Here is a 72,089-nt window from a genome sequence, read left to right as displayed (position 1 = left end):
TGAATCAAGAAACATCATCCCAGAAGGCTGAACTCATTACCCTAATCCAGGCTCTTCAATATGCTAAAGGAAAAACTGTTACCATTTATACTGACAGCAGATATCCATTTGCTAAAGCACATGTCCATGGAACAATATACCAAGAAAGAGGGTTACTTACCTCCTCTGGAAAAGACATTAAAAAAAAAATTCTAGCCTTGCGAGAGGCCATATGGCCACTGCAAGCAGTTGCTATAGCTCATTGCAGAGGCCACCGAAAAGGAGATAGAATCCAGGCCAAAGGAAACAGGCGAGCCACCAGATAGTCAGGCAAGTTGCACGAAGACCAGTGGGGCTTCTACAGATCCTATTGCCTATTCCTGAACCCAAATTACCTGCCTCACCCTCCTACAGAGAAATAGAAAACAGCCTGACTGTGCAAGAGGAAGTCACCCAAAAAACAAATGGATTTGTGGACCTTACCTGATGGGAGGCTACTGGTCCCTGAGGCACTAGGTCAAACCTTGATTAACCAGCTGCACCAGCCAACCCATTTAGGTCAAACAAAACTTAATGAACTTTTAAAAGATAGGTACTACATCCCTAATTTAAGTAACTTCGTGGATGACCTTATCTCTAGATGTGCCATTTGTGCACAAGTTAATGCAAAACAAGGAAAAAGAGCCCCTCTAGGAATTAGGTTAAGAGGAATTTCCCCAGGGGAATATTAGGAAATAAATTTCATGGAAGTCAACCTCCGGTAACAGGATACAAATATCTTCTAGTGTTTATGGACACTTTTTAGGGGTGGGCAGGAACATACCCCATGAGAAGAGAAACCGCTATAATAGCGGTTAAAAAGTTACTCCAAAATATCATCCCTAGATATGGGCTGCCCCTAACTATTGGTTCAGATAACAGCCCTGCCTTTACCCAAGACCTTGCCAAGGCGCTAAATATTAGTTAGAAAGTACATTATACATACCGCCCCCAAAGTTCGGGGCCAGTGGAACGAATGAATAGGTTTCTAAAAGCAACCCTTACTAAACTTATTCTAGAAACCAGTGAAAACTGGACCACCCTGCTCCCCCTCGCCCTCCTCAGGGTGAGATGCACCCCCTATCAAGGAGGGTTCACCCCTTATGAAATAATGTTTGCTAGACGCCCTCCCATCCTTCCAAAACTCCATGAAGAAATAAAAGCTGAAATTCATAATCATTCTTTTTTTTTCTTAAAGATTTTATTTATTTATTTGATAGAGAGAGATCACAAGGAGGTAGAGAGGCAGGCAGAGAGAGAGGAAGGGAAGCAGGCTCCCTGCTGAGCAGAGAGCCTGATGTGGGGCTCAAACCCAGGACCCTGGGATCATGACCTGAGCCTAAGGCAGAGGCTTTAACCCACTGAGCCACCGAGGCACCCCCATAATCATTCTTGAACCAAGTTCTTACAGGCCATACAGCTCACCCAGCAGGCAGTACATAAACAAATCCAGGACACATTGCCAGTACCATCAACAGATCCAGTACATACTTTCCAGCCCAGAGACTCAGTTTGGCTAAAAAAGTTCACTGCCCAGGGACTGACACCTACGTGGACAGGACCTTACACAGTCGTCTTGACTGTGCCTACTGCTGTCAAAGTCAACAACATTCCCACCTGACTACATCACACATGCATCAAAAAGGAAAAAAACTTCCACAACATGGAAGTTCCAGGATACTCTGGATCCTCTAAAGATAAGACTTTCCCATCAACCTTAATCCTAATCCTTACCGCATGTTGTTCATGTACATCTATAAACCCCCACTGACCTAATTCTCCTGTTATGGGAATTTAGGAATGGAATTATGGGAAAAATACTTACAAATATTACTAAATCTACTTGGAGACAGACTGAACTAAAATTAGGTTTATACTCTCTGTTTTAAGATATCATTACCATAACTGGGGAAACAAGAACTTCCCAAAGGGGAGGAGGAATAGGGGTAAAAAATTGGGGATGTGGGACAAAAAGAGCAAAACAAGGATTACAAAAATTAGGTATCTATATTTGCCAGGGTTCAGGACAAACTGGTTGGCAATGTTTAAACTCAGGAAAATTCTTTTGTCCCCATTGGGGATGTGAAACTCTAACAACTATTGACAATTACTACAGAAATGGGGACATCCACCTAAAATTTCAAAGGGACCCCAACCCCTCTACTTGTGTAATAGGAAAATGTAACCCAGTGACCTTCACAACCAGAGAAGTGTACTCAACTTCTGACTCATGAGAAATGGGTAGGACTTGGGGGATAAGACTTTGTATCTGGGAGGGACCTGGGAACCCTATTTACCATTCTAAAGAAAATCGCACCCCTACCAGAAAGACCACTGGGTCCTCTTGCTGTTTTAGCTTTACCAATACCAGTAGTCAAAGGTCCCCCCAAACTGACCACTGCCCCTACAAACATTACCCCTAGATCAAAAGATCAGCTACTGCCCCCTCTGCAAAATCCCCAACCAGAGCCGCATCTTCTAAACATAAGCAGTGCTGTCCATTGACTTATAAATGCTTCTCAGCCAAAATTAGGAGCCAATTTCTGGCTATGCTTTAACTCCAAACCCCCATATTATATAGGAGCAGGTCTTTCTGGAACTGTCCCATCTACTAACAACCCCAATAACTGTAATTGGGAATGACCCAAGTTAACTTTTTTCAAGCCCCGAATCAGACTTGGCTAGCCTGCACCAATGGACTCACAAAATGTGCTGCTGGTGCTCAATTCACGTACTTTGTATCCCAGTCTACATTTTACCTCAAATATTTGTATATGATGGAGATGGTGGGAGAACCTTAATCAATTCCCTGTCATCCTCAGACTGCTGGAAATGGGGTCCCATTCTAGTGCCCATCTCTGTTGGGCTGGGAATTGGAGGATCTGCTACAGTTGGGGCTTCAGCCTTAATAAAAGGAGAAATCAGTATAGGGGAACTCTCAACCCAAATAGATGTTGACCTAAGGCACCTAGGTCACACTCATCGAGAGCCAGATGAGGACACATTCATTGAGAGCCAGATGGATTCATTAGCAGAAATGGTCCCACAGAACAGGCAGGGACTAGATTTCCTTTTCCTCCAACAAGGTGAACTGTATGTAGCACTAGGAGAAAATTGCTGTTTTTATGCAATAATTCTGGGGTAATTAAAGAAAATCTATCTCTAGTCAGAAAAAAAATATTGAAACTGGAAAATATATAAAGGAACAACAAAACAGTTGGTTCGAAAATCTGTTAAGCTGGTCTCCATGGGTAACCACCCTTGTTTTGACCACAATAGGGCCTCTCTTACTCATGGCCATTGCAGTAGGACACTGTATCATAAATTGGATTATAAGCCTGGTCAAAAGACAAAACTGTTAATGATAAAACAAACATATGACCTGTTACAAAATGAAGGAGAATCAGTGATTTGATTCATTGTCTTTAATTAAACCAGTAGGGAATGAGACACCTAGGGAATGGATTTAGTATAAGTCTCACCATTTTTATAATAAGTGTGCATTTTGTAACACAGTCATGTTACTATACCCATGTTATTGCAACCTTAACAAAAATACCGCAGAATATTCCAGACATAATATTTCAGGAAATATACCCCTACCATAAATATCTGCTTAATCCAGCATTTTTGCTTCTGTATTGCGCTTGGTGATTTTTAGAAACTGGCAACAAGATGTGGTTTATGCCTTTTTAAGTCTATCCCTGAGCTCATTAGGGGCTGTGATATTTTGGTGTGCATGAGCCCCCTCACAGCTGCCGGCTTTTTAATAAAGACTCCTCAATTTGGCCTACTGAATGTGGTGTCCATCTGTATAACTCACTGCTCAAGATATAATACACCATTATTACAATACCATTGACTATATTCCCTGTGTTATACCTGTCATCTCTGAGACTTATTCCTTGCGTAACTAGAGTCCTGTACTTCCCACTCCCCTTTCCCTATTTTCCCCATTCCCTCATCCCCCAAATAAATGACAGTTTTATTTCAAGGTTAACAATATCCTATCTTGCTTTGATGAGATGGATCCTTATTTTCTTCACTTTACTCCTAGGTGAAAAAGCATATGCTCCACTTGCTTCTTCCTTTCTCCTAGCTCAGTCTGGCGAACACTTTAGCTGAGGGACAGAGAAATGCTTCTGCACAATCCTTTAAAAAGATGAAAATGGAACAGGACAGAGATGAAATCTGATTGACATATAACTGCTATTGCTTAACAAACCTTCAAGCTCACTGAGCAAGGAGCCCATGCTCCACAGTAGGAAACACAACCTGCACATAGCAGGGCCCAGGGGATTAAAAGAGAGTCTGAGATACTATCTCCCCTATTTCAGAACTTTTAATGTAGAGTAAGAGCTACCACTTACTGAGCACAACCTCATTTAATTCTAAGATCATTACTCTTGAGTATCTTTGAGGTTGTGATTTATAATAAGAAATATAAATCCTTGCTCCTCTTTCTGGCACTGAGCTCTGGAAACCTTTGGTATTACCCAAGTGGTGAAAGCAATAAAGGTGTCTTTTGTTATGTTAATGATATGACTTGGAAAGCGCCTGAGGATGGGGGCTGTTTGTTTGCTTGTGAAGCCAACCTTGTGGTTAGAAGGGTGAGATTTTTCAATCTCATCCCTGACCTCTGGGGAGGGAAGGGCCATATCCAGATTGAGTTCAATCACCAATAGCCAGTGATTTAATCAGTTAAGCTTCTGTATTGAAGCCTCTGTCAAACCCAAAATGATGGAACTCTGAGTGCTTCCAGGTTGATAAACATGTGGAGATTTGGGGACTGGTGTACTCCTTCAGGGCTTGGAAGGTCCATGTCCTTCCTCCACACCTCACCTTATACATTTCTTCCATCTGGCTGTTGGCGTAGTTATATCCTTTTATAATAAACCTGCAATTTAGTGAGTAAACTGGCTTCCTGAGTTCTCTGGACCTCTAGCAAATGAATCAAAACCAAAGAGGATTCCCAAAACCAAGGGTTGTGATAACCAGTCAGTCAGAAACACAGGTGACAACCTGAACTTGAGACTGGCATCTGAAGGTGCAGTCTTGGGAGGCCAGGCCCTTAACCTGTGAAACCTGATTCTACCTCCAGGCAGGTAGCGTCAGAATTGAGTTGAATTGCAGGACACCCTGGTTTCACAGAAATGCTATTGGGAGGAAAAAAACCAAACCAAACAAAACAAATCTATGCACTGTAATTGATGTTCAGAATCCGGGTATTATTTCTACCTCTGATGAAGAAGGAGACTCCAGGTACAAGTATATGGAGGCTCCATCAGGTTTTGCTATTCAGGTTCAATATGCCCCCTCTAGTGATCATATATTAAGTGCTCTCTCAGATAGGAAGTCAATGAGCTCAAACACTGAGTGTTCAGCTTGGATGGTTGTGATCTCCACTTGAAGATAAGTTTCCAGTTCACTCTTCAGCTGCATTCAGCACTAGAAAGTATTTTTTCTTTATTCAATGCTGCATGGAGATTAGGTAGGTATAGAATATACTTCATAATTCACCATTTATTTCATTCTCTGAGGATGAGGGAAATCAAGTCTTAGAAGCAGCTGAACTCTGTTAACCAAGCTAATTGCCCAACACTTCGGGCTTCTTAGGAGAATTTGTTTTTTCATGATAAAATGATTAGTCACTTCAATGAAAAATTAGGTCAGTCTATAATATAAATGACATTGTTGAGTTTTTTAATATTCTATGTAGAATATGTAATGGACTGAATTGTGTCCCCTCAAAATTTTTATGTTGGAGTCCCAATCCCTAGTCCCTCCAAGTGCAACTTTATATGAAGACAGGGCCTTTCAAGAGGAAATTAAAGTAAAATGATATCATATGATCCATATAGATCTTTATGAGAGGAAGAGATTAGAGGACAGATCCCCCTCAGAGGAAAGAGCACAAGAGGACACAGCAAGAAGGCAGCCATGTGTAAGCCAAGGACAGGGATCTCAGTAGAAACCAAATCTGCTGACACCTTGATCTTGGACTTCTCGCCTCCAGGACCGTGCAAAAATAATTTTCTATTGTTTGACTGGTCCAGTATGTGATATTTCTTTTTTTTTTTTTTTAAGATTTTACTTATTTATTCATGAGAGACAGAGAGAGAGAGAGGCAGGGAGAAGCAGGTTCCCCACTGAGCAGGGAGCCTGATGCAGTACTTTATCCCAGGACCCCAGGATCATGACCTGACCTGAAGGCAGACACTTAACCATCTGAGCCACCCAGGTGCCCCAGTCTGTGATATTTTCTTATAGCAGCCCTGGCAAAGTAATACATGATGTTTGCCGAAATGATTCTAGTCATTTCAAAAACTCTTCTTGCACTTTCCCCCTTGACCACCATCTTAATTCAGCAGGGGCAAGAAACAGTTCAAAGGATAGAATTTGTTTTCTATAGCAAAGCCCTGATGTGGTGGTGAATAATAATAGCAGGGATGTGGTAGTGATAATAATAATTGACAGCCAAACATGACAAGTACAGTTGTATTAGTTATCTATTGCTATAAAACTAAGTATCCCAGAATTTAGTAGCTTAAAACCACCATAAATATTTCTCATTTCACAATTGCTGTGGCTTAGCTTGGTGTTTCTGTCTTAGAGTGTCTCATGATGGTACACTCAAAATATTGGCTTATTCATCTGAAGACTTGATAGGGCTGGAGAATCTTCTTCCAAGATGGCGTTTTCCCTTGGCTGTTGGCAGGAGGCTTCAGTTCCTCACCCTGGGACCTCTCCAAAGGGCCTCTCATGTCCTCATGACATGATAGCTGGCTGGCTTCCACCAGAGCAGGTGATTTAAGAAAGCAAGGCACGATGTCTCTTATTACCTAGTCTTGGAAATCATACACCATCATTCCATGATATCCTGCTGGTGCCCTGGTCATAGTGAGATGTCATTCTACAAGGGTGTGGATATCAGAGGGCAGGGATCCTGGGGGGCCATCTTGAAAGCTGGCTCTCACAATAGCACAAAAGCTGCTACTGAGGTCATGAATGTTTATCTAAACTTATTATGATAATCATTTCTCAAAACGGACATGCATCAAATCATTACTTTTTTTAAGATTTTATTTATTTATTTGACAGAGAGAGAGAGATCACAAGTAGGCAGAGCAGCAGGCAGAGAGAGAAGGGGAAGCAGGCTCCCTACTGAGCAGAGAGCCCAATGTGGGGCTCGATCCCAGGATCCTGGGATCATGACCTGAGCCGAAGGCAGAGGCTTTAACCCACTGAGCCACCCAGGCGCCCCCTCAAGTCATTACTTTGTGCACCTGAAATGTACACAATGCTGTATGTAAATTATGTCTCAATGAAACTGGAAAAAAATTAAAATTACAAAAAAAGAAAATCACAAAAAAAACCAAACCTTTTGCATTCATTATTTCTTCTCATAGCCACAACAATCCAGGGGCAGTTACATTTACCTCTGTGCCCCAAACCTTGGCATCACATCTGGCAGATCATAGGCACTGAGAGTGTGTTAAAAGAAAGATGTACCAGAGGAATTAAGAGTTTAGGATCTAGTCTCACTGCCTAGCTTTAAATCTTGGAAGCTATTTATTGTGTGATCTTGATCATTTCCATTTTAAAAAACTCTCTATCTAAGTATGATAATAATAGTCACTTTCTTGGGATTTGGATTAAATGAAATAAAACACATAGAGCTCCAATAACAGCACACAGCTCAGAGTCAGTGCCAAATAAACATTAATTGCTATTATTGATACTATTACCCCCAACAATGTCTCCTGCTCCTGATGAGGTTTTTAGTAACTCAGTCATTCTGGAGGGTAGTGGGACCTTAAGGCACTATGAGCCACCTCTGGGAAAGCCTTGGAGTAGAAACTGTTCTAATAGAATATACAACTAGTGATAGCAGATATGTCCAAACAACATCCTCTGATACTTATACATAGATTGTTTTGACTTTTGAGTTTGGAACAGCCAAGACTTTGTGTTAATGAAGGATCTTGGGCCTCCTTTTGTAATATTTACCCACAAACTCCTCAGAAGAGAAGGTGCATTCCTGTTTGCCTCTGAATATTTGAAATCGAATGACAATAATCATTAAGCTCCCTGAAGGATTTCTCCCCATCCAAGTTGAAATCATTCAGTAAAATTATGTTAATAAGACACCATTTTTGTAGAGGGTATGCAAATTTATTTCCATAAAACATCAGGGGAAGAGGGGAAGCATGCTTCTAAATGCAGAGAAAATGCTTTGAAGGACTCAGGAAAAGTTCTAAACAGTAGTTTTTTTTTGGAAATGGAGGCAGGTAATTGTGGTCTTGGGCAGGAGGGAAACTTTAAATTGATGATCTTTTGTGTTGTTTCATTTTATTTTTAACTGTATTGTAAGTATGACTTGAAAAGTGATTCTTAAGGCACAATGCATTATCCCTAGAGACATTGTTATAAAGATGCTTTTATGCCACTAATATGTCCCCCACATACATTTTGTTCTGTTTTATTTTGTTTATTTTATTTTATTTTATTTAAAGATTTTTTACTTATTTGACAGAATGAGATCACAAGTAGGCAGAGAGGCAAGCAGAGAGAGAGGAGGAAGCAGGCTCCCTGCTGAGCAGAGAGCCTGATGCGGGACTTGATCCCAGGACCCCGAGATCATGACCTGAGCCGAAGGCAGAGGCTTAACCCACTGAGCCACCCAGGCGCCCTTGTTTTGTTTTTAAATTAATAAAAAAAAATGTGAACAAGATAAAGTATTTATTCAAAGGCTGACTGAAATCCACTCCCAATCACCAAAGAATGAGTAACATCCAGTTTCAGAATTTCAGTGTTTGATTTAACTTGGAGTTTTTTTTTCCTTGGCATGATTCATTCATCTGTAAGTTGCAGTTTTTGAATTAACCTAGCTAGTAAAGACAGAATTTCCCTAAAGACTGCTTCTTTGCCAGCCTTGTAGTGCTAAGACTTTTAACTAATTCAACTTGCTCATCAGAGCATTTGCTGGGGCCAGTTCTCAGGTTCTCTTCCTTGGGGGTACCCATTAGAGTTGGGACCTCCCTCTATCTCCCCCTTTCTTACAACTGAAGGAGCTAGGGCTAACAAGGGTCACTGTAATTTATCATCAGGGAATGCCCTGGTAATTATCTCCCTACTGTTTTGTAAGTAGGTGATATAAGTCATCATTTATCAAATCTTTTGGTATGTCTCTTTCTGTGCATTTTGATCCCTCTTGTGCCCTACCCTTGTATTTAACCTGGGGAACAATCCCTCTGTGATTTCTTACTCTAGGGGCAAAACAAAACAGAACTGAGAACAAAAGCAGCAGGAAGCCAAAGGCACTGCCATTGATTACAACAGCCAAGTCTCTTGAGATAAAGCTTTCCCAGGGAGAGAGGAAGAGGAAAAAGTTTATAAGAATGTTGGGAGAGCCATGACCTCCCCTGGAGATGGAGAAAGGCAACAAAATCTGACCACCCTGTTTTGTGCCCTCATGAACAGTGGTGCCTCCTTGGACCATGTCCTAGGGACCACTTTCCACATAGCTTTTGTCTACATGTAAGGAAGCCCCACAGTCCTGTGGATCTCACCTCCTGGGTACAAAGTTCACAAACTGTCTGAGATGCCCAGCCCTACCTGCTGGTGGATAGACAAATAACCATATATCACCCTCACTATCATGACCTTGGGTCCTGGAGACAACGTTAAGGTCAAAGAACTGCCTCCTTTGATCATGAGCAGGACTCTTTTGGCCATGGGGCTACTTATGGAAGGAAAGGTGGGAATGGGCAATTTCCTGAGCCCCGCATGCTGCCCAGAAATATCCTGATGTTGACTGGTGACAGGCTTTGATGAAATCAAAACCAGACACTCTTTTCACTGACTCCAGGGAATCCGTGTGCCCAAGGCGCATTTCGTGGAGGCTCCTGGAGGTGGAGAGAACTAAGGAATATATTCCCTCTTTCTGGGCCTCTCCCTACTCACATTCCTTTATTGGCTACAGGCCCAAATTCCTTCTGATAAGTTGGTCTTCTGTTAACCCAGTCTGCAGAAGGCATCCCGTCCTTCTTCATGGAAATCACTTTGGATAAATAGTCACTTCCCTCGGTGGACTCTTCTAGTGTACACAGAGCAGATTGAACCTAAGTTCTCTGCTTATTCATAACTCAACATTTTAAGTTCCTTCTGTATGTCAGGTGATTAGATTTCATACCATTCTGCTATATGGCTTATAGTTTGTTTTTCTTCCTCTTCTTAGCTATAGCAGATGGCTAGAACACAAGTATTTCCTCTCACATTTTAGAATAAGATCAAAAGAATCAACCAGGGCATTGGTACTTTTTAAAAGCTCCTTAGTCCTTCCTGTTCAATATTTGGTCTGTAGTCAAGAGGCGGGGGCATCATCTTGGAGCTTGTTAGAAAATCACACTCTCAGGCTCCACCCAGAACTACTGAACGAGAATCTACACTTTCACAAGACCTGTAGATGATTCCTTAGAGTCATTGACACTTAAGAAGCACAGCCCATATTATTCAAAAGTGCTTCCCAAATTGAGAGGTTTGGGTCCAGATCTCTGGGCTTTGCTTACATATCCCAGCCGCCTTGAACATTGCTGGATATCCGGAAGCCCCTGAAAAGGAGATGAAGGTCCTTCCTGTAGACTCTGAGTGGGAGAGGAGAAGCTCCCAGCTCAAGTTCCAGCTTCAAATTGTCTACTGGGTCCCCCAACAATATGTTTGTCCTGAAATATGTGCTCAGTATATCAGATCAATGAAGGAAAAAGGAATTCTTGACCCTCGACACACCCTTGGGCTTCCCTTTAAGGAATGGGTGTATGAATATTTTAATCATGCTGGAGAGATCAAGGCTGCCCAAAGTATTCTCCCTTAAGAATCAAGAGACAAACATTGAACATGCAGATTCCCCAATTGCTCCCCTGGCCATCTAAGTGTCCCTAGTATAAGATGCAGCCTGGGAATCTGTCTGTTGACAGTGTGTCAGTTGACTCTGAGGTCTGAGAAATCTTTTAGAAGCATGGAACTAAACCTGTAAGTAGTCAATTTTTTTTCCCCTAAACTATTTTTGCAAATCTATATTCATCACCAAATATATTTAAGTAGACATCTAGATTTTTTCATCCTAAACTTAAACCCTGTAAAGGATGTAATTTCTGACCCAAAATAAAAATGGACATTTTAAGTAAATAAAACTGTTAATAACACTCTTTTAATTGTATCCAAAAGAATGTAAATAACATTAGGTTCTGATATTCACCATCTTCCATTTAAAAAATGTGAGCATGAGCTCTTAGTAAGGGACAGAATATCCACAGTTTTTTTTCTCATTTAATCTTCCCTTATAGTTCACTTCCCTCATAGGATTTTATAGAACATGATCTATTTTATGCTTGAGAAAACTTTATTGTTTACCCTCTCTGTGTGTTCTCCTATTTCTCATATTTATAAATTGATATCAAAATTTAAAAAAATAATTTCCTGGAAGCATAAGGTCCCAATTTTTTTGATTTATCATTATAATGATCAATAATATGGAACTGATAAAGCATGTAAATATAAGTTTTTACAGGTAATTTTTAGACATAAAAAATCTCTAGAAAAAATAGCTCATTTCTACTGTTAAAAGAAAAGAAAAATCTCAAAATGATTTAGTTACAAGCACTCTCATTTTATTACTGTCTTGCTGCAAAGGGAAAGGTTTCAAGAAAGCAAATCAAAGATTTACTCTTGTTAGGAACATTTTGTAGGAAAATAGAATAGTTAGTCATCACCATCATTAACACAAAATCTAAAAGGAAAATATTAAATGTCAATAACTTCACTGGCAGTAATCTCAGGGAAAGGATGACTAATTTTCAAAAATACATTCGGTCCTATTAAAGTTTATCAGACAATTGTCTTAGCTCTTGGTCAGGAATGTTGACTCCTTGTTATAAAGAGGTTGCCAGGGACATCATGCAGAGAAGGAGTGGGAAGTTTCTTTCAGTCTGGACCAGGATATCTCAACCCAGGCACTACTGACATTTTGACCTGGATAACTTGTTGAAGTGGGGGTGGGGGATTTTCAGCAGGGAGGGAATTCTGAATATTATAGGATGTTTTAACAATATCCTTGATCTTTACCCTCTAGATGCTAATAATGATAATCAAAATACCAGGACAGTCAAAATACATTGCCAGGAACACCTGGGTGGCCAAGTTGGCCAAGCATCCGACTCTTGGTTTCAGCTCAGGTCATGATCTCAGGGTCATGAGATAAAGCCCTGAGTTGGGCTCTGTGCTCAGTGGAGAGTCTGCTTGAGATTCTCTCTTTCCTTTCCCTCTGTCCCTCCCCTCACATGCATGCTTTCTTTCTCTAAATAAATACATGAAATCTTAAAAACAAAACAAAACGTGTCCAGATATTATCCAGGGCCCCTTAAGGAGCAAAATTACCCCTTGCTGAGAATTACCACACTAGAATGAGACAGGCTTCGACATGGATTCTAGTTTTAGTTTTTCAGGATGGAAATGTTGAAAAAATATGTAATAAGTAACTCCATGAGAATAGAAGGGGTTTTCTTATAAGCAGCTTCACTTACTCCTTTGAATGTCTTCTGGGCTATATGCCCCAAAACAAAAGGATTATTATGCAGTTATTCTGTTCCGGCCTTCTGTTCTTACCTCTGTTTTAAATTGTCATATTGATTGTTGCCCAAGGAAGATTTTTTTCTTTTAAGATTATTTATTTATTTATTTGATAGAGAGTGAGAGAGAGAATGACAGGGGAGAAGGTCAGAGGGAGAAGGTCAGAGGGAGAAGCAGACTCCTCATGGAGCTGGGAGCCTGATGTGAGACTCGATCCCGGGATTCCAGGATCATGACCTGAGCTGAAGGCAGTCGCTTAACCAACTGAGCCACCTAGGCGCCCCTGACCAAGGAAGATTTGACACTTCGGGCTATGCATGTTAAATTGAACCTGAAAAAGTGAAGGGAAAACCTTTCTCTTGTTAGGTGGAAGTGGGAAGAGGAACTCCCAAAGCCACTGGTGTTTTCTCAGGTGGAGGGCACACGGTCATTGACGACTTGTAAAGGAACTCCCTTAACTTTCAATCTAATTGGTCAGCAGCTAGTTTGGGCAAGTGTGTTTCTAAGAGTTCCCTGGGCAATTCTAATGTGTGACAGGATGAAAACCATAGGCTTAAACCTCATAGATTAAATGGCTTACAAAAGTGATGAACTAAAATATCACTTTTAGGGAGATGGGATGTAGGATTTGGGCTGATTCAGCGATTCAGAGAGTGAGCTACTGCTAAAATCACCAGAAGGATCTCTGTGGAGAGTTTTGTACCCTATTATTCCATGTCATCACATCATACATGGTACCACTGACTATGTTATTAACTAGTGAATTATAAAATTAAAATCTCTTAAATTATTAAGTTAAAATCACCAAGCTGATTCAGCCGGTGAAACATGTGACTATTGATCTTGGGCTTGCAGGTTTGAGCCACACATTGGCTATAGAAGTGACTTACAAATAAAATCTTTTTAAAAAATTAAAAAATTAAATTAAATTAACATATTTTTTAGATTATATATTTATTTATTTGAAAAAGAGAAAGCAAGAGACAGAGCATGAAAGGAGGGGGAGGGAGAAGCAGACTCCCCTCAGAGCATGGAGTCAGATACAGGGCTTGATCCCTGGACCCTGGGATCATGACCTTGCCCAAAGGCAGATGCTTAACCAACTGAGACACCCAGTTATCTAAATTAACACATCTTTAAATTTGAAGTGCTTAACTGATCATTCATAGGCCAAATAACCACACACATGTGCTTTATTTGGCATCATCACATTTTACAACTTTAAACATTACTTTCAAGCATTTTAGAAATAAGGAGACCACATAAAAATTTTAAATTTCAGTGCTGTGCTTGGAAAACAGATTGACAACCACCAGCATTGCTACCAGGCAGAAATCATCTAAAACTGAGTACCAACTAATTCTTTAGAATGGCTAAATCTATTTCTATATCCATCCATGTACATTTATTCAACAAAAATTCTTGAATGTCTACTGTGGTCCAGGTCTTTGATATAAGTCAGTGAATGAAACAGACAAAAGTCACACTCTTCATGGGACTCAAATTCTAGCAAGGGTGGTAGGCAATAAGCACAACAAATTAGTAATCACATGGTCTATTAGAAGGGAATGAGAGCCATGGAAAGATGCACAGGGCATCTTTAGCAGGGCAATGGAGCAGGGGATTGTAGGGGGAGGGAAAGAGGGCATTTTAAATAGGGTGGCTGAGGTGGACTCCATTGAGAAGCAGTTCTGCCACAAAGATTTGGTTATGGGACAAGAACCAAGAGGATGTCTGCATGAAAAATATCCCAGAAATAAGGAACAAGTGCAAAGGTCTTAATGTAAGAAGGGCAGTATGGCTGGAACAGAGTGGGACAGGGTAAAGTACTAGGAACTCATAGGGTTACAGGAAGATTTTCTCACTATTGGAACTTTCTACTGTGGAAACCCATCATTTATTTAACCCTGCTTTCTTATTGGAAACTCCTAGAGCTACTTCAAAGGCCCAAAAGGCAGTTCTTCCATAACTCCCAGGCAAGATTAAGGACCCTCTGTTACAATGTCACTTTGAGTTTCATTTGTCACATTTACACAGAATGACATTTTATTTGTTTATCTACTTTTCAATTTATCCTGCTTTATTGACATATAATATTGTATAACTTTAAGGTGTACAACATGTTGATTTGGTAAGAAAGGAATTTTTAAAATCATATCAGGTTGTGGTACTTTAGAACATTTTAATTAGCAAACTGGATTTCTGTTCTAATTCTGTGACTTGGATGCATGGAAGGAGTAGGAATAGAAATATTTTTTGGCTGTCAGGGGAGCTTGAAGCCCTCCTTTCTCCCAAAGAAATCCATAGGCAAAGAGGGCTATAAGGGATAGGGAGGGATAGCCTGAGATTCAATTTAGAAGATGCTAAGGGAAGGGAGAGTGAAGAGGGTGAGAGGTGACCAGAGTGAACTTTTGCATATGAACCAGCATATGACCTTTGATCCTTGGAAGCAGACTCAGAAAGCAGTGGGCTCATGTCCATGAAATGGGGATTAAAGTGGGGAAACCTGGGCATCCCCTGGGAGCTGATTCTTCCAGTTCAGACCACCTGGGCAATTGGGGAGTGAGACCAGCTCCTCTCACTGTCTGTGGGGACAGAGAGAAGACAGGTTTTTGTTCTCCATAGTTGCAGTGATCTGTGAGAACTTTCTAGCACCTGGAAGAAGACATGTGCCCTTTTAGGTTCATTTAGCTTGAGCTCTGCTGGAATAGCTGTGTGGACCCTTTCCCTCACCCCTGTTGACCCCTGATAGCTCAAGACCCAGCTAAATTGGAGATAAGGTGGTGGAGGACAGAGAGAGGAGGGGGCACTCTCATCACCACCCCAACCTGACAGGCAGTCCCTGGACCTGGCCCTGAAGTCCCACCCACATTCTTTCCTTGCTGGGAGTGATTTGCATGGAAGATTTGGCAATCACTCTGGTTAACAGCCAAAAATTCAAATAGGTTGTTCAGAAACCTGACTGGAGCTGCCTCTGGATATTATAGAATGGATTTTAATGGTCTTATAAAAGGGGTGGGATCTCCTGATAAGACCTCACTCAGAAAGGTCTTTGGAGAACAAGGTGAGCGCTCCACTGGAGCAGGACTTGGTGTAGTTGAAAGCAAGAGAAATTTCTCAATATAGCAGAAACAAGGACGCTCCAGCTTTTGCCTCCCTTGTGGCCCAGAGTGGGAAAATATGGAGGCCCACCAAAACATCTGGAACACTCCTGGGAGTGGTGAACTAATATGTTTGGTATCTTTCATTTTGCTTCTCTTAAACCTTGATGGACAAACATTTTCTGTAAAATGGTAAATATTTTAGCCATCAGGAGACATGCAGCCTCTGTTGTAGGGTGGCACTCTGGCATAGTAATGCAAAGCAGCCACCAATAGAAGCCTTAAATCAGTGATCACTGATGTGTCCCATTAAAACTTTATTTGTGGACATTGAAATTTGAATGTAATAATTTTCACATGTCACAAATATTCTTTTGGTTTTCTCAACACAAATTAAAAAAATGTAATAGGTACATAATAAGTGTATTAGGTATATGATATATATGACATGATATATCATTTATACATATATAAAAATATATATACACACTAAGTAACAAAACAAAACAAAAACACACTTAATATAAAAACCTTTTTGCTCCCTGGCTGTGCAAAAACAGGAGGCGGGCCAATCCCTGTCTTAAACCAGTTGCAAAAATGCAGCTAGCATCCTCCTAGTGAATTGCAAAATAAATTTAATGGGCCATAATCAGCTTATGAGAAAAAAGTTAGAATTTTTCATTCATTCTAAGATCCCATCAACTGCAAGACGTAACATTATTTCTCCTATCTATCACCATACAATACAAAGAATATATGCTGTCAAACAAACTATTAAATGTTACTGATGTGATGCGGTCTTATTTCACAAATGGGAAAATATAAACACTAACTGTTCCTTAGCATCAGTGAAATTTGAAACCTGCCATAGAAGGTTGTATATCCATTGTAGGGAGGGTATTCTTTCACAGAACTTTTGTTTCAACCACACATACCCAAGCCTACATACTGGCTAGAATGTTTCTCTCCCATGATATTGTTAAATCATTTGGATTTGTATTTCACTAAAGGCTTGGAGAGCCTGGACTTAGTGAGTTTGGGTCTGTTGTACACATAAGTGATCATATTGATAACAGCTGCTAGTTATTTGTATAGCAAAGGTTTAACAATGACAGTATGCCAGGCATTGCTCTAGGAACTTAGGATACACAAGTCCCTTTTCCTCCCTCAGTTTACAGTCTAGTGGGTGGAGATAGAAAACAAAAGCAAGATGCATTTATATAGAGTTGACCCTTGACCAGCATGGAAGGGGTTAGAAGCACCAACTCCCTGCGCAGTAGAAAAATCTGTGTAAACTTTTGACTCCTCCAAAATCTTTTAGCTTACCATTGATGGATGTCTTGCTGATAGTATAAATAGTCAACTCACACATATTTTGTATTTGCATGTATTGTATTATATGCTCCTAATATAGTAAGCCAAAAAAAAGAAAATGTTATTAAGAAAATCATAAAGAGGGCGACCTGTTTGAGTCAGTAGCGCATGCAACTCTTGAATTCAGGGTTGTGAGTTCCAGCCCTATATTGGGTGTATAGATTACTTAAATATAAAATCTCTAAAAAAAATCACAAGAGAAAATACATTTATAGCACTGTGCTGTATTTATTGAAAAAATTTGCACTTAAGTAGACCTGTGCAGTTCAAACCCCTGTTGTTCAGGGTCAACTATATTGGGTGTTAGACAGGTGATAAATAATATGTTAAGAAATAGTGTTGGGGGTGAGTAGGGCATGTGAGTTGGGAGAGGTTGTGATTTTTGATATCATGGTCAGGGAAGCCTTGCTAAGAACCTGTGGACTTGAAGCAGCCCAGGAGACAGGATGGGGATATCTGAACATTCAAGGCAGGGGGAACCACAAAATTCCTAAGGAAATACAGGGTGTGGTGCCTTCAAGACTAATGGAGTAGCTGCAGTGGAGGGAGTGAGAGGCAGGAAAAACAAGGACTGGCGGGTATGGGCCAAAGGCCTAGGGCTCTTTTTGACATTTCATGTTCATTGGACTTTCTTCTGAGTGAGTAGGGAAGTCATTGGAGTTCTATAAGCAGAAGAATTTCTGTCAGCTCTTTTACATATTTTAACAGGAGTACTGGGGACACTATGGGGAGATATGGCAAAAGAGGTATGAGGCTGGAAACTTCTGCAGTGATCCAGGGATAGAACACTGTACCTTCAAACAGGATCCAGGAAGAGAATAAGATGCCTGTAGTCATGATCCAGGGAGAGAACCGTGGTGTCTTGGATCAGGGAGAGGGCAGTAGGGGTAGAAGAGAGTGGTTGGGTCCTGGATATCTTTGGAAAACAGAGCAGGCAGTGTTTGCTAATTAATTGGCTGTGGAGTATGGGGTAAAGATTGGCAAAGGATGTCTCCAAAATTTGTTAACTGAGTGATTAGGAGTGTTTACTCAGAAAAGGAACACTGCAGGTGGAACAAGATTTTTTTTTTTTAATTTATTTTTTTTAGGGGACTGAAAAGATCTAAATTTTGGTAAGACTGGCAAGAGAACTTAGATATCCAGAGAGTACACGTGGGAGTAGGACAAGGCTAGTGCAATGCCTAGGGTGCTAAAATGCAGGAGGCGGGTGCTCTGAGATGCTGACCTTGGGTCTCTTTAACTCTTGCCATTAAATATTGTGCCCTAATCCCTCACTTGCCTCAACCTAGTCATGGCCCTGCAAGAGGGCCTGTTGAGCTTGCAATTGATAGAGACCTGGGGAGCTGGAGAGAGAACTCTAGGACTCTCTTGTCACCTAACTAGTTGGAGGGTGTTCCTCAGGTGTAAAATAAGGATGCTAATAGTTATCTCAGCATTTCAGGGAAATATTAATAAAGCAATGATTTTGGTTTTTGAAATAAATACTCTTGGTTATGTTGACTGTATTTTTTTTTAAATGAGAGAGAGAGAGAGCATGAGAGGAGAGAGATCAGCTGGAGAAGCAGACTCCCTGCCGAGCTGGGAGCCCAATGTGGGACTCCATCCTGGGACTCCAGGATCATGACCTGAGCCGAAGGCAGTTGCTTAACCAACTGAGCCACCCAGGTGCCCCAGACAGTATTTTATAAAAAGAAAGCACTAGAAGTTGAAGGGACCTCTTCAAGCAAAAATCAGTTGTAAAATGGCAGGTCTTTCCTTGTCATGTGAGAAAAAACAAGTGCCAGGACCACCAGTAAAGAACATAGAATCCAACACAGGGACAGGGAAAATGAAGATGCTGAGCTGATATTAGTAGGAGTGGAACATGTAAACGAAGATGCAGAAATTCTCTTTATCATAGCAATTTCAAATTCAAAATCAGTCATTTCAAACATTTTGAACAGATGACCCTGGAATGATATTCCAAAAGAAAGAAAGTCTACCAGAGTCAAGATACTGCTTGCGCATTGCAGCCTGCAGACCTCATGACCCACTGGTATTCATAGTGGCCACCCCAATCTGAATGGAGAGTAATAGATAGTCTTATTATTTTTGAGCCCTCATCTAAACCTGATTATAAAATGAGCTCACCACAAGTCATGCCTCACAGTCCCTCAGATTTGCTCTCTCCCTATCTCACTGTCTACTTGGAGCTGTACTTTCTGTAGGAGGCAAGAGTGGAAGGCCTCAGTTTGAAGGAACTTCCTGCTTCCAGTTTAAACAGTGGAAATTCTAAAAGACCCAAACTCAGTGATGGAATCCCAGAAGGACATTCCTCAGCTGTGACCATTTCTCTCCTACAGTGAGTATGAGCACAGCCTCAAAAGGTGTCCTATTCTCATTAAGTCATGCTCAGAATGAGCATTATTTTCTTGGGCTTATGTAAATGATAGAACACATTTCAATCTCATGGATCTTTCACAAAAAAATTATTTGAAAAGGCTGGAAAAACCAGACTTTTTGAGTCTAGCAAGTCAAAACCAGACTGTTGATCTTAAGAAAGAAAATCCGATCATGTTACTTCATGACTTTTACTATGGGCAGCAAAAGGAGACCAGCAGCCAAAACAGAAGACTCACACAACTTTTAAATGCCTCAGCTGTTTGAAAGTTCTAAAGAATGTCAAGTTTATGAGCCATGTGTGGAGCCATTTGGAACTTGAGAAGCATAAGGGTGACAGCTGGGAAATCCACACCACCTGCCAGCACTGCCACCCATGATTTCCTACTCCCTTCAAGCTGCAATGTCACATTGAAAGTGTAACACACTATCCAGGAACCTTCCACTGTCTGTAATGTTTGCAAATTGTCGTTCAAAACAGACCAGGCTTTCTTACATCACATGAAGGACAATAGTAAGCCTGGCAAAATGCCCTATGTGTGCCAGGTTTGCAATTATAGATTGTCAGCCTTTGCTGATATGGAAACACGTTCTAGAACATGCCACAAAAACACTAAGAATTTGCTTTGTCCTTTCGATCTCAACATTGTCAGAGCCCTCATACTTTACATGAATCATTGTCAGAGCACTAGAAAAAGAGTCTTTCAGTGTTCCAAATGCCGGGTATGGTGTTTGACCTCAAAGGAGAAAACATAGCATCAAACCAAGAATCATTGAGCTTTTAAAAAGCCAAAGCAATTAGAAGCGTTTTCTCCTCAAACAGAGGTTATGATTCAAACTTCAGTTCAGCTAAGTTCAAGTGCAGCCTCCATTGTTTTGAGCAACACTTACCTCTAGCTGTCACCTGTAAAATCTGAAAAGAGGATTGCCATGAACTCTAGGTATTCCAGATGTTACCACAGCTAGCATTATAGCTCAACTTCTGTTTTGTCCACCTCCAAGGATGCTGAAAGGCAGAATTGAGGCTAGGGCATCTGTACATCATGGCTGTGGATGATAATAGTCAGTGAGAGTCAGGTTTTATGGTGACAATTCTTCAGGTCCCTACTGTCAAGAGGCAACTTAGAAAGCTTCCTTATGCTGCTTCCCAGCCAAACTTTCCCTGCAAAGTAACCACTATTCTGACCTCTACTTCCAAAGATTCTTTTTTTTTTTCCTGTTTTTAAGCTATAAGTAAATGGGATCACACAACAGATTTTTGTCTTTGTCTTTCTTTAAATAAGTGGAATGCATGCATTCTTGCTGTATGCAGGCATAGGACGTTCTTTTTCATTGCTGGGTAGAATCCCATTGAATGCATATGGTAGAGCTGTGTATGTCCAATTTACTCCTGATGGGCTTTGAGGCTGATTCTTTTGTTCTTCAGAACAAAGCTGCCATGAGTTGGTGCATGTCTTTTGGTAGACATATGTAGTCATTTCTCTAGAATATATATATATACTAATGAGAAGTTCCAGAACTACATTGATTTAGCTAAGGTGCTAAACACCTTTTCAGAGTGATTGAAATAATTTGAAATTATTTTAAATAATTATTATAAGTTATAATAATTAAAAAAATTATTATAAATTGAAATAATTTTCATTTCCACCAACAATATTGAGAATTTCAGTGCTGCAGATACAGTACTTGGTATTGTCAATTGTCAATTGTTTCCATTAGTCCCTTTTTCTTGAAGTTGTAGTGTTATGATATTGTTGTTTTCATCTACATTTCCCTGATGAGTAATGATCTGGAGAATTTTTTTTTGTTGTTGTTGGTCATATGATCATTGGCCACTTGAATAACACCCTCTTTTATTAAGTGCATATTCAAGTCTTGTCTTATTTATTTATTTATTTATTTCTTATTTTAGAGTGAGAAAAAGAGAGCAGGAGTGGGAGGGGCAGAGAGAGAGAGAATCTCAAGCAGATTCTGCATCGAACATGAAGCCAGACTCCAGGCTCAATCCCAGGACCCTAAGATCATGACCTGAGCTGAAACGAAGAGTCAGATGCCCAACTGACTATACCACCTGGTGTCCATCTTTTTTTTTTTTTTTTTAATTAGACTATCAATTGAGACGTGCATGAGGGAATTCCTGGGGCACTGGAAATGTCCCACATCTTGATCTGGATGGTGGTTTCATGGGTGTATATATGTGCATTAGGGTTGGTGCTTCATGGTGCATCACATTTAAGAAATTATTGTCTACCAAGGATGTAAACATATTCCTCGTAAATTTTCTTCTAGAAGTTTAACTGTTTGCCTTTTGCATTTAGGGATTAGCATTTGAATCAACAGACTGAATGAGCAAGATAAACCCTCAGCAACCTGGGTGAGCCTTACCCAATACAATCCATTGACAGCCCTAAGAGAACAAAAGCTATGGAAAAGAAAAATTTCCCTCTCCTTTCTTGAGATGGGACATCCATCTCTCCTGCCTTTGGACATCAGAGCTCCTGGTTCTTGAGCCTGCAGACTAAGACTGAATTATGCCACTAGCATTCCTGGGGGACATCTTAGTCTCCAAAATTGCATAAACCCCGTATCTCTGTTTTTTTATCCTATTGATTCTTTCTGGAGAACACTGACTAATACAAATACCTGGGAATTTAAGCTCTACAGCATTGTTGTTCAAAGTTGTCGTGGGTATTCAGGTGCTTTGTTGAATTGTAGTGGTTATAATGGTCATCTTTGTCTTGTTCTTAGACTCACATACAATAGTTCATCATTAATCATGGTGTTAGCTGTAAGGCTGTTTGTAACTATCCAATGACTTTGGGGGAATTGAGCTAGAAATCAGTAACAGAAAGATAATTCAGAAAAAAACCCGAAGTCTAGAAATTAAGCAATATAATTAAGAACAGGACTGGGACTAGGGTGTAGGAAACCAGGAGCCTAAAGGGTAAAGGTCCATTCTTGCACTTTCACAAACCTCTTGCATACTGCTCTTATGCTCATTATAAGATGGACCTATAGTAGTTAGAAGGAATTCATATTTAAAGTTCATGTATTTGATTAGAATAAGGGTTGGGGTGGGCAAAATGGGTGAAGGGGATCCAGAGGTTCAAACTTCCAGTTATAAAATACGTCATTGGGAGGTAATGTACACCATGGTAACTATAGTTAATAATACCATATTGCATATTTGAAAGTTGCTAAGAGAATAAATCTTAAACGTTCTCATCACAAGAAAAAATAATTTGTAACTATGTTTGGTGATAGATCGATGTTCACCAGACTTATTGTGATCATTTCACAATATATACAAATATTCAAATATTGAATAATTTATGTATTACACCTGAAACTAATCTAAGGACTATGTTAGTTGTTCCTCAATGAAGAAGAGGAAGGAAGAGAAGGAGAAGAAAGGTCAACAAAATAATGATCTAAATCAGTGGTGTCGAGGCTGCCTGGGTGGCTCAGTTGGTTAAATGTCTGCCTTCAGCTCAGGTCATGACCCTGGGGTCCTGAGATCAAGTGTTACACTGGGCTCCCTGCTCAGCAGGGAGTCTGCTTCTCCTCTCCCTCTGCTGCTCTCTCCCTCTGTCAAATAAATAAATAAAATCTTGAAAAAATAAAATAAATCAGTACTGTCAATAGAAATTTTTGTAGTGATGAAAATGTTCTATATCTGCTCTGTCCAATACGCTACAAGTGACTGCTGAGTCATTGAAAAGTAGGTAATATGACTGATGTATTGGATTTTTAATTTATTTAATTTTGATTAATTTAACACTAAATTTAAAGGTAGGGTAAACAAATCTTCCTTATACATGAAGTCCAAATAATTTCCGTACTCCTAATAATTTGTGTATTCCATAGACACTCTCCCCTCCATGAGACTACATGTCCTTTCCTGAGGGTGGGCTAGATTTAGGGACTTGCCTCCAAAGGGTAGAATATGGAAAGGAGAAAAAATTAACTTTACAGTGGAGAAATTAGTGGTTAAGTCATAGTGATAGCCTGTATTCCTGATGGGAAGTGATAAGAACATATCACCTCTGTGTTATAATTCTAAAAACCTATATCCCCAGTGTAACTGTAAGGAAAACATTGAACCCATATTGAGACTTTCTCCAAAATAGCTGACCCCAAGGACTCCTTAAAATTGTCAAGGTCATGATAAACAAGTAAACTGTATGATAAACAAGTAACAAACTGTCACAGACCTGAGTAGGCTAAGGAGACACTATGACTAGTGCAGTGCAGTATCCTGTATGGGAATCTGGAACAGAAAAAAGACTTTAGTAGAAAATCTAGTGAGATTTGAATAAAGCCTGAAGCATAATTCATAGTGACTTAATGAAGGATATTGAAGTAATTTTGAGATCTTAAGGGGGGGTCATTTCCCAAATACACATTTTAGACATAGAAAATACTTTCTATCTACATCCTCTTCACTTTGTCTACGGTATACTTAACTGAACAGAAATCCTCAAAAGCAAAGGAGCAATAATATTTAGACTGTGTGATCTGACCACAATGCAACAAGATGAGAAATTCATAAATGAATTGCTTTTTAAAATCCCACAGATTTGGAAAATAAATACCATATTACTATGTAACCCTTGTGTTAAAAAGAGAATTACTAGGGAAATTAAGACGTACTTGAAATTGAGTGATAATGAGCATACTATGAAACAAAATCTGTAGGATACAGTTAAATTGATACTTAAGTAAACGAAGGTAAATTTATAGCATCATATACAAGAGAAATAACTGTAAGTTTACAAATAAACCACCTAGACATTCATCTCAAAGCATTGTAAAGCAGTTAACTTTGTATGGAGACAGATAGGACAGATAGTAACTACATGTATCATGGTGATTACTGCTTAAGGTATAGAATGTCATATTATTACATTGTACACCTGAAACTAATATAACATTGTATGTCAACTACACTACAATTAAGAAAAAAAAAAAAACTTTATAAAATATTGTAAAGAGGAACAACAGAACCTATAGAGTTAATAAGAAAGTAGAGTAGAAAATATAAATGGGCTAGAGATGAAAATCACATTACAGATTAAAAAGCCCAAAAGCTTTTTTTTCCCTTTTCAAAACACTGCTAAAGTAGGCAGACTTCCGGCAGAAATGGCAATTAAAAAAAAATCTGTTAAAAAAATCTGTAGAGGGCCAGATAGTAAATATTTTAGGCTTTTGAATATGATTTATGACAATTAATCAACTGTTGTTTTAAGGGGAAAGCAGCCATAGACAATACCTAAAGGAATGGGTATGTCTGTGTTCAATAAATATTTATGAACACTGAAATTAACTTTTATATAATTTTCACGTTACAAAATAATAGTCTCTTTGTGGTTTTCTCCAGGCATTAACAAATATAAAGTTCATTCTTAAGTCGCTGCAAGCTATAAAAACAAATGGGTGCCAGGCTATTTTTGTATGGCTTGACCAGATGTAACGTCAAGAGTATGGGCGTCAAGACCAAGTTGCACCGTCATGTTTCTTTAAACATGGGGTCGGCAGCTAGTGCTTTTATGAAAAAGGGACACACCTCAGGATTATGAAAGTTAAGCTCCAGGTGGACAAATTTATCCCCTGATGGATTGGGAGCCTGTCTTTATCCTTGAACCCTGGTCTGCTCTGCAACCTTGACCTCCCAAGACTCTTCCAGGGACTGAGGGTCATCGCTGCCACTCTCACCCCTCTCAGCCTGATCCCGCGCCCAGGGATAGCCACCAGGGGCGCCAGAGCGCGCGCAGACGCCGGACCCGCCTCGCCGCCAATCAGATTACAGCACCCCGAGCCGCGCCGGCCTTGGGCCCGCACCTGGCAGCCAATCACAGATCGCAGCGGGCGCGCGTGGAGAGGCGGCGGCGTCGGCGGCGCCTGGGGCCTGAGGAGGCGTCGTCCCCTCCGGCTTTGCCTGGGGAGCGCCTTGGGGCGGTGCAGCTCAGGATCTGGTGCGGACCGCGGGGAGGACGGTAAGGACGGGGGCGTGGTGCGGCGTGGCCGTAGTGTTCCCAGAGGAGAGATGGGAGGGATTCCGCGGCCGCAGTCCCGCGGGCCACACGGCTCCTGGTCTGGTTCTGCCCGAGCGGCCTGTGCCTGTTGCTGCGCACTCCGAAGTGTGTCGGGTAAGGGGTTCTTGGCGGGTCCTGAGACTCCCTTCACGCACACCCCCTTCCCCGGTCTCAGCAGGCGCCTTTCGGGCAACATCTCCTCCCCCACCCTAGGCTGGCCGTCCCCATCCCCCAAGCCTGGGCCCAGCCTGGGCCTCCTGGAGGAGGGGCCTGCCCAGGCTCTTAATACCTTCCCCTCCCCCGGCCCACTGGGGTCTCTTGTGGAACTTAAGGCATTTAAACGTCCCCAGCCAGCCTCCTCCTCCCTGTTCGGGACGTCTGTTGGCCCAGAGCCTTTAAGGCGATTTAAGCGTTTGTAAATTCATTTATTGCTCCCTCTCCCCTACCTCAGGGCCTTGTTAATTTTTCTCGTTTGCAGTATCTCTGCCTGGGCTCTATTTCAGACTCTTACACCCTGATGAAGTCCTCCTGACAGCCAGGCCCCGGGGTGGTTTCCAGGCTTTGGAACTGGGCAGTTGGCAGGCATAGTGTTTTCTTTACTGAGGGAGGGTAGATAGGAGGAACAGGTGTGGGGGAAGGGACTCCAGTTCTCTTCTGGTTAAGTGAGACGCTTGATGAACATGCAGATGGCAATAACAGGTAGGCAGTGGGATATAAAACATTCCTGTAACGTGTAAGTAACCCTAATCCTCCTCTATGGTTGCCTCAAGGATGTGACCTTCTCCTGCCTGGAAAATCTTAAGTTCTTAGAAGTTTCACTGCACACCTGAGGTAAGATGAGAGGTCTTTATAAGGACCAAGACTGTATCATTTTTCTTCAGTTTTTTCTTATTTTCTCCCGTGTTAAAATACTAGTATTTAGACAGTGTTTCCTGAAGTGTGTATGACCTGAATATGTCTGATAAATTCAAGCCAATCACTGATTTAGGTAATTCTGGACCTCTCTATATTGCTTCCTTAAAAACAGGGAGGGTGGCATTCTTTTTTTTTTTTTTTAATTTTTTTTTAAGATTTTATTTATTTATTTGACAGAGAGAGATCACAAGTAGATGGAGAGGCAGGCAGAGAGAGAGAGAGAGGGAAACAGGCTCCCTGCTGAGCAGAGAGCCCGATGTGGGACTCGATCCCAGGACCCTGAGATCATGACCTGAGGCGAAGGCAGCGGCTTAACCCACTGAGCCACCCAGGCGCCCGGGAGGGTGGCATTCTTTCACCTGCTCTCTAAAGAACATGAGAGGACCATACATTTTAAGCTGTGTAAAACTGACTTCTTTTACAATGGCAGTAGTAGGCTAAAATGGGCAGATACACATACCTAAGATTTAAGCTCATGTATTAAAGTATTAAAGTGGTTCATTCAGGGTAAATGTGTGTTGGTTAAAAATGCTCACATAGGGTTAGTTGTTCATTTCTACAACCTTTTAAGAGCTTTATTTCATGAAGTAATTGAATGTGATTGGGTAGGGGAAGCCGTATAAATTCATTTCATGCCAGGAGGCAAAACAATAAGTAAGTTATATGCCCAATAACTTGTGTATATAGCATGGTAAGACCCATTATATAGTTAGTTATCTATTGCTGTGTAACACATTGTCTCAAACGTAATGACCTAAGAAATGTTTATTTCACTGTCATATTCTAGCTGGCTGATTCTGGCTCAGGGTAGCTTATGAGTTTATAGTGAAGCTTTTGACAGGATTGGCAGTTACTGAAGACTTGGGTTTTATTGGATGAAGTGTCTGAGCTTGCTCACTTGACCGTTAGCACAGTCCTCAGTTCTTCACTCTGTGGCCCTCTCCATGGGGCTGCTCCTGTCACGGTAGCTGGCTTCCCTCAGAGCGAGTGATTAAAGAGAGAGCTTGGTCTCAGGATGAAGTGCAGAGTCTTTTTCAGAAGTTACATACCATTACTTCTGTATTTGCTTCATCAGATAGGCTAACCCTGTGATATTGTGGGAGAGGACTACACAAGAGTGTGAATACCAGGAGGCAAGATTCATTTGGGGCCATGTTGGAGGCTAGCAACCATACCCGTTAATCCACCATTCCAACTCTTCTCCATATTGTTCTGTTTTTATGAGTGAATTATTTGGCTCCAGGCTAAGGGCAAAGCCTCCCCTGGTATATTAAATCCAAATAGCTTTTGTTTATTCAGGAATGTTGTTCCAGCAAGTCTCCTTTTCGTCCTGGATTAAGTTTTCAGTTTCTCTGGATCATTCTAATCAGCAAACAGACTGATTGTAATGTTACCTTTCATTAAAAAGCCATCTTTTAATTGCACATCCCCCTTCTGCTTATTTTATTTCATGTCTGCTTCTCATTAGAGGAAAATTTCTTCAGAGTTGTCCATGTTTGCTTCCTCAAGTTCTCCCGTTCTCCTTTAAATCCACTCTTGTCAAGAACTCCAGTGAATTTCACAGTACTTAATGAAATGGTCAATTGTTATTTATTTTTTTTTTTAAGATTTTATTTATTTATTTGAGTTACAGTGAGAGAGATCACAGGAGAGAGAGAAGGAGAATCCCCTCTGAGCAGGGAGCCTGTTGCAGGACTCGATCCCAGGACCTCAAGATAATGACCTGAGCCGAAGGCAGATGCTTAACCGACTGAGCCACCCAGGCATCCTGAATTGTTAGTTATTAATTTATGTGATCTATTGCAGTATTTATCAGAGTCATTAATTTCCTCTTCCCTGAAAATAATTTTTCATTTGGATTACAACGTGCTTTTTCTCTCTTCTTTTACTCTCCTACCCCTGACCCCAGCTGGTTCTAAGTAACTCTTCCTTCTTTCTATCCTTTTCTGGTTTCTTCTCATGTTTCTGACCTCTGACCAATGCAATGCCCCAGGACTTGGATATCAAACCTCTTTCCCTAGATGACCTCAGGCAGTCTTGTGTTTTAAATAACATTACATGCCAAAGACTCCAAAATTTGTGTACTTAACCCAGGTCTTTCCCTGAGTTCTGGTTTCATGTTTACTTGCTCAGCATCACCCGTTCTATGTGTCATCCTCTTCCTCACATCCCAATTCCTATCTATTAACAAATCTTGTGGACCTTCAAGGTTTTAATATAGAATTTGACCCCCGGGGCGCCTGGGTGGCTCAGTGGGTTAAAGCCTCTGCCTTTAGCTCAGGTCATGGTCTCAGGGTCCTGGGATCGAGCCCCACATCAGGCTCTCTGCTCAGCGGGAAGCCTGCTTACTCCTCTCTCCCTGCCTGCCTCTTTGACTACTTGTAATCTCTGTCTATCAAATAAGTAAATAAAATCTTAAAAAAAAAAAAAGACTTTGACCCCTTCTCATCATCCCAGTCTTGTATTAGTATAATCTTTTATTATAAAATCATTATTAATGAAATTATTATGAATAAGTTATTAATAATTTTAGTAATTATAATACTCTAAACTTGCCTTCCTGCTTCCAGTTATTATTCTAAAGTTTTCTTTCTTCTCATAGTAGCCAGAGTGGTCCTTTTGACATGAAAGATCATGTAACCCCTCACTCAGAATTCCCAGTGAACTATCATACCCAGAGTAAAACCAAAGAACTTAGAATGGACTACATTAATGTACTACAGCAAACTCATTCTTTGATTCTTCTCCAGTTTCTCTCCCTGTCCACTGGTTTGTCTACATTAACCTCTTGACCAGTCCTTAACTTTGGTAAGTCTCAGAGCCTTTGTATTTGTTCTTCCTTCAGCTGGAGAATTTTTCCCCCGATCTCTATAACCATGCCATACAAATATCAGCCTGCCTCCATACTACCTGGCCATTGCCTCCTTTATTTTCTCTATAGCATTTATGACCATTTGAAATTATATATATATGTATACACACATATAATAATATAAAATATTTTATATGATTTATATTACATTAGTACATATTTGAAATATGTGCTATGTGATACTATAATATTGCATGCAGTAACATTATGGTGTATATTTTATTTTTTTTTTATTTTTTATTTTTTTATTTTTTTTTTTTTTTAAAGATTGGTGTATATTTTTTTAATGTATTTTTCAGTTACCTCTATTGCAGTGTCAGCTCCCTGAAGAAGGGGTCTTTGTTTCAATCACTACTGTATCTCTGGTACCTAGATCAGTACCTGGCATATGGTAAACTCACCAGATACTTCCTAATACTCAAATTCCTTATAAACATTATCTTGATACTTCTCCCTCCCTTTTTCTTTGTTAGGGGTTAGGGTTAGGAGACTGTCAGAACTATACAGTTCCTTATCATTATGCTCCTGTGTCATTTATTTGTTTCTCAGTCTTTTTTGGACAGGGATATGTTCTAATTTTACTAATTTAGTATGTTTTATAGTTGTAGTTCATCCAAAATAGTGAACATCAGAACATTACCAACATTATATGTCTGACCACCCATAGAACTTCTTATGATGATCTTTCCATAGAGTAACAATTTTTCCCTAATTTCTTAAAAGAAAGAAAGATAGAGAGAAAGAAAGAAAAGGAAGAAAGAAAGAGAAGGAGAGAGATTCCCCTCTTTTCCTTTTTTTGCACTCAGGAGTTTTAACACAGCATTATTATGTTAGGGTCAATTTGATATGAAAACAAAAAAAAAAGTTACTTTCAGCTTTTGATTTCATAACACTTAAAAAAATTGGGTACCACTGAAATAATAAAATAAAAATTTAAAAAATTGGTACAAGTTATTTTAAGCTGTCCTTTGTAAGTTCCTTATACTTGTCAACCACAAGAATTCTTAGGTGCATTCCTTATTCATTCCTTTAAATGTATAAATTGGTCATTTGAGTAACACTGAATAGTAGAGATCTGAGAGTTCAGCTTAAGCATTAATATTGTATATTTTTGAAAAGAAAATATGGTTGCTTTGTGAAAGTCTTACTAGGATTTTTTTCTTTGGGAGCTTTCCAGTAGCAGGGAGATATTTGTTACCTAGAGATTCATGACAGGGAACATCTAGCATGCATAGCCTATGCTCTCACCAGTTTCACAACTTCAAGATTCCTTACAAGTATGTTGACTCATTTACCACCAAAATCATTTTTTTAATGGCGGAAGAAGAGAGAAAATAAGCACACTCCCTGCTTCGTGGAGACCAACATGGGGCTTGATCTCACAACCCTGAGATCATAACCTGAGTTGAAATCAAGGTTCAGATGCTTAACTGACTGAGCCACCCGGATGCCCTGAAATCAAGGTATTATTAAGAGTGAAAAGTGATACTGTTAAAAAATACACAGGGGCAACAGGTCAAACTGGATTGTCCTGGTCAAATCAGGATTTTTAGCAGTCCTAATAAAAATTAAGTTGATGTTTCAACCTAGTATCAGAGTAATGTCCACTCTACAAAAAGATACCCATCCATCCCTAGGAACATATGTCTCCCACTACAAATTCTACAAATTTGTAAATTGACTACATGATACTAGTTTAACTCTCTTTGTGGGCTGGATTAGTTTGCATTGTTACTGTAATTCTAATTACCTAACTCTTGTTACGTGAATGCAGTCTAGGGGCTTTGAAGATTTAGTTATCAGTTGTTAGGATGGTGGGGGAGGGGGAGGTCACACCAGCCTATCACTAGGCATTTTTTTCTTTAATTGAGATATAATTCACATACTATACAATTCACTCTGTAGAATGCAGAATTGAATGATTTTTAGTATACTTCACAAAATTGTACAGTTTTTACCACTATCTAATTCTGGAACATTTCATCAACCCTGAAACCTTGTATTAGCTTCCTGTGGCTACTATAACAAATTACCACAGTCTTGGTGGATTAAAACAACAAAAATTTATTCCCTCTCAATTCTGGAGGCCAAAAGTTAGAAATCATCACCTGACCTAAATCAGGGTGTTGGTAGGGCCACCCTATCCCAGAGAATCTAAGGGAGAATCCATTGCTTGCCTCTTCCGGTGTGCATTCTTTGGCTGAGTCCATATTATTCCAGTCTTGTTACAATGCTTTCTCCTACTGTATGCGTGAAATCTGCCTTTCATACTGAGGATACTTATGATGGTATTTAGGGCACATTTGTATAATCCAGGATAATCTTCCCATCTCAAGATTCTTAATCACATCTGCAAAGACCCCTTTCCCAAAAAAAGATAACGTAGATATGTTTCAGGGATCAGGATCTAATATTTTTTGAGGTCATTATTCAACCTACTACATTTCCTCACTCTTTCCCCCACTCCAGCCCATGGCAACCACTAATTTATTTCTGTCTCTGTGCATTTGCCCAGTGTAGACATTTTATATGGGAGGAATCATACAATATGTGTTGCTTTATTCGCTTAGCATCTTTTCAGGGTTCATCCATGTCATACATGTATAGCAGTACTGTTATTTTTTTTCATAGCTGAATACATTCCATTTTATGGCTATACTACAGTTCATCCATTTATCAGTTAATGGACCTTTGGATAGTTTGCACTTTGTTGCAATTATGAATAGTGCTGCTATGAACATTGTTGAGCAAATTTTTGTATGGATTTATGTTTTCAACTCTTTGAGATATATACCTAGGAGAGAAATTGCTGGTTCATATACTGCTGTATTTAATTTTTGAGATGCTGCCAAACTGTTTTCCTAAGTGGCTGACCATTTTAAAGCAGTTGCACTAACAATATATGAGGATTCTAATTTCTCCATATTCTCTGTAACACTTTTTACTGTTTCTGTTTTTGATTAGAGTCAAGCCAGTAGATGTGAAGTGGTATCTCATTCTGATTTTGATTTACATTTTCCTAATAATTGTGTTGAGCAGCATTTCTTGTGCTTATTGTATTGCATTATTTGTATATCTTCTTTGAAGAGTTGTCTATTCAAATTTTTTATTATAAAAAGCAGATAACGTAAATTTTACCATCTTAATCATTTAAGTGCTAAATATATTAACATTGTTTTAAAACAGATCTCTAGAACTTCTCATTCTGTAAAATTGAAACTCCGTATCCATCTCATTAAACAACAAAGTCCCTTTTCCCTCTCTCCCTAGACCTGGGTATCCACCATTCTACTTTTTGTTTCTTTACTGTTGCTTTGACTACTTTAGATACTTCAGATAAATGGAATTAATATAGTATTTGTTTTCTTTTGTGACTGGCTTTTTAAAATTTAGCTAACGTGTCCTCAGAGGTTCATCAGTGTTGTAGTGTGTGGCAGGACTTCCTTCTTATAGCTGGATAATATCCCGTTGTATGTATATACACATTTTTTTAAATTCTTTCATTAGTTAGTGAACATTTGGACTGCATCTACCTTTTAGTTATCAGAACAGTACTGCTGTGAACATGGGTGTACAAATATTTCTTCATAATCCTGTTTTCGTTTCTTTTGGATATATATCCAGAAGTAGGATTGCTGGATCATATAATAGTTTGATTTATAATATTTTGGGGAACCTCTGTTGCTTTGCTCTGGTGCTTTGCACCATTTTACATTCCAACCACAGCACATAAGAATTTTAATTTCTTCACATTCTTACCAGCAGTTGTTATTTTCTGGTGTAATTATTTGTTTTTATATATTTTGATAGTAGCCATCCTTAGGGGTGTGAGTGATACATCATTGTAGTTTTGATTCACAGTTTTCTCATTACTATCATGTTGAACATCTTTTCGTATACTTAGACATTTGTATATCATTTTTATTTTTTATTTATTTATTTATTTTTAAAGATTTTATTTATTTATTTGACAGAGAGAGAGATCACAAGTAGGCAGAGAGTCAGGCAGAGAGAGAGGGGGAAGCAGGCTCTCTGCTCAGCAGGTATGCTGAGGCAGATGCGGGGCTCCATCCCAGGACCCTGAGATCATGACAGATGAAGGCAGTGGCTTAATCCACTGAGCCACCCAGGTGCCCCTGTATATCATTTTTAGAGAAATTTCTGTTTAATTCCCTTGCCCATTTTTTAAAAGTTTTTATTTAAGTAGTCTCTCCACACAATGTGGGGCTCGAACTCGCATCTGTGAGATAGTCACATGCTCTTCAGTCTGAGCCAGTCAGGCACCCCTTTGCCCAGTTTTAAATAGAGTTGTCTTTTTATTCTTCTGATATAAGAGGTCTTTATGTATTGTGGATACAAGTCCCTTATTACATATATGATTTAAAAATATTTTTTCCCATTACGTGGCTTGTCCGTTTACTTTCCTGATGGTATCCTTTGAAGGACAAAAGTTTTTAATTTGATGAAATCCTGTTTTAATTAAATGTTATTAAATTCTATTAATTAACATATAGTGTATTAATTTCAGTGGTAGAGTTCATTGATTCATCAGTCTTCTATAACACCCAGTGCTCATTACATCCCGTGCCCTCCTTAATGTCCATCACCCAGTTATTCCATCCCCCTACTCCCCTCCCTTCCAGCATCCCTTTGTTTCCTGTGATTAAGAGTCTCTTACGGGGGCGCCTAGGTGGCTCAGTGGGTTAAAGCCTCTCCCTTTGGCTCAGGTCATGATCCCAGGGTCCTGGGATCGAGTCCCATACCGGACTCTCTGTTCAGCGGGGCGCCTGCTTCCTCCTCTCTCTCTGCCTGCTTCTCTGCCTGCTTGTGATCTCTGTCTGTCAAATAAATAAATAAAAATCTTTTAAAAAAATTATAAAAAAAAAAAAGAGTCTCTTATGGTTTGTCTTCCTCTTTGATTTAGTTTTGTTTTATTTCCCTGCCCCCATGCTCTTCTGTTGTTTCTTAAATTCCACATATGAGTGAAATCATGATAATTGTCATTGATTGGCATTTTGATTAACATAAATACCCTCTAGTTCTATCCAGGTCATTGCAAATGTCAAGATTTCATTTTTGATGGCTTAGTAATATTCCACACCGCATCTTCTTTATCCATTCATCTGTTGATGATATCTGGGCTCTTTCCATAGTTTTTCTATTGTGGAGATTGCTGCTATAAATATTGGGGTGCAGATGCCCCTTTAGATCACCAGATTTGGATCTTTGGGATAAATCCCTAGTAATGCAATTGCTGAATCATAGGGTAGCTCTATTTTCAACCTTTTGAGGAAACTCCATACTTTTTTCTAGAGTTGCTGTACCAGCCTGCATTCAACTAACAGTGTAAGGGCGTTCCCTTTGCTGAAATCCTGTTCATTTTTCTTTTGTCATTATTCCTCTTGGTATGTTGTCTCAAAAACCTTTATTTCTGTTTTTAAAAAAAAAAAAGATTTACAGTTAGCTCTTACATTTAGTTCTACAATCTATTTTGAGGTTTTTTGTTTTTGTTTTTTTTTTTTTAAATATGCTGTGAGCAGGAGTCCAACCTCAGTTTTTTGATGTGGATGTTCAGTTGTTCCAACATTTGTTGAAAAGACATACCTGCTTCCCACTTAATTATTTTGCTATTCTTGCTGAAAACCAATCGGCCATTAGTGTATGGGTTTATTTTTCGACTCTGAATTGTATTCTATTGATCTGTGGTTCTGTCTTTACGAAAGTACCACACTTGATTACTCTAGCTTTGCAGTAAGTTTTGAAATCAGTGTGACATTTTCATTTCTTCTTTTTCAAGATTGTTTTGGCTCTTCTGAGTCTCTTGCATTTCCCTATGAATTTTAATTTGTGAAAAAGCCAGCTGGGATTTTGATAAATTAGTATCAGGAATCTTGTCATCTTAATAATACTAAATCTTATCCATAAACATGGAATGTATATATTTACTTAGGTCTTTTTTAATTGCTTCAGCAATGTATTCAGTATAATTCAGTGTTTTCAGTATGAAAGTCTTGCATTTTTTTCTGGAAATTTATTCCTAAGTATTTCATCCTTTTTAATGCTAGTGTACATAGAATTGCTTATTTCATTTTTGGAGTGTTTATTGCTAGTGTATAGAAATGTAATTGATTTTTTTTAAGATTTTATTTATTTATTTGACAGAGATCACAAGTAGGCAGAGAGGCAGGCAGAGAGAGAGGAGGAAGCAGGCTCCCTGCCGAGCAGAGGGCCTGATGCAGGTCTCGATCCCAGGACTCCGGGATCATGACCTGAGCTGAAGGAAGAGGCTTTAACCCACTGAGCCACCCAGGCACCCCTAATTGGTGTTTTATACTGATCTTATATTGTTTATTATAATAAACAATTATTATATATAAACAAATATAATTCCTCAGGATTTTCTGTATACAAAATCATGTCCTCTCCAATATAGTTTTACTTCTTTTTTTCCCAGTCTGAATGCTATTTTACTTTTTTTTTTTTTTTTTTTTTTAATTTGCATGATTACCCAGTTAAACCACCTTCAGGATAATGTTGAATCAGAAGGGTAGAAGTAGACATCCTTGTCTTATTCCTGATCTTAGAGGAGATGCTTTCAGTCTTTTTGCCATGAATTGTAATGCTAGCTATGGGTCTTTTACAGATATCCCTTGTCAGAGAAAGTTTCCTTCTTCCAATTACTGAGTGTGGTTTTTATCCCCCCACCCCAAAATGGTGTTCAGTTTTGTCCACTACTTTTTTTGTGGACAGATGTGGGTTTTTTGGTCCTTCATTCTATTGAAATGGTATAATGTTGATTGATTTTCATATAATGAACCAACTTTACATTTCTTACATAAATCTCACTTGGTCATAGTGTATAGCCCTTCTTATAGGTTTTTAAGATTTTTTTTTAAAGATTTTTATTTTTTTATTATTTATTTGATGGAGAGATCACCAGTAGGCAGAGAGGCAGGCAGGGAGAGAGGGAAGCAGGCTCCCTGCCGAGCAGAGAGCCCGATGTCGGGCTCGATTCCAGAAGCCTGAGATCATGACCTGAGCTGAAGGCAGAGGCTCAACCCACTGAGCCACCCAGGCGCCCCTCTTATAGGTTTTTAAATTGTGTTTCCTAGTATTTTGTTAAGGATTTTTGCCCTTATTCATAAAAGATATTGGTTTCTGGGGTTTTTTTTGTGTGTTTTTGTTAGTTTTGTGTGTGATAGGTTTGTTTAATTTTGATATAAATAGTACTGGTCTCATAGAATGAGCTGGAAAGTTGTCTCTCCTCATCTGATTTTTAGAGAGTTACTGAAAGTTTAGTGCTAATTCTTCTTCAATTGTTTTGATAAAATTTACAAGGATAGTCATCTGATCTTCGATTTCTCTTTTGGGAATTATTTTTTAATTTTTTAATTTTTATTAACATATAATGTATTAATTTCCCCAGGGGTACAAGTCTGTGAATCTTCAGGCTTACACATTTCATAGCACTCACCGTATCACACACCCTCCCCAATGTCCATAACCCAGCCACCCTCTCCATACCCTCCCTCCCCCCAGCAACCCTCAGTTTGTTTTGTGATATAAAGAGTCTCTTATGATTTTTCTCCCTCCCAATCCCATCTTGTTTCATTTTTTCCTTCCCTACCCCTCAAGCCCCCCACCCTGTCTCTCAGTTTCCTCATATCAGGGAGATCATATGATAATTGTCTTTCTCTGATTGACATACTTCACTCAGCATAATACCCTCTAGTTTCATCCACGTCATTGCAAATGGCAAGATTTCATTTTTTGGATGGCTGCATAGTATTCCATTGTATATGTATGTATGTGTGTGTGTGTGTGTGTGTGTATACTTCATTATCCATTCATCTGTTGATGGACATCTAGGTTCTTTGTATAGTTTGGCTATTGTGGACATTGCTGCTATGAACATTCAGGTGCATGTGCCCCTTCAGATCACTACATTTGTATCGTTAGGGTATATACCCAGTAGTGCAATTGCTGGGTTGTAGGATAGCTCTATTTTCAACTTTTTGAGGAACCTCCATGCTGTTTTCCAGAGTGGCAGTGGTTCAACCTGCATCCCACCAGGAACGTAGGTGGGTTCTCCTTTCTATGCATCCTCACCGACATCTGTCATTTCCTGACTTGTTAATTTTAGCCATTCTGACTGGTGTGAGGTGGTATCTCACTGTGGTTTTGATTTGTATTTCCCTGATGCCGAATTATGTGGAGCACTTCTTCATGTGTCTGTTGGCCACCTGGAAGTCTTCTTTGCAGAAATGTCTGTTCATGTCCTCTGCCCATTTCTTGATTGGATTATTTGTTCTTTGGGTGTTGAGTTTGCTAAATTCTTTATAGATTTTGGACACTAGCCCTTTATCTGATATGTCATTTGCAAATATCTTCTATTCTGTCAGTTATCTTTTGGTTTTGTTGACTGTTTCCTTTGCTGTGCAAAAGCTTTTGATCTTGATGAAGTCCCAATAGTTCATTTTTGCCCTTGCTTCCTTTGCCTTTGGCAATGTTTCTAGGAAGAAGTTGCTGTGGCTGAGGTCGAAGAGGTTGCTTCCTGTGGTCTCCTCAAGGACTTTAATGGATTCCTGTCTCACACTGAGGTCTTTCATCCATTTTGAGTCTATTTTTGTGTGTGGTCTAAGGAAATGGTCTAGTTTCATTCTTTTGCATATGGCTGTCCAATTTGTTGACACCATTTGTTGAAGATACTGTCTTTTTTCCATTGGACATTCCTTCCTGTTTGCCGAAGATTAGTTGACCATAGAGTTGAGGGTCTATTTTTGGGCTCTCTATTCTGTTCCATTGATCTATGTGTCTGTTTTTGTGCCAGTACCATACTGTTTTAATGATTACAGCTTTTTAATAGAAGTTGAAGTCTAGAATTGTGATGCCACCAACTTTGGCTTTCTTTTTCAACATTCTGCTGGCTATTTGGAGTCTTTTCTGGTTCCATATAAATTTAGGGTTATTTGTTCCATTTCTTTGAAAAAAAAATGATGGTATTTTGATAGGGATTGCATGAAATGTGTAGATTGCTTTAGATAACATAGACATTTCATAATATTTGTTCTTCCAGTCCATGAGCATGGAACATTTTTCCATTTCTTTGTGTCTTCCTCAATTTCTTTTGTGAGTAATTCACAGTTTTCTTTCTTTCTTTCTTTCTTTTTTTTTTTTAAGATTTTATTTATTTATTTCAGAGACAGAGACCACAAGTAGGCAGAGAGGCAGGCAGAGAGAGGAGCAAGTGAAGTAGGCTCTCTGCTAAGCAGAGAGCCCTATGTGGGGCTCAGTCCCAGGACCATGGGATCATGACCTGAGCTGAAGGCAGAGGCTTTAACCCGCTGAACCACCCAGGTGCTCCATTCATAGTTTTCTGAGTACAGATTTTTTGCCTCTTTGGTTAGATTTATTCCTAGGTATCTTACGGTTTTGGATGCAATTGTAAATGGGATTGACTCCTTAATTTCTCTTTCTTCTGTCTTGTTGTTGGTGTATAGACATGCAACTTATTTCTCTGCATTGGTTTTATATCCTGACACTTTACTGAATTCCTGTATGAGTTTTAGCAGTTTTGGAGTGGAGTCTTTTGGATTTTCCACATAAAGTATCATCTGCAAAGAGTGAGAGTTTGACTTCTTCTTTGCTGATTTAGATGCCTTGTATTTCTTTATGTTGTCTGATTGTTGAGTCTAGGAATTCTAGTACTATGTTGAATAGCAGGAGTGATATTGGATAGCCTTGACATGTTCCTGACCTTGGGGTAAAGCTCTCAGTTTTTCCCGAGTGTGAATGATATTTGCTGTGGGTTTTTAATAGATGGCTTTTATGATTTTGAGGTATGTACCCTCTATCCCTACACTTTGAAGAGGTTTTTTTTTTTTTAAGATTTTATTTATTTATTTGAAAGACAGAGATTACAGGTAGTCAGAGAGGCAGGCAGGGAGAGAGGAGGAAGTAGGCTCCCCACTGAGCAGAGAGCCCGATGCAGGGCTTGATCCCAGGACCCTGAGACCATGACCTGAGCCGAAGGCAGAGGCTCTAACCCACTGAGCCACCCAGGCGCCCCCTATACTTTGAAGAGTTTTGATCAAGAAAGGATGCTGTACTTTGTCAAATGCTTTTCAGCATCTATTGAGATTACCAGATAGTTCTTGTTCTTTCATTTATTAATGTACTTTGTCACATTGATTGATTTGCAGATGTTGAACCAACCTTGCAGCCGAGGAATAAATCCCAGTTAGTCATGGTGAATAATGTACTTTTTATGTACTCTTGGATCCTAATGGCTAGGATTTTGGTGGGAATTTTCACATCTGTGTTCATCGAGGATATTGGTCTGTAATTCTCCTTTTGATGGCGTCTTTGTCTGTTTTTGGGATCAGGGTAATGCTGGCCTCATAAGATGAGTTTGGAAGTTTTCCTTCCATTTCTATTTTTTGGAACAGTTTCAGGAGAATAGGTATTAATTCTTCTTTAAATGTTTGGTAGAATTCCCCTGGGAAGCCGTTTGGCCCTGGTTTCTTGTTTGTTGGGAGATTTTTTATGACTGTTCAATCTCCTTACTGGTTATGGGTCTGTTCAGGTTTTCTATTTCTTCCTATTCAGTTTTGGTAGTTCATACATCTCTAGGACATTTCTTCCAGATTGTCAAATTTGCTGGCATATAGTTGCTCATAATATGTTCTTATAATTGTTTGTATTTCTTTGGTGTTGGTTGTGATCTGTCCTCTTTCATTCATGATTTTATTTATTTGGGTCCTTTCTCTTTTCTTTTTGATAAGTCTGGCCAGGGGTTTATCAGTCTTATTAATTCTTTCAAAGAATCGGCTCCTAGTTTTGTTGATTTGTTCTACTGTTCTTTTGGTTTCTATTTCATTGATTTCTGCTCTGATCTTTATGATTTCTCTTCTTCCGCTGGGTTTAGGCTTTCTTTGCTGTTCTTTCTCCAGCTCCTTTAGGTGTTCAGTTAGGTTGTGTTTTTGAAACCTTTCTTGTTTCTTGAGAAAGGCTTGTATCCCTGTATACTTTCCTTTCAGGACTGCCTTTGTTGTGTCCCACAGTTATTCAACAGTTGTGTTTTCATTTTCACTTGTTTCCATGAATTTTTTCAATTCTTCTTTAATTTCCTGGTTGACCCATTCATTCTTTAGAAGGATGCTCTTTAGCCTCCATGTATTTGGGTTCTTTCCAAGTTTCCTCTTGTGATTGAGTTTTGCTTCAGAACATTTGGTCTGAAATATGCAGGGAATGACCCCTCTCTTTTGGTACCAGTTGAGACCTGATTTGTGACCCAAGATGTGATGTATTCTGGAGAATGTTCCATGTGCACTAGAGAAGAACGTATATTCTGTTGCTTTGGGATGGAATGTCCTGAATATATCTGTGGTGTCCATCTGGTCCAATGTGTCATTTAAGGCCTTTATTTTCTTAGTGATCTTTTGCTTGGATTATGTGTCCATTTCAGTGAGGGGGGATGTTAAAGTCCCCTACTATTATTGTATTATTGTTGATGTGTTTCTTTGATTTTATTATTAATTTGTTTATATAGTTGGCTGCTCCCATGTTAGGGGCATAGATATAGAAAATTGTTAGATCTTCCTGTTGAATAGACCCTTTGAGTATGGTATAGAGTCCTTCCTCATCTCTTATTATAGTCTTTGGCTTAAAATCTAAACTATCTGATGTAAGGATTGCCACCCCAGCTTTCTTTTGATGTCCATTAGAATGGTAAATTGTTTTCCACCCCCTCACTTTAAATCTGGAGGTGTCTTTGGGTCTGAAATGAGTTTCTTATAGAACGTATATTGATGGGTCTTGTTTTTGTTTTAAATCCATTCTCATACCCTGTGTTTTTTGATTGGGGCACTTAGCCCATTTACATTCATGGTAACTACTGAAAAATATGAATTTAGTGCCATTGTATTGCCTGTAAGGTGACTGTTAACTGTATGTTGTCTCTGTACCTTCCTGGTCTACTACTATTAGGCTCTCTCTTTTCTTAGAGGACCCCTCTCAATATTTCCTGTAGGGCTGGTTTGGTGTTTGCAAATTCTTTTAATTTTTGTTTGTCCTGGAAGCTTTTTATCTCTTCTTCTATTTTCAATGGTAGCCTAGCTGGATATAGTATTCTTTCTTTTTTGAAAGATTTTATTTATTTATTTGACAGACAGAGATCACAAGTAGGCAGAGAGGCAAGCAGAGAGAGAGGAGGAAGGAGACTTCCCGCCGAGCAGAGAGCCCGATGCGGAGCTCCATCCCAGGACCTTGGGATCATGACCTGAGCCAAAGGCAGAGGCTTTAACCCATTGAGCCACCCACTCACCCTATGGATATAGTATTCTTGGCTGCATGTTTTTCTCATTTAGTGCTCTGAATATATCATGCCAGTTCTTTCTGGCCTAACAGGTCTCTGTGGATAAATCTGCTGCCAATCTAATATTCCTACCATTGTATGTTACTTCTTGTCCCTAGCTGCTTTCAGGATTTTCTCTTTGTCCCTAAGACTTGTAGGTTTTACTAATATATGACAGCGTGTCGACCTATTTTTATTGATTTTGAGGGGGGTTCTCTGTGCCTGAACCCCTGAATTTTCATGCTCATTCCCTTTGTCATATTAGGGAAATTCTCTACTATAATTCGATCCAATATACCTTCTGCCCCTCTCTTTCTTTTTCTGGAATCCCAACTATTCTAGTGTTGTTTCCTCTTATGGTTTTACTTATCTCTCGAATTCTCCCCTTGTGGTCCAGTAGTTGTTTGTCTTTCTTTTGCTCAGTTTCTTTATTCTCTGTCATTTAGTGTTCTACATCACTAATTCTCTCTTCTGCTTCATTTATCCTAGCAGTAAGAGCTTCCGTTTTTTATTGCACCTCATTAATAGCTTTTTAAAATTTCAATTTGGTTAGACTTTAGTTCTTTTATTTCTTTAGAAAGGGATTGTATTTCTTCAGAAAGGGTTTCTCTAATCTCTTCCCTGCCTTTTTCAAACCTAGCTAGCACCTTGAAAATCGTCATTCTGAACTCTAGTTCTGACATATTACCAATGTCCTTATTGATTAGGTCCTTAGCCGTTGGTACTGCATCTTGTTCTTTTTTTTTTGTGGTAAGTTTCTCCACCTTGTCATTTTATCCAGATAAGAATATATGAACGAGAGAATAATACACTAAAAGGGTGGCAAAGACCCTAGAAAAATGTATGCTAACCAAATCAGAAGAGACCCAAAACTGGGGGGAGAAGAAAGGGGGAAAAAGAAAAAAAAATACATATATATATATACATATACATATATATATATGTATTTTTATATATATACATATATATATGTATATAAATATATATATATGATCTCAGACTGGTAAAAAGAACAGAGCCACCCACTTGGGTCTATTCTGGTCTCTTAGAAGAAACTACCTCCCAAAATTTTAAAGAAAGAAAAACATATATATATATACACAAAAATAATAGTAAACACGATGAAGGGATGGAATATGACTGTAAAGATGAAAATTTTTAAAAAAAATTATAAAAAAGGAATGATAAGATAAGTTGGTTGGAAAAAGGGAAAAAAAAAAAAGAATGTGCTCAGGCTGGAGACTAGAACAAAGCCATGCGCTAGATTTAGCATTTATTTTGATCTGTTGGAAGAAATTGTATCCCAAAATTTTAATGAAAATAAAAAAACCTATATGTATACAAAAAATATGGTTAAATATAATGAAGGGATAAAATATGACTATAACAATGAAGGCTAAGTGGGGGTGGAGCCCTCGCAGGGACAGTGTGGTCTCAGGTATGTATAATTGACATAAAACGTTAGTTTCAGGTATATAGTATGATTTGGTGTTTGTTTAAATTGTGAAATGCCCACAATAAGAATAGTCAACATCTGTCACCATACATAATTTTTTTTTTTGTCTTGAGATAAGAACTTTTAAGATCTACTCTCCTAGCAACTTTCAAATATACACTGCAGTATTATTAACGAGAGTCATCATGTTGTGCATTACGTCTCCATGACATTTATTTTATAACTGGAAGTTTGTACCTTTTGATCCCCTTTATCCATTTTACCCTTCTACCTTGCCTCTGGCAATCACCAGTCTGTTCTCTTTTATCTATGAGCTTATTTTTATTTATGATTCCACATATCAGTGAGATCATATAATATTTGTCTTTCTGTGTTTGACTTATTTCACTTAACATAATGCTCTCAGGTCCATCATGTCGCAGATAGAATGATTTCATATTTTTTATGGCTGAATGATATTCCATTATTTGTATATTCCAGATTTTCTTTATCCACCAATCAGTGGACACTTAGGTTATTTTGATATCTTGGCTACTGTAAATAATGCAGCAGTGAACATGGAGGCGCCTTTATTCCCTTTATGGTTGAATAATATTCCACTGTTTGTATATATCACAGTTTGTTTACTTATCCATTGATGGATATTTGTATTATTTTTACCATTAAGTTCTTGTGAATCATGTTACTCTAAACATGTATGTACATTACATGTAGTTGTCTGAGTACCTGTTTTCAGTTCTATCGGGCAATACTTATAAGTGGACTCTTGGGTCATAATGATAATTCAGTGTTTAAGTTTTTGAGGAACTGCCATAGTGTTTTCCACAGAAATCCTCTGATTTTCCTCTGATTTTTAATCCTCTGATTAAGCCTTTGGTTAATTTCTGGGATGAAAAAGCTCGATTTTGACTATTTCTGCTGTTGTTCTCTTTGGTTTTATGAAGGAGGGAATATTTGTAGTTTCTTATTTTACCATTCCCTATGACCTTACCTTGTTGGCGTTTAAAAAATTAACATTGTCCTTTTTTCCTTTTTTTTTTTTTTCCAGTCATCTTTTTTGTGGTTCTCTGCAGCCCCTGTTTAAATCATTCACCATTCACCTGATCCTTCCACCTTTCTAAATCCTCAGTCTTAGAGAAAGAACTTGCTTCTGAACTAACAGGCCACTTTTAGGTTGAATTGCCATCCTGCTCATCTCTACTTTGTGAATTCTTCTACGATCCTGCTCTTGGGAGCAAAGGACAAGAGAAAATGGTTGAAAGTGACTGACAATAGTCCTCGGATTATAGGATTCTCATATTTGCTGTAATAGTACACTCTAGTGGCTCCCTGACTTAAAGAAAATTGTGTGTTCCTCAGGTTTGAACGTTTCCTGCTTCTTCCCTCAGCCCACTTTTCTTTGTTAAATTTATTTCTAACTCCTAGATAATCATTTTCCTTTCACAAATATTTAAGACTTGTGTGCTATGACTACTCTAGGAATTTGGGAGAAATCAATGAACAAAACAGACAAAAACAAACAAAACAAGCTAAAAAATGAAACAGTACTTCTCCAGTGGAAAGAACTGAAAGTCCAGTGGAGAAAGAAAGGTCTATAACATTATATGTGTATACACACACACACACACACACACACACACACATATAATACATATATAATATAATTGTGTAATTATAATGTAAATATAATACATTTTTCGGTGATACAGAAGGTGATGTTATGAAATTAGGAAGAATCTAATAGAGCAGGGTCATAGGATCGAATGTTGGGTGGGTAGGAATGTTGTAATTTTAGATTGGATGATCAGGGCAAGTCTTACGGTAAAGGTAAGTTCAGATATGGCGTTAAAGGAGATAGAAGTGTTAGCCATGGAGACATCTGGGAGAAAATAATTTCATGCAGAGCCTAAAGGGAACAACAGGGAAGACACTGTGGCTGGATTGCAGGGAATGAGTTTTAGAATAATGGAAAAAGAAGTCAGAGAGGTAGAAAAAATGAAAATGGCAATGAGGTTCTATAAATTGCTTTTCCTTAGTCCAGTCTACAGAAATAATCCTGTCTTTTGAAAGAACAACCTTGGTTTAATAGTTTTTCCCATTTCAGACTCCCAGGCTAGATTAGACCCCATTTTTATATTCCTCTACCATCTTGAGCTTATTTATGAACAAATATTTATTAAAAATTTATGAAAACATTTTGTTTTTCTTAATTGTCCTAAGGTGAATATAAATGTTTAATGTAGTTTTAAGGATCCTGTGAAGCTCTCATTTCTCCCAAGGATGTGTTTAATAGGCATTAAATCCTAAGGTAGCAAATGTGTGGGGTTAATGGAAGAGAAGGGAAGGAGAGTAGTGGGAAAGAGACATGAGTGCTATGGATGGGGAAGGAGTGAAGGGATAGGGATAAGAATTTTCAGGAGTGGTATAGGGGGTGAAAAGAGTCAGAGTCAAGGGAAGACTGTGAGGATAGATATCAAAGGAGTCCGGTTAGCCTGCTTTCAGGAAGCTACTCAAGAAAGACTGATGCCTGAATAAAAGCTGGTGTGTAGCTATAAAAAAGCCCCATGAAGGGGTTAGGGGAATAGGAGAAGAATAAATGAAACAAGATGGGATCGGGAGGGAGACAAACCATAAGTAACTCTTAATCTCACAAAACCAACTGAGGGTTGCTGGGGGGAGGGGGGTTGAGAGTGGGGGATGGGGTTATGGACACTGGGGAGGGTATATGCTATGGTGAGTGCTGTGAAGTGTGTAAACCTGGTGATTCACAGACCTGTACCCCTGGGGATAAAAATACATTATATGTTTATTAAAAAAAAAAAAAAGCCCTATGAAGAAGGCTGTTGTTTAAATGCATAGGAATAACCTGGGAGATGAACTATCATCCCCTGCCATCTTAGCTATCTTTGGCATGAAATCTCATTAACTCCTTCCACAGCCCTTGGCAGTTTCATTGATAGGGGATATGAAGTGGTATTGAAGATTAACTCCTTAGATCTACTAAGTCTTTGACATGTTTCCAACCTCATGACCCCAGGTATCTTGAGGTTCTGGTAAATTGTAGAAAATAAAGGTACCAAAAGAGAAGTGATAAGAAAATTCCCATGATCCGGGGCACCTGGGTGGCTCAGAGCGTTAAGCTTCTGCCTTTGGCTCAAGTCATGATCTCAGGGTCCTGGGATCCAGCCTCACATCGACCTAAAGTTAATTGGTATGGTCAACAGCTATAAAATTCTACTAAGGGGTTCCTGGGTGGCTTAGTTGGTTAAGCAGCTGCCTTCTGCTCAGGTCATGATCCCAGGGTTCTGGGATCCAGCCCCACATCGGCCTCCTTGCTCAGCATCGAGTCTGCTTCTCCCCTACCTGCCACTTCTCCTGCTTGTGCCTTTTTACCCACCAAGATCAGGTGGGTAAAAAGTCCTACAATGTTCCTGGAGCCCAGTTTATTTTTATTCTTTTTTAACAACAGAATTTGTTCCCATAGTTTTGGAGGCTGGAAAATTCAAGATCAAGGTGCTAGCTGATTTGCCTTGCTTCCTTCAGACCTGTAGACTGCCACATTCTCACTGTGTCTTCACATAGTAGGTGGGAGACAGAGAAGAAGCAAGCTCTCTGATATCTCTTTTTGGTACTAATCTCATCATGAGGGTTCCACTCTCATGAATTTATCTAAATCTAACTAGGTGGGAACCCAAAGTTTCCCAAAGTTTCATCTCCAGATACTATCATACTGGGAGTTAGGGCTTCAACATACGTATTTTGAAGGGACACAATTTGGTCCATAGCATAACTTAAAATGTATTCTTTAAAATTGGGGGAGTCATTTAACGTGTAGGAATAGTGGAATGATATAATTACAGAGGTGTTTTAAGATTCATCTAGTGAAAAAAAATATCTAGTGGTGGTATGCAGTTGGTGATAATTTGAAGGATAGAGATGAGATAATTTGAAGCCTAGTACAGATGTACAAACATGAAGTAACAGGTGGACTCAAACCTAGAAATTGGAGAGAGGAGCTTTAATAGGAATGGAAATGTAAGGTAGTTAGAATGACTAATGCTCTAAAAAGTTATTTAGAACCACTAATAAGTTTCTGTGAATAATTTGATAGAGGTTGGGGGAGGTTTGAACAGTTTTTATAAAATACGAGGAGATTAAAATTGAGTCCAATATGACTCTGATCCTTTGAGACTAAGAACTTAATAGCACCATCACCAGAAATTTAGATTTTCATTAAGTCAGAATAGTGGGAAGAACACAGAACTAGAATTCAGGAATCATGAATTTTAGTGTAAACTCTGTCTCCAGACCTTACATGTAACTTTAGGTGAATCATAAATTTTTCTAGGCTTTAAAAGTCTATCCTCAGATAATTCTGATAGTCATATTAATTGTCAAATTAGATTTTATTCTATTTTTTATTTAAATTTTTTACTTTTTAACTCCCACATTTTAAATTTTATTCTGATTTTTATGATATCAGGGATAATATTTATCATTTCTTTTTTAAAAAATATTTTGTTTATTTATTTAACAGAGATCACAAGTAGGCAGAGAGGTGGGCAGAGAGAAAAAGGGGGGACCAGGCTCCCTGCTGAGCAGGGAGCCCAATGTGTGGCTCAATCCTGGACCCTGAGATCATGACCTGAGTCTAAGGCAGAGGCTTAACCCACTGAGCTGTCCAGGTGCCCCAGAATATTAATAATGTCAATTTAGAATTATTTCTTGAGAGGGGTATTAGAGCATCATGTAGAATTACCTAGAAGACAGTTACTAGAAATGTGGAAGTTGATACTCAGGAGATTAGATTAGGGTAGAAGTTCTCCCATAGAACATTTTTTGATGGCACATGTAGGGGAATTCTTCTAGCATCTCCTAAGTAGAGGTCAGGGATACTGCTACAAATCCTAAATGCACCCAGCACCACCCCCCTAGAACAAAGAATTATCTGGTCCAGACATGTCTGTGGTGCTTATGGTGGGAAACAGTGGACTAGGTGACATCATCCTGGAGTTAGATGATGAAGTTGTATATAGACAGATGGAACCAATTTCTGTGACTCTTAAAGAACAGTGTTTTCAGATATGCCTTGTATGTTTTCTTGCATTACATATCTCCTAATTATGTACTTGATCTTAGTTTTAAGAAGGTTGTCAATCACTCTTCATGGCACACTAGACTGTAAACTTCATGCATTCACCACTTTCTACTTAGTGCTTGGTAGTATCATACCATTGTTGGCCAAGCAAATTATAATTGTGAAACAAGTGATGAAAATAAGAAATAGCTTTTCTTATTTTTTTTTTTTTAAGATTTTGTTTATTTGACAGAGAGAGATCACAAGCAGTCAGAAAGGCAGACAGAGAGAGGAAGGGAAGCAGGCTCGCTACTGAGCAGAGAACCCGATATGGGGCTGGATCCCAGGACTCTGAGATCATGACCTGAGCTGAAGGCAGAGGCTTTAACCCACTAAGCTACCCAGGGGCCCCAACTTTTCTTATTTTCAAAAAATTTCTTTTTTGACTTACTTTGAAGTTGGTATACCTCTCAGGATTAAATATCTATGTGTTCCCAAATTATATGCTGATATGCTAATTAAACGAATTTGCGGTACATGGCACGTATTTGATGCCACTTTAATTTTTATAGATGGGGTTTGAAGGGTCTATATGGGGTTACAATGAATTCTGATGTTAGGTGTTCAGAAACTGGTGAGTTATGATCCATAATTTAAAGTACCTACATCTTGCTAGCCTAAAACAAATGTTTTTCAAACCTTTAGTAGTGAGCCATTGATGAGTCATAATTGATTAGAGTAAGTATCCATGTAGTGAAGCAATTGTTATTTATATGTTTATATAGTGAGATTTCATATTATATGTTGTTGTTTTTAGTATGGTTGTGATAAAAATGTTTTAAAAAGCTAGAGGCTTTTAATCCTTCATAGACCTACAGAATATCTGATATGGACAAGGTTCTAAGTAAATCATAGAAAATACAGAATTAAAGGAGTACAGTCTATTCTACAAATACATATTCTTATTAATGAAAGTTACTGTTAATTCATACTATTAACAGATTCTTTATTTGTTGAGCTCCCATATTGTGCCAGGCACTCTTTGTGCTAGGGATACAGCAGTCAACAAAAGATAATCTCTGTCCTTTGAAGTTTACTTTTACTGGATAGACAGTAGAAAATAATCAAGTAGATAAAGTTTATAATGTGTTAGGTGGTGATAAGGACTTGAAGGTTGAGGGGAAGGGAAGAGAGATTGGCAATGTGAATTAGCAGTTGTTTGGAGTATTTGAGAACTTCTTTGAGAATACTTGCAACAGAAGTCTGAAGATGGTGAGGATTCACCTCTGCAGGTATCTGGATGGTGAGCATTCATATTAGAAGGACAGCAAATACAGGGCTCTAAGCCAGTAAAGTGATTAATGTGTTCAAGGAATTGTAAGACAGTTTGGTTAGAATGAAGTGGATGGGGGAGGAGCAGGACATGCTGCAAGGCAGTATGTAGGCTTGGCAGCATGGTCTAACAGGACTGAAGATATTAGAAGCACTTGGCCTTTTACTGAGTGAATGAGAAAGCCATTGGAGGGTTTTGAGCTGAGCAGTGATATGTGATTTGACAGAATTACTTTGCCTGCCATGTGGAAATGAGACAGGGGTGGGCTGAGGGAGGCAGTTCTGTTGGATTTAAGTGGGAAAGTCAGGATTAGAAGGAGAAATTTAGGAGACAGTGGACTATAATGAAGGCCTTGAGTTGGTGTGAGATTATCAAGAGAGTTTGTTCTCAATTTGCTAGGCATGTGCTAAGCACTTGACATTGAAGTATGCTGTTTGTTGACAGTTGTTAGGTACTCTTACTCTGTTCTTTGAATTTGACTCTTCTTTTCTATATTAATATTTATGAAATTATGAATCAATTGAGATATGTACATTTACTATAAAATTTTCTTTAATTCAGCTACAAAATAAGGTACTGTTGAATTCTTGGTGGTTTTTGAAAAAGAACTGTTACCTTAAGTCTAAGAAGTAAGAGGTTTCGCCTTTAAGATAAAACACATTTAGAAGTTTTGAACTTGCCAAAGAAGATGCAGCTGGTTTGTGGCTGACTTAGAATTCCAGCTTAATCTTCTCTGACCCCAAAGCCCATGTGTCTAAACACTGAACAATGGTGCCTTTGTAAAATAATATATCCTTTACATATGATTTCACCTAGTGATTAGTCAATAGTTTTTTCCTCTTTTTTTTTAATAGAAGAAATTGTAATCAGCTTAAGGCAAAGGCATGATTCTAGAGTTGCACAGACTTATAATAGTAGGCTTTAAGCTGTCATTTATCCTCTGTGAATTCTAGTAGTCTTATAAAAGTTTTGCACAGAATTAAATAAGATAATGCATTTTTCTGTACTTACTGATGTGTAGTGTGTTTGTACTTAGGTGGCAGTTTATATAAAGAAAGCACTGGGACTGTGGCCACACCTTCAAGAATAAAAAAAAAAAATAGAAAATGGAACAGCCATGTATGTTATGTGAGGAAGAGCAAGAGCCAGACCCACAGCAGAACACAGAAGAAACCAAAAAAGTAGATGATGAAGATGCTGAGCTCATCTTTGTTGGGGTGGAACATGTAAATGACGACGCTGAGCTGATATTTGTTGGGGTGACTTCAAATTCAAAGCCAGTTGTTTCAAACATTTTGAACAGAGTCACCCCAGGTTCATGTTCAAGGAGAAAAAAGTATGGTCACCTCAGAAAAGGTACTACTCACAAATTACCGCCTATAAGCCATGTGACCTCTGTATCAGAAGCAGTCACTGCCTTGCCAGTTTCTGAATCTGAATCAAGATCAACAGATAGTCCCATTATTATTGAGCCTTTGTCTAAACCTGATTTTAAAAATAATTCACAAATTGTGCCTAATAGCTGTTTGGAGTTATGTTCTCCTTTGATTACATTCACAAATTCATTACAGCATCCAGTAGGAGAAGCACTTTCTGTAGGAGATATGAATAAAAGTCCTTGCATATCAAAGCAACTTTCCACTGCTGAAGTAAATGATATAAATCCCAAAAGGCCTAAACTCAGCGATGGAATCATAGAGGGACATGCTTCAGCTTTGTCCCCTTCAGGTAACTTTCATACAGTGACTTCACAGCAAAGCACAGACTCAAACAGTGTTCATACCTCATTAAACCATGTTCAGAATGGACATGACTTAGAATGGAGCCATGGAGCCATGGTTCAGAATGGAGCACCTTTTGCAACACCTTTTCCAAAGGACTGTGTCCATTTTAAGCCTATAAATCCTGTAAAGGAAAATAGACCGGCAAAAACAGACTTGAGTCTAGTGAGTCAAAACCAGGTTGTTGATCCCAAGAAAGGAAGTCTGGTCATATTACTTCATGACTTTTATTATGGGCAACATAAAGGAGATGGTCAGCCAGAACAGAAGACTCACACAACCTTTAAATGCCTCAGCTGCTTGAAAATTCTAAAAAATGTCAAGTTTATGAATCACATGAAGCACCATCTGGAACTTGAGAAGCAGAGGGGTGACAGCTGGGAAAGCCACACCACCTGCCAGCACTGCCACCGACAGTTTCCCACTCCCTTCGAGCTGCAATGTCACATTGAAAGTGTACACACTACCCAGGAGCCTTCGGCTGTCTGTAAAATTTGTGAATTGTCATTCAAAACAGATCAGGTTCTCTTACAGCACATGAAGGACAATCATAAGCCTGGCGAAATGCCCTATGTGTGCCAGGTTTGCAATTACAGATCATCAGCCTTTGGTGATGTGGAAACACATTTCAGAAAATGCCATGAAAACACTAAGAATTTGCTCTGTCCATTCTGTCTCAAAATTTTCAAAACTGCAACACCGTACATGTGTCATTATAGGGGACACTGGGAAAAGAGTGTTCACCAGTGTTCCAAATGCCGGCTACAGTTTTTAACTTTCAAGGAGAAAATGGAGCACAAGACCCAGTGTCATCAAATGTTTAAAAAGCCTAAGCAACTAGAGGGACTGCCCCCTGAAACAAAGGTTGTTATTCAGGTGTCACTGGGACCTCTTCAACCAGGATCTGTGGAAGTAGCATCTGTTACTGTGAGCACATCTGATTCTGAACCATCAGCCCCCAAGTTTAAAAGTAGAATTTCAAAAAAACCTCGTTAATTCTAGTTTCAGTAAACCTAAAGCAGGTATTTCAATTAAAGTAAAAAAAAAAACAAAAAAAAAAACGCCATAAAATAAGAAAAAAAATACAAACCATACATTATTTAGTAACATCAAAAATAGTGAAACCAATGAGTCATTGATGAGTTTTTTTTTAAATTCATGAAATACAGTATTGTCTGATCTGAATTTTGAGATGTTATTTAAAAATTTGTTACCTGGTTTTCATGTATTGTATCTGGCTTAACACATAGAAGATGTTTTGTGTACGTGTGTGTGTGAGAGAAGAAAGTGGATACCTATTTATTATTTTGATATTTCCTGTTACTTGTAAGTTTGAAAATCTCTAATTTCTGTATATAGAACCTATAGAGTTTTTTCTTAAGTACTTAATTTCATCTTCAACTTTTTCCATGCCTTGAAGATTTCAATATTAACTCTAGTCAGACTTGAATGACTTTGTTACATCATGGTCCCATTTGCTGCTTAGCTCCCAGAAGTGTCTGTCTTGAGCTGATCTAAAGTAATCTGACTCTGAGACCCTGAGTGTGGAGAAGTTGAGGAACAAGGTGTGGCATGAATGGGAACCAGAAACTGAACTGAGAGGTTAGTCACTGGAGAGCAGTGGCTTCCAGTGGCTTCTTATTCTGGTTGAGGGCATGTGCTCACACATGCACGCGCGCACACACACACACACACACACACACACATTCACTCTAGTCTTGGAGCCAAGGCAGTAGGAATACTGTCTCAGAGTGTCTTTTTTTTACCACAAGAACATCCAAGGAAGCAAAACTATTAAAATGCTTCGCATTTTGGCAAGGAACTTGGCAAGGAATCTCTGCAGACATGAAACAATCACTGTATCAGCTGGCTTCAGATGGAAAAGCAGGGGTAATGAATAGAATGGGGTCTGGTGCCAGTGAACCTCCTGTTTAGTGATCCAAAAGGGAATTCAGTTTGTTCCCTTCCCTCTCCCTTCTGGCTGGCTTTATACCTCTTAGAACAGTAAAGCAAGTAAAATTTCTCAAGGGAAAGAAGCCCTGCCATCCATAGTTTGAACTGCACTGGACCCATAATTTGAACTGAAAAGGGCCAAACAAATGGTATCTATCTAGTTCAAGGACTAGGCTAAATTTAGTTTTCTTACTATTAAGCTGGAATGGGGGTTGTCCAAGAATCGTAGGTACAGTGGGTAAAAGCAGCCCATGGTGACTGAGTAAAATTAAGCCCATTATAGGGCTTTTCCTTATATGTTTCCCATGTACACGTATCTTAGCCCAGTTGAACATGTGAAATCTGCAATTTCGTTTCTTGCCTTAGACATGAATGTATTATAGTTCACAGCTATTTTATGTTGTGTGTATAATTTCCCTTATCAACCTAGTTGAATTTAAAGTAGTCCTTGACACAATCTGGTGTATAAGAAATGTCCAGTTATTTCATTAGGTATTAGGTCTTTGAGTTATTGCTCTTCAACTAATCTATCCAGTTGTCTAATCCTTGACTATACTGTGGGGGAGAACATTTTCCCCTTGCTATTTCCAAGGACTTTCACATAACTAGAGTGCTCTCTGAGGATTGGTTCCTGAACATCACCCTTGGCTGTTTCTTTGGGTTCCCAGGACTGAGTCTCCCAGGTAGCTAGTGCCATCCTTTCTTTCTCCACCTTGACTCATGTACTGAGAAGCCTCTGTACATGACTTAAGGAACCCAGGATGTTGTCCATATACCTGAGCAAGGAGAAATTCCATTTTTTTCCCCTTGCTTTCTCCTCTTTTTTAATGGTACATTGTCTCTCCCCATTTCTTTCTTCCTCCTCAATCTTGTTAAATTACCTAAGCTTTCTTTCACGGAAAGCTGGGAAGTGATAGTCGTCAGAAGCTTAGATTCCTTCTAGAATTGGGAAGGAGGACAGATAACAAACAAGTAGTTGTGAGTTTATTATCTATGTTTTAAAGTATTTCCCGAGTGTAGATTCTCTTGTATTTATTTGCTCAATGCTTGATTGATTGATTTGCACTTTGAACATTTTACTAGGCCTTTTTATTAGTTTGCTTGGGCCAAGGCACTTTGTTAATATTTTAGCCTGAACCTATTTCTTTAGGTGGACAGAGAGAGTATGTATGTGTGAGTGAATGAGAGAGAGAGAGAGAGAGAGAGTGTGTGTGTGTGTGTGTGTATGCTCATTGTTTTAGTCTCAGGTGGAAACTTGTGTATAAATAGATATGCAGACTTTTGCATACTTATCTCCCTATTCTGTTCCTATAACAGAAATTCTGTCTTAAAAACAGTGAAAATATGAAATATTTTAGTTCTGTCTTTTTGTGGTTGCTTGGTATTATCAACACTGTTAACTCTTGTTTGCTATTTACCTAAAGTATGACCCTAAGGAGTACAAATTGTTATTTATTGCCAACTACAGTTTTGGTGTTATGGCCCCTGTCTACCTCCTCTTGCTTTTCCATTCTCTGCCATGCTACTCAACCATTTTTCCCACTGGTGCACTATTTTTGACACACTGGCCTTGCTTTTCTTTAAGCAAATCACATTTTTTCCTGTTCCAAAGACTTTGCAACTGCTCTTCTCTTAGAATGCTTTTCTCCTAGGCCTGCATGGCTTGCTACCTCGCTTAGTTGTTTGATACTTCCTTTGGTTTATTGAGCTTCACCAATGTTCTTAAAAGATACTGACAATGAAATCTCCCTCCACCTTCTTACTCCTCCTTTTACAGGCACTTTAAGCCTCCCCACTCCCTTTTTCCTCTCCAATCTGGTTAAATTTCCTAGGTTTTCACAAAAAGCTAGGAAGAGATAATCACCAAAAGCTTTGTTTCTCTTAGAATTGAGCTAGCTTGAGTCAATTTCTGTGCCTGTAATCAAAAGAAACTGAATACAGTGAGTTCAGTTCTTTCAGGAGCTTTCTCTGTTTTTCTATTGATACCTCTCTATTTTTTTAAGGCGATGTCACTTTGTTCTGTTACAAATATATTGAATATCTGTCAAGATTACTATTTTGTTATTATCCTTTGTGAATTTCCATGTCTATTTTGCTTGCTTGTTCTTTCAGATGAAATTTATTATTTTGTTAATGTTGCCAAAAATTGTAAGTAAAATAGCAATTGTAGTAATAAAGTTTTTTGAAAAAAAAAAGTTTCATTTTATTATCTTTTCACCAGTAAAGTTTAAGTTAATTTTTTTTAAGATTTTATTTATTTATTTGACAGACAGAGATCACAAGTAGGCAGAGAGGCAGGCAGAGAGAGAGAGGTGGAAGCAGGATCTCCGCTGAGCAGAGAGCCCGACGCGGGGCTCGATCCCAGGACCCCGGGATCATGACTCGAGCCGAAGGCAGAGGCTTTAACCCACTGAGCCACCCAGGCGCCCCGTTTAAATTAATTTTTATTTGGTACCATTATGCACACTCTTTGCCTTCTTGCCAGTTGTATTTATTTTTAATCATATTGCATTGGCAGAACTTCAAAACAGTGAGATGTAAATGAAGTTTTTTGTTCTTGGTTTTAGTGAGAAATGCTTTACCATTAAAGGTAATGCTCATATTGCTTAATGAATTTCTGCCTTTATAATTTTTAAAGAAAATTGCTTAGTTTTATTGGATAACTTATAACCTCTATTGAGACAGTCATTTACATTTTCTTTACTATCCTAAAGTTATGCTGAGCCTGATTCACAACCTTTCTATTAGAAACCTTAGTGCGTGTGTGTGTGTGTGTGTGTGTGTGTGTGTCTCTCTTTTAAACATTTTATTTATTTGAGAGAGTGAGCAAGGGAGAGAACCCAAGCGTTGAGGGGGGAGAGGCAGAGGGACTGGCAGATTTACCACTGAGCAGGGAGCTAGGCACAGGGCTTGATTCCAGGACCCTGAGATCATGACCTGACCCAAAGGCATATGCTTAACCAACTGAGCCATCCAGGTGTCCTGAAACCTTCCTCTCCTGAAATAATATTTCCACTTGTGGTTGAATATTATCTTCTTCTCAGAATCTCATTCCTTTACGCATTTCTAATTTTTAAATGTATTTACTTTTCCCTTCATTAAATTTGCCACAGTTTTATCAGTGTTTCTCATTTCCTTTTTCTAAGGAGCAACCCTTGATTTATTATCCCAACTAATTTTGTTTTCTCTATTTTTGTCTTGATTCATTATACACCTCTACTTTCTTTAGCATTGTTCTTTTTATTTTTTGTAAAGAACTTTTAAAAGCTTTATTTTTTTTCTTTAATAAAGGATTTAAACTTTTCTACGTTTGTTTACAGCTCTGAATCCCAAATATTTTGATGGCATATTTTCATTTTTATTGAAGTCTTCATTCTACATACTTTTTTAAGTAAGTCGATTCCAAAGGTTTGCAGGCTGAATGTTTTAGACTGAATTTACAGTTCACTGTGAATTGAATTTTCCGTGGAGCTTTGAGGGTATGCACTGGGGGTAAACACTAAATGCCTTTATATACACACATTCTTTTCAAATTACTACATGGGTTATTAAAAATATTTGATAAAAATATGAACTGTTTTAATTCTAGAAATCTGTCCCCTCACAGTGAATATCGTATAAAAGGTAGAAGTATGAAAATACTCATTTGAAAGAAATTTCTAATAACAAAACATGGAAATGTTAAAAATTATTCATGACATTAGGTTGTAGAATAAAGAATTTGATCAAATATCAAGGGTGGTCAGATATCAATAGTGGGGAGTTTTCCCCAAATTAACCCAGCAGGATTCTTGCTAAAACTGGCCTAAAGGCAGAGCCGAAGGTGGGAATATATTATCTATTGCTTTATAACAAATTACCACAAATTATCACAAAACTAACAGCTTAAAACAATTATCATCTTCCACTGTTTCTGAGAACTGGGAATCCAGGAGCATTTTAGTTGGGTTATTGTGGCTCAGAGTTCCAGGAGGTATAGTCACCTAAAGGCCTGACTGAGCCTGGAGGAGTTGCTTCCAAGATGGGTTACTCACATGGCTATTGACAGGAAATTCCAGTTCCTTGCTCACTGTTGGGAGAAAGCCTCAGTTCCTCCATATGAGCCTCTCTACTGGGTTACCTAACTGTTCTCAGGACATGCCTCGCTGGCTTCTAGGACAATATTCTAAGGGAGTGAGCAAGGAAGTGCACTGTACACCATCTTTTATGACCTAGTCTCAGGCATTTTAGTCTGTTCTTTCTACAATATTCTATTCATTAGAAGTAAGCCCCAAGTCCAGCCCACATACCAAGGGGAAGGTAATTAGCCTCCGCCTTTTAAGGGAAAAAACAATATGGGCATAACTTTAAACTACCAGATTTCATACCTGGGTCACATTATTTATTACATACCTCCTAGTGTGAAAAATACATTCATCTCCTGAATCTTACCTTCTAAATCAGGTCTAGATGTGGATCAGGTTCTAGGGTGGTATTCCTTACATGAAGTATCTCAAGTACAGTTGCTCTAGATCTTAAGAACTGTGAACAAAAGAGATGAGTTATCTGCCCACCTATATTCCCACCCAGTACAAAGGTCGGGCAAGCATAGGACAACCTTTATACACATGGCTGTTCAAAAAGGGGAAAGGGAGATGGCAGTCATTTGTCAGTAGCAATTCTGAAATCCCACTTGGTACATGTTGGCATTCATTGATTAGTACTCAAGGTCTGGGAATTCTCTTGGCTTCGATCTCAGGACTCTTGATTCTGCCCTATGACATACTTCCTTTTTTTATGAATGAGTACATGATTATAGCTGAATTGTTTGCTTAGCCTGTTTCCTGCTCATAGCAGGTAGAAGACCAAAGTTCTCTTTTTTTGTACTCTCTGGCCCTTTCAGTGCAAGCTAGAGACATTTCTTCAAGTATATTCTCTTAAAAACTGTTTGTGTCTCCTGTTCATGCCAAAAAAGTCTACTCCAGAGCCGCAGTCATACAACTTAAGATGTTTTTGTGCTGAGACAGCTGAGGGACAACACCCTTAAGCTTAGTAGAAACCCTATTGTGTGATTGAGGTTATCATCAGAGGACCTTGGCCTGAGTGCGTGGTGCTCTGGTGTATCACCGTTCATCTTTCTGAGCCTTAAAGAATTTTACAGTCATATTCCCATCTTTACACCTCATTTCTTCAGTGCCCTGGGTATGCTCTTTGCTTGGTAGCCATTAATTTGAGCATCTTTTGCCATCTGAAGAGACTGGAAATTTTTCAAAACCTGCAAATTCTGGCTCTTGTTTTATTTAACAGTCCCACCCTTAACTTTTTTATCCCCCCTTCATATTGCACTATAAGCACCAATAAGAAGAAGCCAGGTGGTGCTTTCAGCTCTCTGGCTGGAAATCTGCTTAGCTAGATGACTTGATTACTTAGGTACATTTTCTACTTTTCATATAACTGAAGGTGTTAGTGTTACCAAACTTTCTGCCACTACATAACCCCTTTCTCAATTTTCTAATAGCATGTTCCTCATTTTTAAGTCATACCGGAGTGTTCTCAAAATTCAATTTTGTTTGTTTGGTTTTTACTCAGTCTTGCACTAACATTCTCCTCAGTCCTCCCAGGTTTTGCCCACTGCCCAGTTCCAAAGCCATATTTTAGGTATTTATTATAGCAGCATTCCCCTTCCAGGTGCCAAAATCTGTATTAGTTATCTATGACTGTGTAAAATATCAGGGCAAACTTACCAGTTTAAAACAACTTTCAAGAGTCAAAAATTTGGAACTGCTTAGCTGATTAGTTCTGGCTCATCTTTTCTGAAGTTGCAGTTAAGGTGTTGGCTGGAGCTCCAGCATCTAAAGGCTTAACTGGGGCTAGAGGATCAGTGATATGGTCTGAATGTTTTTGTTCCCCAACGTTCATATTGAAATCCTAAGCCCCCAAAGTGTTGGTATTAGTAGATGGGGCCTTTGGGAAGTGATTAGGTCATGAGGGTGCAGCCCTCTTGAGTGGGATTAGTGTTTTTATAAAAAATCTCACAGAGTTCCCTAGCCCTTTCGACCATGCAAAGATACAAGAAGCCTCACCTCACCTGACCATGGTGATACCCTGCTCTTGGACTTCTAGCCTCCAGAACTATGAGCAGCAAATTTCTCTTGTTTATAAGCTACCCATCTGTATATTTTGTTACAGTAGCTTGTATGGACTAAAGAAATCAACCTCAAATTACACAACTTACATGGCTATTGGCAGGAGGCCTCAGTTCCTTGTCATATGTTCCTTGTGTGATATCAGCTGGCTTCTAGTAGAGTGAGTGCAAGGAAGAGCAAGGAGAGCAAGGAGGAAGCTGCAACCTACCTGGGAGATGAATAACATTACTTCTGTTGTATGCTATTGGTTACACAGACCAATCTTGATATAATATGGAAGTTGACCACATGTAGGCAGGAGTACCAGGGGCTAGGGAATCCTTGAGGGCAATCTTGGGGCTACTTCAGGGAGAAGGGAACGCTAGACTTTTTTGTGATATTCCATAGGAAATGCAGATAAAACTGTTAATGTTCATGGTGTTACCTTCCCACTCTCCAGTTTGCTGTTTTGGCTGACACTGACAGCCTGAGTTGAGATTTTTTTAGGGGTAAGTACATTAGTTTAAAAACTTTGAATATGTAATTAATTCACATTCTTCAAATATCAAAAAGTTTAACAATTCTCAGATTCTTTTTTAGCCTTCTAGATAATTTATTTTTTCTACTTTTTTTAAGATAGTGGATTTATATGATACAGTTTTCCTCACCTTGCTTCTTTGTTTTTGAAAATGTAACAATTTCACAATGTCTTATGGCATATAAGTTGACAAAATGATTACCTAAAATCATGAAAAGACTAATTAAAAACTTTTTTTTCTGGAGTGTTTCTTTTTAAAGATTTTATTTATTTATTAGAGAGAAAGTGTGTGAGTGGGGGAGGAATAGAGGGAGAGGGACAAGCAGACTCCACACTGAGTGCAGAGCCTGATGCAAGGCTCAGAATGGGGCTAGATGCGGGGCTTAATTTCAGGACCCTGAGATCATGACCTCAGCCAAAATGAAGAGGTAGGTGTTCAGCCCACTGAACCACTCCGGTGTTTCTAAAGATTACTAAGAGAAATCTCTAATGCACTAACATGAGATTATTGTAAAGAAAAAAAATGTGGCTATTTCATGAAGAAGAAATATAGCTACTTAATAAAAAAATTGCAAAATACTCAATAGATTCCCTTTACTAGCCCCTCGACTGTGTCCTCAGCTCAAAAAGCAGCTCCCTTGCCAGAAGACTAATTTACCTGATGAAACAAACTTTTATTGGGCCACTGAGTCCAGAACCCTTTCAATTTGGAGCTCTGAGTTTGTTTCAGACTGTGCTTAAACTTCTGAGGATATACACAGTGCCACATGAGAGCTTCATGAGGGCTTCTTCAAGAGAATGTAAATGGTGAGGTGATGGGAGATAGGGAGAATGAAAGGTCATCTGTTCATTCATTCAACTAACAAATATTTTTAAAATTCTTTTAATTTTTTCCCCTACAACTTGTAGCTTGCCTTTCACTTTCTTCTTAGTATCTTTGGATGATCAGAGCTTTTACCTTTTTTTTTTTTTAAAGTAAGTTTTATGACCAACATGGGACTCCAACTCATGACCCTAAGATTAAGAGTCACATCTACTGATGGAGCCAGCCAGGTGCCCCAGAAGCTTTACCTTTTATGAAGTCTAATTTATCATTTTTTTTTCTTGTATTCTTGGTATCTTTGTGCCTTGTCGATGGCAAGCTTATAAAAATATTCCCTCTCTCTCTCTCTCTCTCTCTCTTCTACCTCAGTCTTTATTGTTTTGGCTTTCACATTTGGTTCCATAATCCATATTGAATTAATTTTGTATTTGGTGTGAGTTAGGGAGTGAGAATTCCTTTTTTTTCCTTTTCTGACACAAATATCCAGTTGTTCTAGTATATTTATTAAAAGCACTTTTTTCCTTTGATTTTCATTGGTAGCTTTGTTGAAAAATCAAGTAGTCACACTTGTAACTTGTAACATTTATTTGTAAATGTGTTGGTTTATTTTTTTTATTTCTCCAACTTTATTGAGGTATAATTGACAAAATTGTATATGTTTATTTATTTATTTTATTATTAATTTTATTTTATTTTATTTTTTTTTTTAAAGATTTTATTTATTTATTTGACAGAGAGAAATCACAAGTAGATGGAGAGGCAGGCAGAGAGAGAGAGAGAGAGAGGGAAGCAGGCTCCCTGTGGAGCAGAGAGCCCGATGCGGGACTCGATCCCAGGACCCTGAGATCATGACCTGAGCCGAAGGCAGCGGCTTAACCCACTGAGCCACCCAGGCGCCCCTATTAATTTTATTTTTTAAACATATATTTTTATCCCCAGGGGTACAGGTCTGTGAATCGCCCGGTTTACACACTTCACAGCATTCACCATAGCACATACCCTCCCCAATGTCCATAACCCCAACCCCCCCTCCCAACCCCCCTCCCCCCATCAAACCTCAGTTTGTTTTGTGAGATTAAGAGTCACTTATGGTTTGTCTCCCTCACAATCCCATCTTGTTTCATTTACTCTTCTCCTACCCCCTTAAACCCCCATGTTGCCTCTCCTCTCCCTCATATCAGGGAGATCATATGATAGTTGTCTTTCTCCGATTGACTTATTTCGCTAAGCATGATACCCTCTAGTTCTATCCATGTGGTTGCAAATGGCAAGATTTCATTTCTTTTGATGGCTGCATAGTATTCCATTGTGTATATATACCACATCTTCTTTATCCACTCATCTGTTGATGGACATCTAGATTCTTTCCATAGTTTGGCTATTGTGGACATTGCTGCTATAAACATTCGGGTACACATGCCCCTTTGGATCACTACGTTTGTATCTTTAGGGTAAATACCCAGCAGTGCAATTGCTGGGTCATAGGGTAGTTCTATTTTCAACATTTTGAGGAACCTCCATGCTGTTTTCCAGAGTGGTTGCACCAGCTTGCATTCCAACCAACAGTGTAGGAGGATTCCCCTTTCTCCGCATCCTCGCCAGCATCTGTCATTTCCTGACTTATTAATTTTAGCCATTCTGACTGGTGTGAGGTGATATCTCATTGTGGTTTTGATTTGTATTTCCCTGATGCCGAGTGATATGGAGCACTTTTTCATGTATCTGTTGGCCACCTGGATGTCCTCTTTGCAGAAATGTCTGTTCATGTCCTCTGCCCATTTCTTGATTGGATTATTTGTTCTTTGGGTGTTGAGTTTGCTAAGTTCTTTATAGATTTTGGACACTAGCCCTTTATCTGATATGTCATTTGCAAATATCTTCTCCCATTCTGTCAGTTGTCTTTTGGTTTTGTTAACTGTTTCCTTTGCTGTGCAAAAGCTTTTGATCTTGATGGAATCCCAATAGTTCATTTTTGCCCTTGCTTCCCTTGCCTTTGACGATGTTCCTAGGAAGATGTTGCTGTGGCTGAGGTCGAAGAGGTTGTTGCCTGTGTTCTCCTCAAGGATTTGGATGGATTCCTTTCTCACATTGAGGTCCTTCATCCATTTTGAGTCTATTTTCGTGTGTGGTGTAAGGAAATGGTCCAATTTTATTTTTCTGCATGTGGCTGTCCAATTTTCCCAACACCATTTATTGAAGAGGCTGTCTTTTTTCCATTGGACATTCTTTCCTGCTTTGTTGAAGATTAGTTGACCATAGTGTTGAGGGTCTATTTCTGGGCTCTCTATTCTGTTCCATTGATCTATGTGTCTGTTTTTGTGCCAGTACCATGCTGTCTTGATGATGACAGCTTTGTAATAGAGCTTGAAGTCCGGGATTGTGATGCCACCAACTTTGGCGTTCTTTTTCAATATTCCTTTGGCTATTTGAGGTCTTTTCTGGTTCCATATAAATTTTAGGATTATTTGTTCCATTTCTTTGAAAAAAATGGATGGTACTTTGATAGGAATTGCATTAAATGTGTAGATTGCTTTAGGTAGCATAGACATTTTCACAATATTTATTCTTCCAATCCAGGATCATGGAACATTTTTCCATTTCTTTTGAGTCTTCCTCAATTTCTTTCATGAGTACTTTATAGTTTTCTGTGTATAGATTCTTAGCCTCTTTGGTTAGGTTTATTCCTAGGTATCTTATAGTTTTGGGTGCAATTGTAAATGGGATTGACCCCTTAATTTCTCTTTCTTCTGTCTTGTTGTTGGTGTAGAGAAATGCAACTGATTTCTGTGCATTGATTTTATATCCTGACACTTTACTGAATTCCTGTACAAGTTCAAGCAGTTTTGGAGTGGAGTCTTTTGGGTTTTCCACATATAGTATCATATCATCTGCGAAGAGTGATAGTTTGACTTCTTCTTTGCCGATTTGGATGCCTTTAATTTCCTTTTGTTGTCTGATTGCTGAGGCTAGGACTTCTAGTACTATGTTGAATAGCAGTGGTGATAATGGACATCCCAGCTGTGTTCCTGACCTTAGCAGAAAGGCTTTCAGTTTTTCTCCATTGAGAATGATATTTGCGGTGGGTTTTTCATAGATGGCATTGATAATATTGACATATGTGCTCTCTATCCCTACACTTTGAAGAGTTTTGATCAGGAAGGGATGCTGTGCTTTATCAATGCTTTTTCAGCATCTATGGAGAGTATCATATGGTTGTTGTTCTTTCTTTTATTAATGTGTTGTATCACATTGATTGATTTGCAGATGTTGAACCAACCTTGCAGCCCTGGAATAAATCCCACTTGGGTGTGGTGAATAATCCTTTTAATGTACTGTTGAATCCTATTGGCTAGTATTTTGGTGAGAATTTTTACATCTGTGTTCATCAAGGATATTGGTCTGTAGTTCTCTTTTTTGATGGGATCCCTGTCTGGTTTTGGGATCAAGGTGATGCTGGCCTCATAAAATGAGTTTGGAAGTTTTCCTTCCATTTCTATTTTTTGGAACAGTTTCAGGAGAATAGGAATTAGTTCTTCTTTAAATGTTTGGTAGAATTCCCCCGGGAAGCCATCTGGCCCTGGGCTTTTGTTTGTTTGGAGATTTTTGATGACTGTTTGAATCTCTTACTGGTTATGGGTCTGTTCAGGCTTTCTATTTCTTCCTGGTTCAGTTGTGGTAGTTTATATGTCTCTAGGAATGCATCCATTTCTTCCAGATTGTCAAATTTGTTGGCGTAGAGTTGCTCATAGTATGTTCTTATAATTGTCTGTATTTCTTTGGTTTTAGTTGGGATCTCTCCTCTTTCATTCATGATTTTATTTATTTGGGTCCTTTCTCTTTTCTTTTTGATAAGTCTGGCCAGGGGTTTATCAGTCTTATTAATTCTTTCAAAGAACCAGCTCCTAGTTTCGTTGATTTGTTCTATTGTTTTTTTGGTTTCTATTTCATTGATTTCTGCTCTGATCTTTATGATTTCTCTTCTCCTGCTGGGTTTAGGGTTTCCTTCTTGTTCCTTCTCCAGCTCCTTTAGGTGTAGGTTTAGGTTGTGTACCCAAGACCTTTCTTATTTCTTGAGAAAGGCTTGTACCGCTATATATTTTCCTCTCAGGACTGCCTTTGTTGTGTCCCACAGATTTTGAACCATTGTGTTTTCATTATCATTTGTTTCCATGAATTTTTTCAATTCTTCTTTAATTTCCTGGTTGACCCATTCATTCTTTAGAAGGATGCTGTTTAGTCTCCATGTATTTGGGTTCTTTCCAAATTGCCTCTTGTGATTGGGTTCTAGCTTCAGAGCATTGTGGTCTGAAAATATGCAGGGAATAATCCCAATCTTTTGATACCAGTTGAGACCTGATTTAGGACCCAGGATGTGATCTATTCTGGAGAATGTTCCATGTGCACTAGAGAAGAATGTGGATTCTGTTGCTTTGGGATGAAATGTTCTGAATATATCTGTGATGTCCATCTGGTCCAGTGTGTCATTTAAGGCCTTTATTTCCTTGTTGATCTTTTGCTTGGATGATCTCTCCATTTCAGTGAGGGAAGTGTTAAAGCCCCTACTATTATTGTATTATTGTTGATGTGTTTATTTTTTTGTTATTATTTTTTCATATATAGTTAGCTGCTCCCACGTTAGGGGCATAGATACTTAAAATTGTTTGATCTTCTTGTTTGACAGACCCTTTGAGTATGATATAGTGTCTTCCTCATCTCTTATTATAGTCTTTGGCTTAAAATCTACTTTATCTGATATAAGGATTGCCACCCTGCTTTATTCTGATGTCCATTAGCATGGTAAATTGTTTTCCACCCCGTCACTTTAAATCTGGATGTGTCTTGGGTCTAAAATGTGTTTGTTGTAGGAAACATGTAGACGAGTTTTGTGTTTTTATCCATTCTGATACCCTGTCTTTTGATTGGGGCATTTAGCCCATTAATTTTCAGGGTAACTTTTGAGAGATATAAATTTAGTGCCATTGTATTGCCTGTAAGGTGACTCTTATTGTATATTGTCTCTGTTCCTTTCTGATCTACTACTTTTAGGGTCTCTCTTTGCTTAGAGGACCCCTTTCAATATTTCCTGTGGAGCTGGTTTTGTGTTTGCAAATTCTTTCAGTTTTTGTTTGTCCTGGAAGCTTTTAATCTCTCCTTCTATTTTCAATGATAGCCTAGCTGGATATAGTATTCTTGGCTGCATGTTTTTCTCGTTTAGTGCTCTGAATATATCATGCCAGCTCTTTCTGGCCTGCCAGGTCTCTGTGGATAAGTCTGCTGCCAATCTAATATTTTTACCATTGTATGTTACAGACTTCTTTTCTTGGGCTGCTTTCATGGTTTTCTCTTTGTCACTAAGACTTGTAAATTTTACTATTAGGTGACGGTGTGTGGACCTATTCTTTTTGATTTTGAGGGGGGTTCTCTGAACCTCCTGGATTTTGATGCTTGTTCCCTTTGCCATATTGCGGAAATTCTCTCCAAGAATTCTCTCCAATATACCTTCTGCTCCCCTCTCTCTTTCTTCTTCTTCTGGAATCCCAATTATTCTAATGTTGTTTCGTCTTATGGTGTCCCTTATCTCTCGAATTATCCCCTCGTGGTCCAGTAGCTGTTTGTCCTTCTTTTGCTCAGCTTCTTTATTCTCTGTCACTTGGTCTTCTATATCGCTAATTCTTTCTTCTGCCTCATTTATCCTAGCAGTGAGAGCCTCCATTTTTGAATGCACCTCATTAATAGCTTTTTTGATTTCAGCTTGGTCAGATTTTAATTCTTTTATTTCTCCAGAAAGGGCTTTTATCTCTCCAGAGAGGGTTTCTCTAATATCTTCCATGCCTTTTTGAACCCGGCTAGAACCTTTAGAATTGTCATTCTGAACTCTAGAGCTGACATAATACCAATGTCTATATTGATTAGTTCCCTAGCCTTTGGTACTGCCTCTTGGTTTTTTTTTTTTTTTTTTTTTTTTGTGGTGAATTTTTCCGCCTTGTCATTTTGTCCAGATAAGAGTATATGAAGGAGCAAGTAAAATACTAAAAGGGTGGCAACAACCCCAGGAAAATATGCTTTAACCAAATCAGAAGAGATCCCAAATCGTGAGGGGGGAGAAAGGGGATAAAAAGAGGTTCAGAAAGAAAAACAAAAAATGAAACAATTAAAAGAAGAAAACGAATAAAGAAAAAATATAAAAAGGAAAAATATATATATATATTAGATAAACTAGTTAAAAAACATTAAAAAAGAAAAGGGTAAAAGTTAAAAAAATTTAGTAGAAGAAGAGAAAAAAAATTGAAAAAGAAAAAAAAAATTAAAGTAACTGCAAGGCTAAAGAATCATGGGGAGAAAGCCATGAGCTCTGTGCTTTGCTTTATCCTCCTCCGGAATTCCGCTGCTCTCCTTGGTATTGAAACTGCACTCCTTGCTCGGTGAACTTGGTCCTGGCTGGATTTCTTGTTGATCTTCTGGGGGAGGGGCCTGTTGTAGGGATTCTCAAGTGTCTTTGCCCCCTGCGGAGTTGCACCGCCCTTACCCGGGGCCGGGCTGAGTAATCCGTTCGGGTTTGCTTTCGGGAGATTTTGTTCCCTCAGCGCTTTCCGTAGATTTTCGGAGGAGGGGAATGAAGATGGCAGCCTCCCAGTCTCCGGCCCGGAGAAGCCGAGAGCCCGGGGCCCCACTCCTCAGTGCGCCCTCAGAGAACAGTGCCCAATTACTCCTGTCACCCTGGCCTCCGGCCGCGCTCCAAGCTGACCGAGCCTGCGACCGGTTCAAGGTAACCCCGAGTTTAGAGCTCACTCCTCGGCTCTGTCTCTGTAGCCAGCTTCCCCATTCTAATACCTGTAAGCTCTGTGACACTCAGACACCCCTGATCCTTCTGTCACCCTGTGGGATCTGAGGTCACGCTGACCCCGCGTGGGCTTCACCCCGGTTAAGCCTCTGGAGCGATGTCCCTCAGCGGAACAGACTTTTAAAAGTCCTGATTTTGTGCTCCATTGCTCTGCCCTTGCCGGGAGCCAGCCCCTCCCCCCCAGGGTCTATCTTCTGGTCACTTTGGATTCACTTCTCCACCAGTCCTACCTTTCAGAAAGTGGTTGATTTTCTGTTTCTAGAATTGCTGTTCTTCTTCTCTTTGATCTCCCATTGGATTTGTAGGTGTTTGCAATCTTTAGATAAGCTATCTATCTGATCTCCCGCTACCCGAAGTAGTCTCAGCCTGCTACTTCTCCGCCATCTTGACTCCTCCCCCCATTTTAAAATTTTTTTTAAAGATTTTATGTATTTATTTGACAGAGAGAGAGAGATCACAAGTAGGCAGAGAGGCAGACAGAGAGAGAGAGGGGGAAGCAGGCTCTCTGCCGAGTAGAGAGCCCAATGTGGGGCTCAATCCCAGGACCCTGAGATCATGACCTGAGCCGAAGGCAGAGGCTTAACCCACTGAGCCACCCAGGCACCCCCAAAATTGTATATATTTAAAGTGTACAGTGTGATGATTTGGTATATGTATACATTGTGAAAAGATGTCCATGAATAAGTACATTAATGATTCTATCATCTCACATAATTAAGTTTTTGTGTGTATGTAGTGAGAATACTTAAGATACATTGTCTTAGCCAATTTAAAGTATACAATACAATATAAAGTGTTGGTTTATTTTTGAAACACCCATACCACATGGTCTTGATTATTATAGTTTTATAGAAAGTTTCAAGATTACTAGAACTATTCCAGGTCCTTTAGATTTTTGTGTAACTTTAAAATCATTTAATAATTTCTGCCAACCCATTGGAATTTTGGAATTGGTCTGAATGTCTTTCAATTTGGAGATATTTAATATCTTAAAAATATTGAGACAGTTTTCCCTTCTTCCTTTCCAAATTTACGTCTTCCTCACTTTTTTTTTTTTTGAACCAGAATAAAATCTCTGATTTAATTCAGGATTGACCTCGATAAAGAACATTAGGGGAGATTTGTCCCTTCCACAAAAATATTTCACAGACTTTTGTTGGTAATATTTTAACACCTTTTTAAGAAGAAAGTTTCCAGTAACATATATTTTACTTTTTTATTTAATAATACATCATTAAAATATAACACACAAATTGGCACTTTCTGGGAGAGGATGCATATATTTCTGCATGAACAGTAGGCATGTGTTATCATCAGGCTTTGGCATGTACAAGCTCTGAAAATGAGTAAGATTTTCCATGTATCAATTAAAACTTCATGAATCACAAAGTTCAGGGAAACGTTAAAGATCTTGAAAGCATGCTTGTCATGTTCTTCTTTGACATAGGGGCTATCCCAGGCATTTTTCATGAGGTTAATGCATTTCAGTGGTACATTCAAGTACTGTGAAAGCATAATTTTCATATTACTGAAAACACAGTTATCATATAAACAGTAAGCACATGCCTAATTTAACTATCCCATTAATGAGCAACCAGAATGGCAAAGCTCATTCAACAAGGACAGAGTAACATTTATGTATATATTTATGTATGTATGTATGTATTTATTTAATTTATTTTCAGAGTAACATTTATATAGTCAGTGGAGAAAATGTTGAAATAAGATAGCTAAAGTAGATCTGCTAAATGAAATACAAAGCTGGTTAGAAATCCTAAAACTATAACCCTTGGTATTATCTTTTCTACTTTTTCTTTTTTTTTAAAATTAATTTATTTATTTGGCAGAAAGTGAGAGAGAGAGAGCAAGTGAGCATAAGCAGGAGGAGCAGCAGGAAAAGGGAGAGGGAGAAGCAGGCTCCCCGTCAAGCAGGGAGCCCAATGCGGGACTCAACAGGAGCTGAAGGCAGATGCTCAACCGACTGAGCTATCTAGGCACCCTCTATATTTTTCCAATCTGTTTTCTATATGCTAATGTAAATGTACCAGTTATAAAATATCTGGATCCTTACCCATTCTTAGACAAATAAAATTAAATAAGTTTTTAAGGTCGGATGGAACCATTTAAAAAAATCTCTAGTGTGATATTCCAGAGTCATACAATTACCTTTTTGTTGGATTTCCAAGTTTTGGATTATATTTACTTGCAAAACACTAATTAAAAAAAATCTTCCTATAAAAAGTTACTTTAAAATAATCTTATGGTCACAAGAAGTTGCAAAAATAGTACATGGAGTCCAAAGTACCCTTCATTCAGCTTCCCACATTGGTGATATCTTATATACATGAAACAATTTCAAATACAGAACTTGATATTGGTATAGTACTGTTAACTAGACTACAGCCCTTGTCTAGTTTTCACCATATTTTACATGCATTCTTTTGTGTGTGTGTGGGATGTGTGTGTAGTTAGTTCTACATAATTTTATCTTTAGTTTACATTTGTGTAACCATTACCATAGTCAAAATACAGAATTATTCCAGCATGACAAAGGAATCACCTCATGCTACCCCTTTATATTTGCATACCTCTCCCATCTTTGTTCCCTGGCAACCTTAATGCAGTCTGTCCATCTCTGTAGTTTTGTCATTTTTTTTTTTATCATGGAAGAAATACATGTTAATTGCTGGCAGTGATGGAAATACATAAAGATTAGAGGAATTAAATAAACACTTGGAACCACTCAGGCCCTGACTATTGTCGTTTTTGATGAAGCCTTTTTAAGATTTGGATGTTAAGATATTTTGAGGATGGCACAAAAGAAAAGATTTTTTTCCTAGGCCAAGGATTCACACACCTAGTCCTGAACTCTTGCTTCACCCTTGTAGGCAGAGTTTTCTGCTGAAAACATTGATGGATATCTCTTTGGGGGGAACCTTCCATTCAAGAATACATTCATGCCTGAGTTCACTCACTGGATGAAAACTCATCAGCTCCTATATTGGAGACATTCTTCTAGGTAACAGGAAGAATATATCAGAAAGCAGAATGGCAACAGATCCTGTCATGAAGGAGTTTACAGTCTTGCAGCACAACCACTTCTGGACCATCTCTAATATTAGAAGTTATGATTGTTTGGATTTTCCTGGGGTCCATCAAGATGATTCCAGTCATGGAGGTGCTGATGTGATAGGGTCTTTGGAATCTAAAGGATTTAAATATTCATTCATTCATTCATTCAACTTCATAAAATTTTTATTACAAACAGAAAATGATTTGGGAACAAATTCCACCCTCTTGAGTTTATAATCTATTTGAGAAAAGACTGGGAAAATATATAGCTCAGAAAATATGTTATCACAACACTTGAATAAGTGGGGTAAATCTGTCTGGAGAAGTCAAGGGACACTTTCCAGAGGAGGTAAAATTCTGAATGAAATTTGACCTTTGAGAAAGACCAGCATGGAGATAGACATAATGGGAATGCTAGGCAGAGGGGTGGGGTTGGTCAGATGATGCATTCTGGATGGCAGATCATTCTACATAAAGTATTAGGGAAAAGAAAGAAATGTGTTATCCAAATAACTGGAAGTAACTTGACTGATGCAAGGGGCTGAGATTTTGGGTCACAAATGCTAAAAAGGGCTGAGAATATTTCAGTTAGGCTTTTGGACTTGATGTCTTAGATTGTGTATGTGACTTTTGAAGGGAGAAGTGTGCGGAGCATACTTGTAGTTTAGGAAAACACTGAAGGAGAAGATGTTTTCAAGAAGGAAGATGTCAGTACTTTTAGTGGATAGTAAGGGGGCAAGTTAGATGAAAAGTAAAATGTACCCGTGAAGTTGTCACTTAGAAGCTACTTCCTGACATCATTAACCAGAGCACTTGAGGAGGTAACAGCCAGGGAAGTCCTTCTGCAGATGTCTAAAAAATGAATGGTGTGTGTGTGTGTGTGTGTGTGTGTGCATGCTTTCAGAGTAGCAAGCCACAACCCCCACTCCTCTATTGAAAGAGCTCAGAAGGAGGAGCAAGCACAAATCTGTGGAAATAATGGTTTTGTTTTTGTTTAAAAGGGAAGAGGGGGGCCCCTGGGTGGCTCAGTGGGTTGGGCTGCTGCCTTCGGCTCAGGTCATGATCCCAGGGTATTGGGCTCTGCATCTGGCTCTCTGCTCAGCAGGTAGCCTGCTTCCTCCCACCCTCTGCCTGCTTCTCTGCCTACTTGTGATCTCTCTCTGTCAAATAAATAAAATCTTTAAAAAAAAATAAAAGGGAAAAGGGACTGGGAATCCAGGCATAGAGATCTTGTTCGCATGGAGAAAGCATCATCTTGGGGCATAGGACTTAGAGAGAGAGGACTTAGAGAGCAAGAGTTGGCAAAATAGCTTTTAAGTTTGGCTTCTTTCTCTCCCCCCTTGCTGTTTTAGTTGGATTGCTGCTTGTACTTCACCACTGAGAGACAAATAACAAAACAAAAAACCCAGCTCAGGCCAAGCTGGATTTGCAG

General features: G+C 38.9%; 1 protein-coding gene and 1 pseudogene across 3 annotated transcripts; both read left to right on the top strand.

Annotated features, from left to right (window-relative positions):
- Positions 1 to 19,637: 19,637 nt before the first annotated feature.
- On the top strand, positions 19,638 to 20,396 carry LOC116882723 (annotated as a pseudogene).
- A 4,992-nt stretch (positions 20,397 to 25,388) lies between these two features.
- On the top strand, positions 25,389 to 52,375 carry LOC116882690 (zinc finger protein 280B-like). 3 transcript variants are annotated; one of them, XM_032883229.1, is made up of 3 exons: positions 25,389 to 25,498; positions 26,308 to 26,368; positions 50,582 to 52,375. In XM_032883229.1, exon 3 carries the CDS (start codon positions 50,652 to 50,654, stop codon positions 52,320 to 52,322), a length of 1,671 nt encoding a protein of 556 aa, XP_032739120.1. In that variant the 5' UTR covers positions 25,389 to 25,498; positions 26,308 to 26,368; positions 50,582 to 50,651; the 3' UTR covers positions 52,323 to 52,375. The 3 variants fall into 3 exon arrangements, with proteins under 3 accessions (XP_032739120.1, XP_032739122.1, XP_032739121.1); XM_032883230.1 differs by lacking the exon at positions 25,389 to 25,498 and adding an exon at positions 25,567 to 25,651; XM_032883231.1 differs by lacking the exon at positions 26,308 to 26,368.
- The last annotated feature ends 19,714 nt before the right edge of the window (positions 52,376 to 72,089 follow it).

The sequence above is a fragment of the Lontra canadensis genome, unplaced genomic scaffold, assembly GCF_010015895.1.
Source record: "Lontra canadensis isolate GAN:19392208 unplaced genomic scaffold, GSC_riverotter_1.0 scaffold87, whole genome shotgun sequence".
NCBI lineage: Eukaryota > Metazoa > Chordata > Mammalia > Carnivora > Mustelidae > Lontra > Lontra canadensis.
The sequence above is the reverse complement of the archived record's forward strand: the minus strand, read 5'-3'. Positions and strand labels throughout refer to the sequence as shown.

What these genes read in the sequence shown, in the direction of transcription:
- LOC116882690 (XM_032883231.1), top strand. Translation starts at nt 50,652, where the DNA reads ATGGAACAGCCATGTATGTTATGTGAGGAAGAGCAAGAGCCAGACCCA.